The sequence below is a fragment of the Triticum urartu genome, chromosome 1 (assembly GCF_003073215.2).
Source record: "Triticum urartu cultivar G1812 chromosome 1, Tu2.1, whole genome shotgun sequence".
In the NCBI taxonomy this organism is placed as follows: Eukaryota; Viridiplantae; Streptophyta; class Magnoliopsida; order Poales; family Poaceae; genus Triticum; species Triticum urartu.
The window spans coordinates 437,596,762-437,668,850 of NC_053022.1; positions in this window are offsets into that span (position 1 = coordinate 437,596,762).

Genomic DNA, 72,089 nt, shown 5'->3' on the forward strand with positions numbered 1-72,089 from the left:
AACAAAGAGTCAGTCCAAAGTCACTAACAGCGGAGAACAAACGAAGAGATTATGGTAGGGTACGAAACCACCTCAAAGTTATTCTTTCCAATCAATCTGTTGGGCTATTCCTATAAGTGTCACAAACAGCCCTAGAGTTCATACTAGAATAACACCTTAAGACACAAATCAACCAAAACCCTAATGTCACCTAGATACTCCAATGTCACCTCAAGTATCCGTGGGTATGATTACACGATATGCGTCACACAATCTCAGATTCATCTATTCAACCAACACATAGAACCTCAAAGAGTGCCCCAAAGTTTCTACCGGAGAATCACGACGAAAACGTGTGCCAACCCCTATGCATAGGTTCGGGCGGAACCCGCAAGTTGATCACCAAAATATACATCAAGTGAATCACGTGGCATCCCATTATCACCACAGATACGCACGGCAAGGCATACATCAAGTGTTCTCAAATCTTTAAAGACTCAATCCGATAAGATAACTCCAAAGGGAAAACTTAATTCATTACAAGAGAGTAGAGGGGGAGAAGAAACATAAGATCCAACTATAATAGCAAAGCTCACGATACATCAAGATCGTGCCAAATCAAGAACACGAGAGAGATAGAGATCAAACACATAGCTACTGGTACATACCCTCAGCCTCGAGGGAGAACTACTCCCTCCTCGTCATGGAGAGCGCCGGGATGATGAAGATGGCCACCGGAGAAGGATTGCCCCTCTGGAAGGGTGCCGGTACGGGTCTAGATTGGTTTTTGGTGGCTACGGAGGCTTCTGGAGGTGGAACTCCCGATCTATTGTGCTCCCGGATGTTTTTAGGGTATATGGAGATATATAGGCAAAAGAAGTACGTCGGGGGGGCACGAGGGGCTCACGAGGGTGGTGGGCGCGCCCCCAGCCTCATGGCCTCCATGTAGATCCCCCGACGTGCACTTCAAGTCTTCTGGGCTTCTTTCCTTCCAAAAATGAGTTCCGTGAAGTTTCAGGTCAATTGGACTCTGTTTGATTTTCCTTTTCTTCGAAACCCTAAAAAAGGGTTAAAAACGGAAACTGGCACTGGGCTCTGGGTTAATAGGTCAGTCCCAACAATGATATAAAAGTGTATAATAAAGCCCATAACATTCAAAGCGGTAGATAATATAGCATGGAGCAATCAAAAATTATAGATACGTTGGAGACGTATCAGCAATCCCAAGCTTAATTCATGCTCGTCCTCGAGTAGGTAAATGATAAAAGAAAGAATTTTTGATGTGGAATGCTAGTCGTCATAATTTCAATGTAATTCTTCTTAATTGTGGTATGAATATTTAGATCTGAAAGATTCAAGACAAAAGTTCATATTGACATAAAAATGATAATACTTCAAGCATACTAACTAAGCAATTATGTCTTCTCGAAATAACATGGCCAAAGAAAGTTCATCCCTACAAAATCATATAGTTTAGTCATGTTTCATTTTCATCACACAAGAATGCTCTCATCATGCACAACCCCGATGACAAGCCAAGAAATTGTTTCATACTTTAGTAATCTCAAACCTATAAACTTTCATGCAATACATGAGCGCGAGCCATGGATATAGCACTATGGGTGGAATAGAATAATGAGGGGGTTATGTGGAGAAGACAAAAATGAGAAAGTCTCACACCAACGAGGCTAATCAATGGGCAATGGAGATGCCCATCGATTGATGTTAATGCAAGGAGTAGGGATTGCCATGCAACGGATGCACTAGAGCTATAAATGTATGAAATCTCAACAAAAGAAACTAGTGGGTGTGCATCCAACTTGCTTGCTCATGAAGACCTAGGGCACTTGAGGAGGCCCGTTGTTGGAATATACAAGCCAAGCTCTATAATGAAAAATTCCCACTAGTATATGAAAGTGATAACATGAGAGACTCTCTACTATGAAGATCATGGTGCTACTTTGAAGCATAAGTGTGGCAAAAGGATAGTAACATTGTCCCTTATCTCTTTTTCTCTCATTTTTTGGGCCTTTTCTTTTTTTATGGCCTTTCTCTTTTTTTGGGCCTTCTCTTTTTTTGGGCCTTCTCTTTTTTATGGCCTTTCTCTTTTTTATGGCCTTTCTCTTTTTTTTATTTTTTTATTTATTCCTCACTTGGGACAATGCTCTAATAATGATGATCATCACACTTCTATTTATTTACAACTCAATGATTACAACTCGATACTAGAACAAAGATGACTCTATATGAATGCCTCGGGCAATGTACCAGGATATGCAATGATTCATGAGTGACATGTATGAAAGAATTAAGAACGGTGGCTTTGCCACAAATACGATGTCAACTACATGATCATGCAAAGCAATATGACAATGATGATGCGTGTCATAATAAACGGAATGATGGAAAGTTGCATGGCAATATATCTCGGAATGGCTATGGAAATGCCATAATAGGTAGGTATGGTGGCTGTTTTGAGGAAGATATAAGGAGGTTTATGTGTGAAAGAGCGTATCATATCACGGGGTTTGGATGCACCGGTGAAGTTTGCGCCAACTCTCAATGTGAGAAAGGGCAATGCACGATACCGAAGAGGCTAGCAAGGATGGAAGGGTGAGAGTGCGTATAATCCATGGACTCAACATTAGTCATAAAGAACTCACACACTTATTGCAAAAATCTACAAGTCATCAAAAACCACGGCACTACGCACATGCTCCTAGGGGGTAGATTGGTAGGAAAAGACCATCGCTCGTCCCCGACCGCCACTCATAAGGAGGACAATCAAATAACACCTCATGTTTCAAATTTGTTACACAACGTTTACCATACGTGCATGCTACGGGACTTGCAAACTTCAACACAAGCATTTCTCAAATTCACAACTACTCAACTAGCATGACTTTGATATTATTACCTCCATATCTCAAAACAATCATCAAGCATCAAACTTCTCTTAGTATTCAAAACACTCATAAGAAAATTTTATTATTAATCTTGTATACCTAGAATATTTGGATTTTAAGCAAATTACCATGCTATTTAAGACTCTCAAAATAATATAAGTGAAGCATGAGAGTTCATCTATTTCTTCAAAATAAAACTACCACCATACTCTAAAAGATATAAGTGAAGCACTAGAGCAACCGACAAACTACTCCGAAAGATACAAGTGAAGATCAATGAGTAGTCGAATAATTATGCAACTATGTGAAGACTCTCTAACATTTAATAATTTCAGATGTTGGTATTTTATTTAAACATCAAGCAAAGCAAAATAAAATGACATCTAAGAATAGCAAACATCATGTGAAGAAGCAAAAACTTAGGATCGACCGAAACTAACCGATGGTTGTTGAAGAAGAAAGGTGGGATGCCAACCGGGGCATCCCCAAGCTTAGACGCTTGAGAATTATTTAAATATTATCTTGGAGTGCCTTGGGCATCCCCAAGCTTGAGCTTTTGTGTCTCCTTAATTCCTCTCATATCATGGTCTCCCTAAATCTCAAAAGCTACATCCACACAAAACTCAACAAGGACTCATGAGATAAGTTAGTATAAACCATTGCCAAAACCTTATCATACTCTACTGTAGCAAATCACTAAAATTATTATTCAACATTTCATACTAAATTCCTCTGCATATTTAATAGTCCTATCCTCAAATAGAATCATTAAAGAAGCAAACATATGCAAACAATGCAAACATAACAGCAATCTGCCTAAACAAGATAGTCTGTAAAGAATGCAGCAACATCCATACTTCCCTAGATCCAAAAATTATTAAATAAAATTCCCACTGTAGTAAATTTATCAGAGCTTAATATGCAAAAGGTTTCAACATTTTATCACATTCTGAATTTTCTAGGGAATTATTGCAACAGCGGTAAACTTTCTGTTTTCAAACAGCAACATGTGGACTTCTAACATAGACATAGTAAAGGCTATCAATGCCACTTTTATTGAAATAAAATATGCAAAACATTGTTCTAAATAACATAAAGCAAATACTAACAAAATAAATTGACGCTCCAAGCAAAACACATATGATGTGGTGAATAAAAATATAGCTCCAAGTAAAGTTACCGATGAACGAAGACGAAAGAGGGGATGCCTTCCGGAGCATCCCCAAGCTTAGGCTCTTGGTTGTCCTTGAATATTACCTTGGGGTTCCTTGGGCATCCCCAAGCTTAGGCTTTTTCCACTCCTTATTCCATAATCCATCGAATCCTTACCCAAAACTTGAAAACTTCACAACACAAAACTTAACAGAAAACTCGTAAGCTCCGTTAGTATAAGAAAATAAATCACCACTTCAAGTTACTGTAATGAACTCATTATTTCTTTATATTTGTGTTAAACCTACTGTATTACAACTTCTCTATGGTTTATAAACTCTTTTACTAGCCATAGATTCGTCAAAATAAGTAAACAACACATGAAAAACAGAATCTGTCAAAAGCAGAACAGTCTGTAGTAATCTGGATCAAACGTATACTTCTGGAACTTATAAAATTATCAAATAAATTGCTGGACCTGAGGAATTTATCTACTAATCATCTTCAAAAAGAATTAACTCAATATCACTTTCAAAATAAAAATGGCATCAATTCTCGTGAGCGCTAAAGTTTCTGTTTTTTTACAGCATGATCAACAAGACTTTCCCCAAGTCTTCCCAAAGGTTCTACTTGGAAAAAACACTAATTAAAAGCATAAAACCACATATAAACAGAGGATAGATGAATTATTTATTACTAAACAGGAACAAAAAGCAAGGAATAAAAATAAAATTGGGTTGCCTCCCAACAAGCGCTATCGTTTAACGCCCCTAGCTAGGCATGATGATTTCAATGATGCTCACATAAAAGATAAGAATTGAAACATAAAGAGAGCATCATGAAGAATATGACTAGCACATTTAAGTCTAAAATAATTCCTATGTATAGGGATTTTGTGAGCAAACAACTTGTGGGAACAATAATCAACTAGCATAGGAGGGCAAAACAAGCATAACTTCAAAACTTTAAGCACATAGAAAGGAAACTTGATATTATTGCAATTCCTACAAGCATATATTCCTCCCTCATAATAATTTTTAGTAGCATCATGAATGAATTCAAAAATATAACCAGCACCTAAAGCATTCTTTTCATGATCTACAAGCATAGAAAATTTACTACTCTCCACATAAGCAAAATTCTTCTCATTCAGGATAGTGGGAGTATCATAAGAGACTTGGTTACTATAAATTATTTCCACATTAAAAGAGTAATGTTCAGAAAAGGGGTAACCATAATCATGACAAGTTTTATAAATATAATCCTCACTACTTTTTATAGCATATGTATCATCACAATAATTATCATAAGTAGGAGGCATGTTATTATCATTATAAATTTGCATATCAAAACTTGGGAGACTAAAAATATCATCTTCATTAAACATAGCTTCCCCAAGCTTAGGACAAACATTAATTGCAGCAAATATATTCTCAAAAACATCATATTCATCAAACATAGCATCCCCAAGCTTGGACCTTTTCATATTATAACCATAATCACTCTCATCATTAATGGTATGGATATAACCAATAGTATAGCAATTATCATATTCTTCCAAACAAGTGCCAAAAAGATTCTCAAGATCATAAGAAGTATCATTATCTTCCACAATTATATTTTCATGAGGCACAATAGTAATAGGAGCAGCATTATTTGGAGGAGATATCTTTTTACCTCTCTTTCTTTTTCTTTTCTTCTTCTTCACCACAACATGTGTGGGTTCAATCCTCTTTTTGGAGCTCCTTATTAATGAGATTGGTTGAATAGGAGGCTCCTCCTCGTTACCTGATTCATCATAAGAAATAATAGAAGAATATTGGGAATTCTCTTCCCTTTCATTAGTATTCTCTTCATCTTCTATTTTCTTTCTTTTCTTTATGTAGTTGGCAATATAAGGATTTTCAATACAATTCACCACACAATACATATAAATTTCCTCTAGATCAAAATGAAGAACTCTATCAAGGGCAAATTTTGGAATATCCTTAGTTATATGTTTCATTTCTTCGTAGCCCATAAGCAAACTAAGTTCATTATAATGTGCAAGGGAAATCAAGTCATCACAATTTTTGGACACGATTATATCATGAAACAATTTGCATCGGATAGTTAAATGACCACGTTCATTACAAAGCTCACAAGTATGGCCAAGAAAATTTAAATTTTTAGCACATTCAACTAGCTCTTCTTGCAACAATTTAGTTTCTAAGTAATTATGCTTCTTGCAATATCTATCTTCTCTATTTGGTATGTACTTACAAACCCAATGTACTCCACAAAAATTGACATGTTTATAGGAGACTTTTTCATCATAACTAGTGCAATCATCATTAGTGTCATGGATATTCAAAGAATTCGTACTAACAACATTGCAATCATGCTCATCATTCAAATATTTAGTGCCAAACATTTTAATGCATTCTTCTTCTAGCACTTGAGCGCAATTATCCTTTCCATCATACTCACGAAAGATATTAAAAAGGTGAAGCGTATGAGACAAACTCAATTCCATTTTTTTGTAGTTTTCTTTTATAAACTAAACTAGTGATAAAACAAGAAACTAAAAGACTCGATTGCAAGATCTAAAGATATACCTTCAAGCACTCACCTCCCCGGCAACGGCGCCAGAAAAGAGCTTGATGTCTACTACACAACCTTCTTCTTGTACACGTTGTTGGGCCTGCAAATGCACAGGTTTGTAGGACAGTAGAAAATTTCCCTCAAGTGGATGACCTAAGGTTTATCAATCCGTAGGAGGCATAGGATGAAGATGGTCTCTCTTAAGCAACCCTGCAACCAAATAACAAAGAGTCTCTTGTGTCCCCAACACACCCAATACAATGGTAAATTATATAGGTGCACTAGTTCGGCGAAGAGATGGTGAAACAAGTGGTATATGGATAGTAGATAAAGGTATTTGTAATCTGAAATAATAAAAACAGCAAGGTAGCAAGTGATAAAAGTGAGCATAAATGGTATTGCAATGCTAGGAAATAAGGCCTAGGGTTCATACTTTCGCTAGTGTAAGTCCTCTCAACAATACTAACATAATTGGATCACATAACTATCCCTCAACATGCAACAAAGAGTCACTCCAAAGTCACTAATAGCGGAGAACAAACGAAGAGATTATGGTAGGGTACGAAACCACCTCAAAGTTATTCTTTCCAATCAATCCGTTGGGCTATTCCTATAAGTGTCACAAATAGCCCTAGAGTTCGTACTAGAATAACACCTTAAGACACAAATCAACCAAAACCCTAATGTCACCTAGATACTCCAATGTCACCTCAAGTATCCGTGGGTATGATTATACGATATGCATCACACAATCTCAGATTCATCTAGTCAACCAACACATGGAACCTCAAAGAGTGCCCCAAAGTTTCTACCGGAGAATCACGACGAAAACGTGTGCCAACCCCTATGCATAGGTTCATGGGCGGAACCCGCAAGTTGATCACCAAAACATACATCAAGTGAATCACGTGGCATCCCATTGTCACCACAGATACGCATGGCAAGACATACATCAAGTGTTCTCAAATCTTTAAAGACTCAATCCGATAAGATAACTCCAAAGGGAAAACTTAATTCATTACAAGAGAGTAGAGGGGGAGAAGAAACATAAGATCCAACTATAATAGCAAAGCTCACGATACATCAAGATCGTGCCAAATCAAGAACACGAGAGAGAGAGAGATCAAACACATAGCTACTGGTACATACCCTCAGCCTCGAGGGAGAACTACTCCCTCCTCATCATGGAGAGCGCCGGGATGATGAAGATGGCCACCGGAGAAGGATTGCCCCCTCTGGCAGGGTGCCGGTACGGGTCTAGATTGGTTTTCGCTGGCTACGGAGGCTTCTGGAGGCGGAACTCCCGATCTATTGTGCTCCCGGATGTTTTTAGGGTATATGGAGATATATAGGCGGAAGAAGTACGTCAGGGGGGGCACGAGGGGCTCACGAGGGTGGAGGGCGCGCCGAGGGGGTAGGCGCCCCCCTGCCTTGTGGCCTCCTCGTAGAGCCCCCGACGTGCACTTCAAGTCTTCTAGGCTTCTTTCCTTCCAAAAATGAGTTCCGTGAAGCTTCAGGTCAATTGGACTCCGTTTGATTTTCCTTTTCTTCGAAACCCTAAAACAGGGTTAAAAACAGAAACTGGCACTAGGCTCTGGGTTAACATGTTAGTCCCAAAAATGATATAAAAGTGTATAATAAAGCCCATAAACATTCAAAACAGTAGATAATATAGCATGGAGCAATCAAAAATTATAGATACGTTGGAGACGTATCAGGCCACCTTGCTGCACCTTATTTACTTTTGTTACTTGTTGCTCGTTACAAATTATCCTATCACAAAACTATCTGTTACCACTTATTTTAGTACTTGCAGAGAATACCTTGCTGGAAACCGCTTATCATTTCCTTCTACTCCTCGTTGGGTTCGACACTCTTACTTATCGAAAGGACTATGATAGATCCCCTGTACTTGTGGGTCATCAGGCACCCATGGATACGGTTAGCCATGGAAAGTGAAAGTTATGGTGGAAAAAGGAATAAACTTTATTTTCTGTTTAGGAACCACCTATGATACATCTATGCATGGAAAGTATTTGAAAACTTTAAGTCGTTTTCGTTGTTGGGATAGATACACCTCCCAAAATGTTTTTATCTCTAAGTTTTTCGGTTTGAGCTCTGGCACCTCTACAAATCCCTACTTCCCTCTGCGAAGGGCCCTTCTTTTACTTTATGCAATTTTTATTTTGAGTCTCCATCTTCTCTTATAAAAGCACCAACTAGGAGGCAATATGATCGTACTTAAGCATTGGGTGTAGCTAATATTCGAGTGTGTTTCATGAATGGATCAATGTTTGAGCATGATGGGCTAGGGATAACTTATTTTAGCATTGATATTTTGAAAGACATGGTTGCTTGTTGATATGCTTGAGTATCTAAATTATCATGTCAAATCTAGACTATTGCTTTGAATCACATAAAAAGTCCAATTGTCCATGCTATAAAGAAAAGAAGATGATATGACATGTTAAACATCACTCCACATCAAAAATTATGTTTTTATCACTTACCTACTCGAGGACGAGTAGGAGTTAAGCTTGGGGATGCTGATACATCTCCAACGTATCTGTGGGGACCCCGACTCATAAGTCATGATCACCGAATGCACGTGTACAGTGATCCCAGAGATCAATGCTCACTGAACACACATAAGCTGAATAACAAGAGTCTTACATCCATACATACCGTCTTACACCAATTATGACCATTATGGTCAAGTCTTACATAGATAAAGCCACAAGGGCTGAATATCAAATAAACTTAAGCAGCGGAAATCTTCGTCGATAAGTAGAACCCATGCCATCTGCCTTAACCCTACAGGCATTCTGACTGGGAAACGTCCTAGTTCGCATGTTCGTCTCCAAAGAACTCTTCTTCGAACTCCGGTTCTTCCATGCCTGGCCAATTAAATAACCAGTGGCAAGCCAATGAGTACTTTGAATGTACTCGCAAGCAACCCATGTTTTGGCTCAAGATACAACAATGCATGATATAGGTAAATTTTGCAGAAAGCTAGTTTTGAGTGCAATGACATGTTCAACAACTTGTAAGGCATGCATCAGGAGAATTCAATTGACCATGAGGACAGGTTACAGATATCAACATAAATAGAGTGGGCATCAACCCAACTCAATCATGTCAAGTCCTTTGACTTGACCCAAGTAGTTCTTCCCACTTATCCAAACACACACACTGGTTTGTAACATGTGGATGTAGCCCAAGAGCGGTTACCCAACTGTCCTTGACCGTGGACACGGCTATTCAAATAGTTTTACACTCTGCAGAGGTTGCACACTTTACCCACAAGATCCGGGGAACTTCCGTGTCATCCATGACCCGTGGTACCTCAAGTACCTAGGGTAAGCACCCGATCACTATCTTTCCCTAGACGACACTAACATGGAGTCCACTCGATTGGTAGTAACCCCCGTGCCCAACCTTTCACAACTTAAAATTGTGGAGCCTTGCTCCCATATTCATCACATACCACTGGCACGGGGTACCAACGGTGTGTCCGGTGCCCCATAAAAATGTTCTTGGCCGCCCTACCTGGCATGACCCCGTCCCAAGAGAGCGCACCAACAACTCTCCCGTCACTAGTAATGTGGGCTCCAAGCTAGTATCGGCCTAGGTAATCAATAATGCCCTTTCCCATACAAGGGTAGAGCGGTTGCACATGTAAGGTTGGAATAACGGTCGCAACTTAAACCAATCCGTTTTGAAAAACAACACACACACTTGCCTCGGTACACCATTTCGTCATCAAGTGGTTACCCAACTCGTCATCTCCCTCGGGCATAAGTGGCACCCGACGGGGTTTTTGAAAAGTCCTTTGAAAATACTTTGTCTCCATCACCATGCATATCCCCGTCCCTTTTTGCGTAGCAACTACTTTAGCATCCTATCTACTCCCACCGGCATAACCCTCATAAGGAGGTAGGGTCATGCACAATGCAAGTGTCAACAAGGAAGTAATGGAGGCAAACCATCAAAGTGGTTCCACCTCATCATGATTCCGTTGCAATAACAATATGGTGCTATATGTCATGTATAAAAAGGGTTTCATAGACATGGTCAAGGGCTGCTTGCCTGGCTCAACAAAGTCTTCTGGGTCTTCAAAGTCTTCTGGTCCAACTCCTTCATCAGTAACGCAATCTATCGTCGCAAAATAATAACAAGAAAAATAAGGCAATAATAAAACAGAAAAACCAAAGTGCTCAGAAAAATGTCAACTCATTTTTGTTAAATACTAGGGTGAAAACTAAGAAGGGGAAAATTCCTAGTTTTGAATTTCCGGTAGCAGAATAGGAGAAATGGATTTTCAGAGGGGAATATAAATGCTCAAATTTGAATTTAAATTTGAACAGTACAGAACAGTGTGATGGATGTGCATGAATATTACATCAATAAATAGGTGGAATTATTCTAAGATTTTAGGAGTTGGAATTATTCCATTTGGATAAAAATTTATCCTGTGGAATTTTTACAAAACAAACCGAAAAAAGAAAAGAAAAGTGGCACTGTGCCACTGGGCTAGAAAGGCCACAGTGCAGCAGGCCCAGAGGGGATTCAGCTCGCGCGAGGCTGCCACGTCGAAGGCGTAAAGGTAAAATACGCCTTCAGCCGTCGCAGCGAAATGGTTCGTGCGCGCGTGCGTTTTAAACCTGACAGGTGGGGCCCACCGGTCAGTATGTGAGGCTGACCGACGGGCCCCACGGCCGTCGTCTTCAACCTCGGGCCAGAGAGGGGGGCGAACTCACCGGCGTCGTTATGGTCAACGGCGAGGCGATCCGAGGGCACCGGCTTGCTCAGGGCGGAGTAGCCATTTGGGTGGAGGTGGAGGCGGTCGCCGGAGTGCAGGGGTTCGCCGGCGACGAGGAAGCCGGCGGAAGGGCCTCGGGAGGAGCCTAGTTAGCTCGTTCCGAGCTACAATAGGAGCGGGAGAAAGAGGGGAATGGATCAGTGAGGCGAGGCGGTTCCAGATCGAGAGAGAGAGAGAGAGAGAGAGAGAGAGGGCAAGGGAGGCATGTACCATGAGATCGACGGCGACCCGAATCGGCGGGGCTCGAGCTCGATCTCGAGCTTGGGCGGATCTGGGGATGAACGGGAGGCCCAGTGGGGCTATTTGGAGTGGAAGAGGACGAGTGGTGGTAGAGGGGGGCTCGGGATGCCTTATATTGGCGAGCGGCGGTCCACCGTGGGCTCGTGCGCCAGGGAGCTTGTGCTTGTCGCTACGGGCCTCGGGAGGGTGCTGCGCCGAGTCTAGGGCGTTCGTAGGGGTTGACTACGCCCAGGGGGAGAAGAGAGGGAGCGGGGAGAGGTCAGAGACGCCGCGCGTGTGAGGCCGCTCATTGGAGCTCTCGGGCGGCCGGCGCACGTGCGAGCAAGGGTAGCAGGAGGGAGAAGGAGGAGGGGGACAGAGGCGTAGCGTGCTGCGGACGTCGAGGAGCATCGGCTGACGTGAGGGGAGAGCCGAGGTGGCCGGAGGTGGTTGGCAGGGGGCGGCTACAGTGCGGGAGCGCACTGTAGCGCGTTCCAGAGCGTGCAAATGGCCAGCATGCCATTTTTTTGGCAAATTGGGCACGGCCAAGCATGTCTGGTAGCTCTAGGGAGGAATAAAGAATGTGAGGAAAGCCTTGGATGCCTTGGGTGGCCATTGCAGTGAGGAGGGAGGTGAGGAAGAGGGGTGCAAGGGCTGTCCAGAGAGGTAAAAGAGGTGGTTTGACCCCTCAATTATTGATCTGAGATGCAGCCATTGCTACTGGAGGTAGAAGAGGTCTAGGAGGGGCTGTGGTAAAAAGTGGAGCGCAAGGAGAATAGTTTTGGTGGTCAAAATGGTGATTTTTGAAAAGTGGCAGAAGGTGTTTGATAATGGTTTTGGTAATCAAAAGATTTCCAATTGCCATGAGGCCCCACAGGGTGAAATGACACATATAATTAGGGCCTTTCACCAATTTGGAGCTTATTTGGGACAAGTTGCCAATGCAACTTTTGTAAACGCCAGAAATTAGCAGAAATGGACTTGTGTAGATCTAGTTGAGAAAATCACTTCCCCTTGATGCACCACTTGGTGTAGTGGCCTCATTTGGTCATGTGAACATGCTCACAAAAGTTGGGGTCAAGGAGAAAAAGTTGGTAGTACAAAGTTGTTCAAATTTGATTCTGGTCAGAGAGGGTTTGGGGGCACTTTGATCAAGATAACATTCTCTCCAACTTGTGCCATTTAGTATAGATGAATAATTAGACCATTTGAGCATGTTCACCAAGTTTTAGAACATTTGGACATGTTTGGCAATGTAAAGTTGCTCAAACTTCAAAATGGACAGAAATGGTTTTGAGGGGATTTCATAGGGTTATACTATTCTACATGACATGAGACTTGGCAAGATCATCCAACATGTCATATGTGACATGCTAGAATTTTCTTAGAATGTTTGGAGAATATTTCCTTTGTAAATATATCAAAAGCTTGAAATATCGAGAAAGGGTATTTGAGGGATTTTACCATTATTTTGAACATGACCATGTGTTGAAACTCTTATATATGGACAATATATGTCCACTGAGTTTCTCTAGGTTTTTGTCAAATATTTTTGAAACAATAAAATAATTTTTCCCTATTAAATACCATTTTTGGCCTTAAGAAAAATCTTTTAAATAAAATAGGAAAATAACTTTTAAAATTATATTTTTGTGGTTTATGGGAGTCCTATATCTAATAGGATTCAAATATACTTTTTGAAAGATTTTTCACACCCCAAATCAAGTACTTGCAGTGCAAACCTCAATTCAGGGGTTTTTGGAAAACTAATTTTTGAAAATACTATTTGGCCAAATTATTTTTGTAAGAAAATACTATATTGCACCATACACATGGCATGATCATTATGCAGAAGTTTGGGGCAATGAGATGAAGTATGGGAGGGGGAGTTGTGTTGACTTTAAAGAGCACTTGAAAAACACAGAGAGAAAACCAACTCCAAATAAAAGCCAAATAATGCAAAAGTTTTTGTCAAACCACACTTTATCATGATTTATTAGCTTAAGTGTTGTGGCATGAAAATCAGGGTGTGACAGACCTACCCCCTTACAAGAATCTCGTCCCTGAGATTCCCAAACTAGTCATGGAAAGGAATACGAAAACTGGATCCGGGGTTAGTCTTCACGTCCTCATACCGCTTGTGCTTCCGAGTGGTGCTCCATTGAACCTTGAAGTACTCGATGGCGTGGCTTCAGGTATGACATCCTGCTTGATCCATATTGCTATTGGGGTCTCTTGCGTAAGTCATATTAGGCTGGAGGTCGATGGCTCGGTGATCGATGTCCTTGTAGGGATCGGGTTGGTTAGGAAGTTGGAAGCACTTTTGAAGCTGTGACTCGTGGAAAGTGTTGTGCACAGTGGGTGGCTCAGGTGGTAATTCTAGCTGGTAGCTGTCTATTCTTTGTCTTGTAGTGATCTTGGAGAAGGTCGATAAATCTTGGTGCGAGTTTCTCTTGACATGAAAATGCTTGGTTCTCTTGAGAGAAGTGGCTTTGCAGATACACCTGGTCTTCGACGAGAAAGTTCACTTCTTGACGATGGTGGTTGGTGTAGTTCTTCCTCCTTGGCATGGCGGTCTTCAAATGCTCCTTAACTAGCTGAATGGCTCTTCTTCCGTCTTCGGGTAGACAAGTATGTTACCAAAATAAAGATGACAACCAACTTGTCCAAGTACTCCATGAAGACTTTGTTCATGAGGTACATAAAGTAGCATGGGGGTATTGGTGGTGGTCACGGTTGAGTATGGTCCAAGGTGTTCTCAATCAAGAGTCAAGACCCACGGTCATGATCCGACCATGTTGTAGCTTGGTAGGGCTTAAGGGTTTCAAGGATTCTAGTGTGCGAGTGAACATTTTATTATCTTATCCTTAAGCACGTGTGACACCCCCGATTTAATCGTACACTAATCATACACGCAAACGTGTACGATCAATATCAGGGACTCACGGGAAGATATCACAACACAACTCTACCAATAAAATAAGTCATACAAGCATCATATTACAAGCCAGGGGCCTCGCCAGGGGCCTCGAGGGCTCGAATACAAGAGCTCGATCATAGACGAGTCAGCGGAAGCAACAATATCTGAGTACAGACATAAGTTAAACAAGTATGCCTTAAGAAGGCTAGCACAAACAGGGATACAGATCGAAAGAGGCGCAGGCCTCCTGCCTGGGATCCTCCTAAACTACTCCTGGTCAACGTCAGCGGGCAGCACGTAGTAGTAGGCACCTCCGGTGTAGTAGGAGTCGTCGTCGAAGGTGGCGTCTGGCTCCTGGGCTCCAACATCTGGTTGCGACAACCAGGTAGAAGGGATAGGTGGAAAAGAGGGAGAAAGCAACCGTGAGTACTCATCCAAAGTACTCGCAAGCAAGGAGCTACACTACATATGTATGCATTGGTATCAACTGGAATAAGGCTATCATATGTGGACTGATCTGCAGAATGCCAGAATAAGAGGGGGATAGCTAGTCCTTTCGAAGACTACCCTTCTGGCAGCCGCCGTCTTGCAGCATGTAGAAGAGAGTAAACTGAAGACCTCCAGGTAGCATCATATAGCATAATCCTAACCGATGATCCTCCCCTCGTCGCCCTGTGAGAGAGCGACCACCGGTTGTATCTGGCACTTGGAAGGGTGTGTTTTATTAAGTATCCAGTTCTAGTTGTCATAAGGTCAAGGTACAACTCCAAGTCGTCCTGTTACCGAAGATCACAGCTATTCGAATAGATTAACTTCCCTGCAGGGGTGCACCACATAACCCAACACGCTCGATCCCATTTGGCCGGACACACTTTTCTGGGTCAGGCCCGGCCTCGGAAGATCAACACGTCGCAGCCCTACCTAGGCACAATAGAGAGGTCAGCACGCCGGTCTAAATCCTATGGCGCAGGGGTCTGGCCATCGCCCTTGCACACCTGCACGTTGCGACGCGGCCGGAAGCAGAACTAGCCCCCTTAATACAAGAGCAGGCTTACGGTCCAATCCGGCGCGCGCCACTCAGTCGCTGACGTCACGAAGGATTCGGCTGATAACCACGACGTCGAGTGCCATACTGTCCCCGGCGTAGATGGTTAGTGCGTATAGGCCAGTAGCCAGACTCGGATCAAATACCAAGATCTCGTTAAACGTGTTAAGCATCTGCGAACGCCGACCAGGGCCAGGCCCACCTCTCTCCTAGGTGGTCTCAACCTGCCCTGTCGTTCCGCCTCAAAGTAACAGTCGGGGGCCGTCGGGAACCCAGGCCCACCACTACCTGGATGGAGCCACCTGCCCCTTCAGCCCCCATCTCCGAACAGTATCATAAGTAATGTAACAGTATAAGTATATAGCATATGCCCGTGATCACCTCCCGAAGTGATCACGGCCCAGTAGTATAGCATGGCAGACGGACAAGAGTGTAGGGCCACTGATGGAACACTAGCATCCTATACTAAGCATTAGGATAACAGGTAAAGGTAACAATAGTAGTAGCAAGGACAGGCTATGCATCATAATAGGATTAACGGAAAGCAGTAACATGCTACACTACTCTAATGCAAGCAGTATAGAGAAGAGTAGGCGATATCTGGTGATCAAAGGGGGGGGCTTGCATGGTTGCTCTGGCAAGAGAGAGTGGTCGTCAGCACCGTAGTCGTACTGGGTAGCAGCGGCGTCGGTCTCGGTGTCTAGCGAGAGAAGATGGGGAAGAAACAATAAATATAATGCAAACAAATGCATGACGATGCATGACATGACAAAGCGTGATGCTAGGTGTGCCCTAACGCGGTACGAGGTGGTACCGGTGAAGGGGGGAAACATCCGGGAAATTATCCCTGGTGTTTCGCGTTTTCAGACAGGTGAACCGGAGGGGGAAAGTTGTGAGTTCCATAGGTTAGGGATGTGTGGCGGATGAACGGGTTGCGTATCCGGATTCGTCTCGTCGTCCTAAGTAACTTTCATGTACAAATTATTTTCATCCGACTTACAATTTTTTTTCTATGAATTATTAAAGTTTTTAAATCATTTCGAAAAAGCAGAATTAATTTAAATAGAAAACAGGGTTATGACATGACATCAGCATGATGTCAGCTGTCAACAGGGCTGTTGATTGGGTCAAACTTACATGTGGGGTCGTTCTGTCATAGACCTAACTAAACTACCAGTTTTAATTAACTAAATTAGGTAGTTAGGCTAATTTAAACAGAGTTAATTAAGTTAATTTACTGATTTGCTAATTAATTAATTGATTAATTTTATTTGTTATTAAAATTCATTCTAAACAGGGGGTGAGCCCCTGTGGTCAGTGGCACAAGGCCACGCCCTGGCTATGGCACACACACAGGGGGCCATCTATGGCCATGGTGTGGCCAGGGGAGGCACTGGCCGCGCCGGAGAGGCCGGCGAGCGAGGGCGGAGTCGAGCGGCGCCTGGCAGCGGCGGCCGTGGCGGATGCGGCGCAGGCGGGCGGCGGCGTGCGCGTGTGGAGGAGGACGCGGTCGCCGTGGTGATGGTTGTGGCGTGCGCGAGCGAGGTGCCAGTGCAGGCCGCAGAGCACGGCGAGGTCGACGGGTGGGGAAGAGGGCGGCATCGCGGTGGGGTAGAGCAGCAGCAGAGGGTCGGCCACGGCGCGGGTGCAGCGCGTGTAGGCTGTAGTGGTGGAGGGCGAGTGCGGCCTGGAGCGGCGGACACGACGTCGGGCGAGGCGGACGGTGTTTGACAGGAGGAGAGGGGAAGAGGAGGCCGAGGGCCTCACCGTAGTTGTAGGGCTCATGGCAATGGGGAGCGGGGAGGAGGTTGGGGAAGACGGCGACGGTGGCGGGGAGGCGGTCCGGTGAGGGAAGAACTCCGAGCGGCAGCGTCAGGGAGTGGCACGGGCGTCGATCCAGATCGAGACGAGAGGAATCCGGCAGAGAGGCTCGGTGCGGCGACCCTGAGGAGCGGGCGGGCGGAGGTGGCGGTCCTCAGGCGTGGCGTGCCGGGTGGAAGCGTCAGGCGATGACGCGGTTGTGGGGGAGGGAAGGGGGTCGCTCCCCCGATCCAGAAACGGGGCGAAGTGGGGGAGCGAGCGAGTGGGGGAGTGGGGGCGATAGGCTAGGGTTTCTGTCGGTGGGGAGGTTATGGAGGGGTTAGGTGGGCCGGCCGGTTGGATGGCCAGTTGGGATGAGGCCCAGCACGGGGGGGGGGGTTCCCTTACTTTTGTTATTTTTTTGTTTTACCTTTTGATCATTTCTCTTTTAGTCTTTAATGTATTTTAGTTTAATTAAAGGATAAAATAAACTTCTAAATTAGTATTATCATTTAACCCACGGCTACAAAAAGTTTGACCCCTAAATAAAATGTTTTAATATTTTATAATTTAGAAAAGGCATTTAATTAAGTTTAGTTACTGTTTTAATTATCATAGTGCATTTAATTATTTTAATAGAAATGGTGTTTCTCTACCAATATTACCTATGATTTAATTATGATTTAATTGCCACAAACCGAACATTTTTTTTATTGTTTGAAAACTTTTGTTGTATGCCATATTTGGAATTTGAATTTTGAATCGGTTTTTTGAACTAACGAGGGATTAGCAACAGTAACGGAGGTGACGTGGCATCCTTAGCAGAGTTTTTCTGTAGCCTAATTATCCGGGCGTCACAATTCTCCTCCACTACAAGAAATCTCGTCCCGAGATTTAAGAGGGGAGTAAGGGGGAAAGTTCTGGTTACGAAATTTTAACGGGTGTCATCGGTCTTGGTTGCTCTTCTCGAAGGGGTCGATCCATTACGTTTATGTCTTCGTTCCACTGCTTCAGGTCATCATTATGAAGTTGTCGTCCTTCCTTCAGGATCTTCACCGTACTTATGAAAAGGTGAGAAGGGAAAACCCTATATGGACGGATTCTAACAAGATCGAGCATCAGACAGTTAACTCAGGGGGAGAAACATAAGTATCTCTCGAATTGAATATTAAGAAGACGTCGAGAGCAAAGTAAGAAGGTACCATCAGAAGTTTCAAACGGATAGGCAAGCGTTCGATGCCTAATCAGAAGGTGAAAGGGGTCCAGAGCAACGAGAATAAGTATTGCGTCTGATACCCGAATAGATCACTTGGCAGGTGGCTCGTGAGTTACATAAGAAGTCAAGTGCGAGGAATAACTTTGGAAACCGGGGGTGTACAGGAGAGTCAGGTTTCGATCCTGTGGAACTGTGGGTTATGGGCCCACCATGTGGTTAAAAGTAGGAAAAGCGTTGATATCTTGCACGGTCATGATAGCAAGACATGTTAGAGGGTAGCCTATCAGTTATGTTGGAAACAATGTCGATACCAAGGGCGAGGGACGAAGAGAACCATTTTCCTGCTCGTTGAACAAGGTGGACCATTAGGCAAAGTTCTCGTCCATCGGTGGCTACCGAAATGTCATCAATTATAGTAATAGGGTCTTACTGGCAGAGTTGTACCACGAGGTGCTTACCTAAGCAGGGAATTACCACGGCTCAGTTAAGTAGATTATAAGAAAGTTTGAACAAAACAATGGAAAGGAAAATGTGTTTAAACACATATATCAGGGGTATACCCTTCCTAAAGTCAAGCAGAGGATGATATCCAAGACAGGATATAAAGTAGAAAATCATTTAGGTAAAGGGAGAGCAATTCCATGACATTACCCAAACAATGGGGTTTGGATAATTGAGCAAGAAGCATTCAGCATTGGGCTAAAAATGTTCTTGCTGAAAATTGGAGTACCATAGACATGCTTCGAGATAGCATTGACATGGTATTCAAGCAAAGGTCAGACTTTGGATACACGAAGGATTCATCAGGAACAACTTGTAGAATAAGTCTTACAATTTCCTCATGGAAGAATGGATAACCCGGCAGAAAAGGAAACTATAACAATAGGTCCTCCGGCCAGGTGTGCTAGGATGACATCACCTTACCGGGTCATATAAGGAACAATGTTATGACTCTTGGAAAAATGTTCCAACCATCATATTTGACCGAGATTCAGATCTGATTGGCGTCAGGATAACTCAGACTCGGGATGCCTAAGAAGAAAGGTGCAACACAATTTGTCGCGATGACATTGTAAGATTCTCGGGAATTAAACTACGGAAGCGAGTTCCGAAACAAGAGTTCATCATTAAACCAAGGAGAGGATGAGAAGCTGGCTGATGGACTCAGCGACAATTCGTCGAGACTTCCAAAAGGTGGTTTCCACAATTATGTGAACAAGGAGATAACATTAGTCAGATCTAATGATATAATGATGTATGCTTGAGGAAAACATACACAGTTAAACATTGCTTAAAAGGTGCACCCGAAATATGGGCTTAGGTAGCATGATCAATATTTAGAATGGTGATTCAATAACCAATGGTCCAAGAATAAAATATCGACCATTAATATCAAAGAATTAGGGTTGCTAGAAGTGCAGAATCACAGCAGTTCCGTTGACTGCATCCCGGTTAGAATCAACACGGGGACCAAGAAACAAAGGGATACGGCGATAAGTATCACCGTATCAAGAATTGTTATGAGGTGGAGCAAGTCTCACAACATCCTTGACATAAAAGATAGTAATACTTCAAGGTAGAATATAATGCAAGCTGGATAGCAAGTTGCATCAATAACAGAACGAGTTTGTGATGAAAGAACGGTAAGGGTGTTGTTGATGGTAACACAAATCATCGAGGGGTAAGGATGGTATTTCTCATCGGGAAGTCGATTGATATCATGGAAGATCTCATTACATTGAGGATGATCATGACATATTTGTTGAAAGTTTTCTTGAAGATGTAATCAATCAGCGACGACAACAAGTCAAAGGAATGATGAAACGGAAGGTTATTGGAACACGGGTACAACACAAACTCGAAATAAAGCTTTTTGTTCAAGGTGAAATGATAGGACAAGGAAATCGACGTAAGCTTAGCTTATTGTCGAAAGATGTGCTCCGGTAATAAGGAACAGGTGGCACAGTTAAATTTTAGCACGATAAAGATATAGCCAATCAGGCTAGGAATGACTTGAAGGATTATTAAACTCATAAGCCACGAAAATTACTTAGAGTTATTGAATCGGAGTGCTGAATCGATTCACTTATCGGTGTTCTAGAGTGACTAGTAACTCATATCTCGAGGGGGCACTGGAATCGGCAAGAATAATAGTTGATGAAGAACTCATAAGAAGTTATGTAGTCCCGTGATAATCTCGAGATACCAGAGGGGTAATAATCGATGACGGTCAAAGTAGAGGTTGGACTGGGGTATTTCCCTACAGAAGACAAGCGCTTAAACTTGCACGTGAAATGGTATTTAAAGGAGAACATGGTCGGAACCACGATTGCAAAAGGCCAGATCCCAGATATAAGGTGAACTTATACCAAAGGAATAATTAATTTAAGAGAAGCTTTAATGATAAGATCTACACCGTGTCCATGGGCATGAACACAAAGCTCAAGGTCGACTCCCACTTCTCCAATGCATAACCTTTCATTCACTTCTCACTTTCGAAGAAGTTGTAGTGTTGAAATTTTACCTGGCATAATACCAGAAGTGTAAGGCTCATGAAAACTTTCAAGTTGACACGGTTTATAGAAGGCATATGTTCAACCCATAGGGGCTTCTTAGAAACATATACCACAAGTTTCAAGAGTAAATATCACAAGCTCGAAAGTAGAGCAAGGTTGAGCAAGTAGATGATACAATTTACCAAAGGCATTATGTATCTGAGGGAAGGCTCACATGGTTATTGAATATGAAGGATGTTGTCGGATAAAATCCATTAAAGGATCTGCCGGTCCATAACAGAGCTGATGTGAGCATCGGCACACAACCAGAGGAAGTAACAATGCAAAGGCATTGGACTATGGAAACAACTGACTAATTCAGAGCTCAAATGCAAAGGAAATATGATTTTAAAATCAAGGGATCGGAAGCAATGTTCTGATTAGGGATTGGCAAGTAGAATAGCCTTAGGGGTACAATCGACGGCAATTGAATTTGTTGAGAACCAGCTCATGTTTAAACTGACGTCTGAGCCGGAAAGATAATTTAAAAGGATCAACTGATGGTTGCGTGTATTCGCACTCATGTTGAATCAAAGGGATCAAAATGACGATGCCTAAGGATACTAACGAATATTGCTAGACATATGGAAAGCATCCATCATGCAAGCAGACAAGTATTGCAGAGCAATAAGCTACTAAGGATTTTTGGAGGATCGAATAGTATTTCGAAGACCATTGTGAAACACATGAACAACTGGGGGATGAGCGGATACTCGATAAGTGCGAGAATTATCCGTAGGGGTATTCAGGTGACAAAGAACAGCAAGGCAGTAAGCTCAAAGGATTATCGAAACAACGACGAGTATTTCGAGGTATCTTGTAATAACAAGACCAACTGGGAATAAAAGTAAGAACGACAGGTGCAAGTATTTATCCATAGGGATTTTTCGGTGGTAGGGAATTGCAAAAGCAACAGGCACAAGGTCTCGAGAGAATATCGGAAAGTATTGTCAGAATCTTCTGTTGAAGCAGTCGATCATCCGTAATGAAAGGGCTCTTCGGCAGGAAGTGGTAACGAGAACCTAGAGTTAGATTTTAGCAAAATCATTTAACCTGAATAGAAGAGAGATCAGAGTCCCAGATTGTAGACAAGGAGTAAAATATCCTAATACCACCCAATGGCGACGTGGGCCCGTAAGGCACACAGCCATGTTAGTAAAAAAATTTGCAATGCCTAGACTCAACTTCGGCCAAGGAGTGTGGAAGGGGGATTCCTACAGGCAGTCGGCTCTGATACCAACTTGTGACGCCCCCGATTTAATCGTACACTAATCATACACGCAAACGTGTACGATCAAGATCAGGGACTCACGGGAAGATATCACAACACAACTCTACCAATAAAATAAGTCATACAAGCATCATATTACAAGCCAGGGGCCTCGAGGGCTCGAATACAAGAGCTCGATCATAGACGAGTCAGCGGAAGCAACAATATCTGAGTACAGACATAAGTTAAAAAAGTATGCCTTAAGAAGGCTAGCACAAACAGGGATACAGATCGAAAGAGGCGGAGGCCTCCTGCCTGGGATCCTCCTAAACTACTCCTGGTCGTCGTCAGCGGCAAGCACGTAGTAGTAGGCACCTCCGGTGTAGTAGGAGTCGTCGTCGAAGGTGGCGTCTGGCTCCTGGGCTCCAACATCTGGTTGCGACAACCAGGTAGAAGGGATAGGTGGAAAAGAGGGAGAAAGCAACCGTGAGTACTCATCCAAAGTACTCGCAAGCAAGGAGCTACACTACATATGTATGCATTGGTATCAACTGGAATAAGGCTATCATATGTGGACTGATCTGCAGAATGCCAGAATAAGAGGGGGATAGCTAGTCCTTTCGAAGACTACCCTTCTGGCAGCCGCCGTCTTGCAGCATGTAGAAGAGAGTAAACTGAAGACCTCCAGGTAGCATCATATAGCATAATCCTAACCGATGATCCTCCCCTCGTCGCCCTGTGAGAGAGCGACCACCGGTTGTATCTGGCACTTGGAAGGGTGTGTTTTATTAAGTATCCAGTTCTAGTTGTCATAAGGTCAAGGTACAACTCCAAGTCGTCCTGTTACCGAAGATCACAGCTATTCGAATAGATTAACTTCCCTGCAGGGGTGCACCACATAACCCAACACGCTCGATCCCATTTGGCCGGACACACTTTTCTGGGTCAGGCCCGGCCTCGGAAGATCAACACGTCGCAGCCCTACCTAGGCACAATAGAGAGGTCAGCACGCCGGTCTAAATCCTATGGCACAGGGGTCTGGGCCCATCGCCCTTTGCACACCTGCACGTTGCGAACGCGGCCGGAAGCAGAACTAGCCCCCTTAATACAAGAGCAGGCTTACGGTCCAATCCGGCGCGCGCCACTCAGTCGCTGACGTCACGAAGGATTCGGCTGATACCACGACGTTGAGTGGCCATAACTGTCCCCGCGTAGATGGTTAGTGCGTATAGGCCAGTAGCCAGACTCGGATCAAATACCAAGATCTCGTTAAACGTGTTAAGCATCTGCGAACGCCGACCAGGGCCAGGCCCACCTCTCTCCTAGGTGGTCTCAACCTGCCCTGTCGCTCCGCCTCAAAGTAACAGTCGGGGGCCGTCGGGAACCCAGGCCCACCACTACCTGGATGGAGCCACCTGCCCCTTCAGCCCCCATCTCCGAACAGTATCATAAGTAATGTAACAGTATAAGTATATAGCATATGCCCGTGATCACCTCCCGAAGTGATCACGGCCCAGTAGTATAGCATGGCAGACGGACAAGAGTGTAGGGCCACTGATGGAACACTAGCATCCTATACTAAGCATTAGGATAACAGGTAAAGGTAACAATAGTAGTAGCAAGGACAGGCTATGCATCATAATAGGATTAACGGAAAGCAGTAACATGCTACACTACTCTAATGCAAGCAGTATAGAGAAGAGTAGGCGATATCTGGTGATCAAAGGGGGGGGCTTGCATGGTTGCTCTGGCAAGAGAGAGTGGTCGTCAGCACCGTAGTCGTACTGGGTAGCAGCGGCGTCGGTCTCGGTGTCTAGCGAGAGAAGATGGGGAAGAAACAATAAATATAATGCAAACAAATGCATGACGATGCATGACATGACAAAGCGTGATGCTAGGTGTGCCCTAACGCGGTACGAGGTGGTACCGGTGAAGGGGGAAACATCCGGGAAATTATCCCTGGTGTTTCGCGTTTTCGGACAGATGAACCGGAGGGGGAAAGTTGTGAGTTCCATAGGTTAGGCATGTGTGGCGGATGAACGGGTTGCGTATCCGGATTCGTCTCGTCGTTCTGAGTAACTTTCATGTACAAATTATTTTCATCCGACTTACAATTTATTTTCCATGAATTATTAAAGTTTTTAAATCATTTCGGAAAAACAGAATTAATTTAAATAGAAAACAGGGTTATGACATCATCATGACATCAGCATGATGTCAGCAGTCAACAGGGCTGTTGACTGGGTCAAACTTACATGTGGGGTCGTTCTGTCATAGACCTAACTAAATTACCAGTTTTAATTAACTAAATTAGGTGGTTAGGCTAATTTAAACAGAGTTAATTAAGTTAATTTATTGATTTGCTAATTAATTAATTGATTAACTTTATTTGTTATTAAAATTCGTTCTAAACAGGGGGTGGGCCCCTGTGGTCAGTGGCACAAGGCAACGCCCTGGCTATGGCACACACACAGGGGGCCATCTATGGCCATGGTGTGGCCAGGGGAGGCACTGGCCGCGCCGGAGAGGCCGGCGAGCGAGGGCGGAGGCGAGCGGCGCCTGGCAGCGGCGGCCGTGGCGGATGCGGCGCAGGCGGGCAGCGGCGTGCGCGTGTGGAGGAGGACGCGGTCGCCGTGGCGATGGTTGTGGCGTGCGCGAGCGAGGTGCCAGTGCAGGCCGCAGAGCACGGCGAGGTCGACGGGTGGGGAAGAGGGCGGCATCGCGGTGGGGTAGAGCAGCAGCAGAGGGTCGGCCACGGCGCGGGTGCAGCGCGTGTAGGCTGTAGTGGTGGAGGGCGAGTGCGGCCTGGAGCGGCGGACACGACGTCGGGCGAGGCGGACGGTGTTTGACAGGAGGAGAGGGGAAGAGGAGGCCGAGGGCCTCACCGTAGTTGTAGGGCTCATGGCAATGGGGAGCGGGGAGGAGGTTGGGGAAGACGGCGACGGTGGCGGGGAGGCGGTCCGGTGAGGGAAGAACTCCGAGCGGCAGCGTCAGGGAGTGGCACGGGCGTCGATCCAGATCGAGACGAGAGGAATCCGGCAGAGAGGCTCGGTGCGGCGACCCTGGAGGAGCGGGCGGGCGGAGGTGGCGGTCCTCAGGCGTGGCGTGCCGGGTGGAAGCGTCAGGCGATGACGCGGTTGTGGGGGAGGGAAGGGGGTCGCTCCCCCGATCCAGAAACGGGGCGAAGTGGGGGAGCGAGCGAGTGGGGGAGTGGGGGCGATAGGCTAGGGTTTCTGTCGGTGGGGAGGTTATGGAGGGGTTAGGTGGGCCGGCCGGTTGGATGGCCAGTTGGGATGAGGCCCAGCACGGGGGGGGGGGGGTCCCTTACTTTTGTTATTTTTTTGTTTTACCTTTTGATCATTTCTCTTTTAGTCTTTAATGTATTTTAGTTTAATTAAAGGATAAAATAAACTTCTAAATTAGTATTATCATCTAACCCACGGCTACAAAAAGTTTGACCCCTAAATAAAATGTTTTAATATTTTATAATTTAGAAAAGGCATTTAATTAATGTTTTAGTTACTATTTTAATTATCATAGTGCATTTAATTATTTTATAGAAATGTTGTTTCTCTACCAATATTACCTATGATTTAATGCCACAAACCGAACATTTTTGTTTTATTGTTTGAAAACTTTTGTTGTATGCCATATTTGGAATTTGAATTTTGAATCGGTTTTTTTGAACTAACGAGGGATTAGCAACAGTAACGGAGGTGACGTGGCATCCTTAGCAGAGTTTTTCTGTAGCCTAATTACCCGGGCGTCACAGCACGGTTTCTGAGATGCCAATAATATATCTAGTCCTTCAAACAAATAACCTTATACCACCGAAAGCATCATCTCGTATAGGCCAAATCCAATCATCATTCATGTGATCTATATATACTCGTGACTCCCTAGAGGAGGTCTAACAAAATCATATATGTCTACAATCCCCAAACTCATTTGTATGGCTACCCCTAAAAATCCATGGGTAGAGCATACAAGCTTCCAAGAGGGAATAAATCATGACAATCCAAGTGCCCATCCTATTCTTCCAAGGTCCATGTTAGTATATCTCTATCCTAAGGAAACACGTCATATGCCACTCCAAAATCTTGTTTCCTTCCTATGAATCAACTCCAACAACCCGTTAACTTCCATTAATCACTACATAATCCTTTAATCCTACAAATCCAGTGTGTATGGTGTTCCACATGATCTCCTAAAGTCCTATAATCCCCAAATACTTGAAAAGGTTATCTCTGCTATAGTCAGTCCACCAATTTCCATTATCATGGTCAAGTAAACTCCAAGGTCAAGCTTATATCATCTCCGACAATTAATCCAATCTCCTAGTTTATTATCCTCCAAGAAACATGATATCATGATCGAGATCATCATTCTAAATCCAATTTACTCCGAACCATGTAGACTTACTCACCACCTATACTCTACTAGGATCACCTATTTAAATCCAAATCTCATGTCCAACGAGAATTCCTACATGTTTCCCCCAAGTCATTTACGTAATATCAACTGTCTCCTATCAATATCCCATGGCTAAGTTAAATCCATATACTTCCAAGAATTCCAGCTTGCGATCATAATTGTCCTACTAAATCCAGTTTACTCAAGGGTAAGGAAAGTTATGCTACTCCATAATCATGATCCCACCAAGTTCATCTGCCAACATGAAAGCCCCATAATCCACCAAATAGTCTCATATAATTCCTCAAAGTCATTGATATAAACTCATCAAGTCATTTGTCCTCTATTCCTATATCCTCAAATTGGTCTTCCCTATGGCATCGTCAGTTCTGGTGCTATATTAGGATGATAATGTTCTTGTTCACTATGTCCGCTAGTTCCATAATGAACCCAGTGCTGTGCAAGGTTTACATAGGCTTAACTGGTCCTCTTGCGATTCTGTGGGTTAAGCACATGGTTAAGGACTCGAGCTGGGGTATCTCGTGAAGTCTCGAAGGGTCTAGGGATGGGGTTTCCAGTCATGAGGGGTAATACTACGGGTTTGCACCTGGTCGAGGAGGCTGTAGCAAAAAGTCTTCAGTGTCAGTTGCTTACCGAGGTGGAATCCTTAGTGCATTTTGTCTTGCTGGTCTTCAGAGATGAGAGAGATGAGAGGGAAAATAGCATAGAGGAGGGGAATGCCAAAAGAGGGTTTTATGGTGCAAGTGTAAACAAACAAGTGCTGTAAAGGCCACACACAATTCCATTAAGACATGATAGGTGATACAGTCGCGTACAAGCTGCCTAGGGCAAATGTACGACTTATATCAAAACACAAACAAATAAAAACAAGCAACACAGAACGTAGTTCCATTTGAACCATCACACGGACTCGACTACGCATATGGGGGTACACGACTCATCCTACCCTAGGGGTTCTCGGACTTGGTAGTCGTGCTTGTTCGGAGAGAAGGGCTCTCAGTCTTTAGTTTCTGGGTTCTCCTTGTGGTGCCAATGGGTATGCGACAGTCGGCCACCTATTGGGACACATCCTTTTAATGTGCCCAAGTTCACCACACCCATGACAAGTGACGGAAGCAAAAAGCTTGTCATTCAGTCTTGGGTTATGTCGTTGGTGGCCTGACGATGATCTTCTACGAGGTGGATATGGAAATTCATTCCTATGTCTCCCGCGTGGGGTTTGGTTGCGGGTTTTCCGAAGTTCCTCGATTTGTTGCTCCTGATTGGCGATGTGGGCTTGTAAGGCAGTGATTTCATGTCCTTGCTCGGCCACCTTCTTCTTCTCGAGGCAGTGGAGGTGCAGAAGTGAAGGGAGGTCTTGGCGAGCCTTAAGGAATGCCTCGGTAAGGTGACGTAGAAGGTAGTCTCCTGCGTTGATGAAGCGGATCTGGTACTTGAGGGTTGGATCCTTGTCTTCTGAGGAAATCATCACTTGAGATGGGGCTCCAAATCCGTTCTTGCCAGGTAGATAGCGGGTTGCATGTTCTTCTTTCATTTCTGGAAGGAGGTCTCAAAGACGGAGGAGCGCTTCATATGCCACTTGCTGAATGGCTAGGTCTCTTGTTGGCATGTGTGGTCCAATGAAGAACCACCCCTAGGGTGAGGTCTTGGCAGGCACAAAAACCTTTGCGTAGAACTCCTTCTCGAGCACGTCATTTTCCAGTTCATGCAGGGTGTACATGGGCAGCAAGGGATAGTGGCATTGTTGGAGGCAGTCTTTTAGGAGTGATGGGAATCCTGTCATAAGGAGTCTCAAGGGGGCGATGGCCATCTACAAAAGTTGAATAGGGGAGGTCAATAAGGAGAAATATCCCTTAGGTTTGGGAAATCTCAGCAAAGAAGAGAAGTATAGAGGGTCTTGTAAACGGGTTTCGTCCTATCTAACGCTCATGCTAACTAAGGCTTCCTACAGTCAGGATGGCTCTGATACCAGCTCTGTGGGGACCCCGACTCATAAGTCATGATCACCGAATGCACGTGTACAGTGATCCCAGAGATCAATGCTCACTGAACACACATAAGCTGAATAACAAGAGTCTTACATCCATACATACCGTCTTACACCAATTATGACCATTATGGTCAAGTCTTACATAGATAAAGCCACAAGGGCTGAATATCAAATAAACTTAAGCAGCGGAAATCTTCGTCGATAAGTAGAACCCATGCCATCTGCCTTAACCCTACAGGCATTCTGACTGGGAAACGTCCTAGTTCGCATGTTCATCTCCAAAGAACTCTTCTTCGAACTCTGGTTCTTCCATGCCTGGCCAATTAAATAACCAGTGGCAAGCCAATGAGTACTTTGAAAGTACTCGCAAGCAACCCATGTTTTGGCTCAAGATACAACAATGCATGATATAGGTGAATTTTGCAGAAAGCTAGTTTTGAGTGCAACGACATGTTCAACAACTTGTAAGACATGCATCAGGAGAATTCAATTAACCATGAGGACAGGTTACATATATCAACATAACTAGAGTGGACATCAACCCAACTCAATCATGTAAAGTCCTTTGACTTGACCCAAGTAGTTCTTCCCACTTATCCAAACACACACACTGGTTTGTAACATGTGGACGTAGCCCAAGAGGGGTTACCCAACTGTCCTTGACTGTGGACACGGCTATTCGAATAGTTTTACACTCTGCAGAGGTTGCACACTTTACCCACAAGATCCGGGGAACTTCCGTGTCATCCACGACCCGCGGTACCTCAAGTACCCGGGGTAAGCACCCGATCACTATCTTTCCCTAGACGAAACTAACATGGAGTCCACTCGATTGGTAGTAACCCCCGTGCCCAACCTTTCACAACTTAAAATTGTGGAGCCTTGCTCCCATATTCATCACATACCACGGCACGGGGTACCAACGGTGTGTCCGGTGCCCCATAAAAATGTTCTTGGCCGCCCTACCTGGCACGACCCCGTCCCGAGAGAGCGCACCAACAACTCCCCCGTCACTAGTAATGCGGGATCCAAGCTAGTATCAGCCTAGGTAATCAATAATGCCCTTTCCCATACAAGGGTAGAGTGGTTGCGCGTGTAAGGTTGGAATAACAGTCGCAACTTAAACCAATCTGTTTTAAAAAACAACACACACACTTGCCTCGGTACACCAGTTCGTCATCAAGTGGTTACCCAACTCATCATCTCCCTCGGGCAAAAGTGGCACCCGACGGGGTTTTCGAAAAGTCCTTTGAAAATACTTTGTCTCCATCACCATGCATATCCCCGTCCCTTTTTGCGTAGCAACTACTTTAGCATCCTATCTACTCCCACCGGCATAACCCTCATAAGGAGGTAGGGTCATGCACAATGCAAGTATCAACAAGGAAGTAACGGAGGCAAACCATCAAAGTGGTTCCACCTCATCATGATTCCGTTGCAACAACAATATGGTGCTATATGTCATGTATAAAAAGGGTTTCATAGACATGGTCAAGGGCTGCTTGCCTGGCTCAACAAAGTCTTCTGGGTCTTCAAAGTCTTCTGGTCCAACTCCTTCGTTAGTAACACAATCTATCGTCGCAAAATAATAACGAGAAAAATAAGGCAATAATAAAATAGAAAAACCAAAGTGCTCAGAAAAATGTCAACTCATTTTTGTTAAATACTAGGGTGAAAACTAAGAAGGGGAAAATTCCTAGTTTTGGTAGCAGAATAGGAGAAATGGATTTTCAGAGGGGAATATAAATGCTCAAATTTGAATTTAAATTTGAATAGTACAGAACAGTGTGATGGATGTGCATGAATATTACATCAATAAATAGGTGGAATTATTCTAAGATTTTAGGAGTTGGAATTATATCCATTTTATAAAACAGACAGAAAAAGGAAAAGAAAAGTGGCACTGTGCCACTGGGCTAGAAAGGCCACAGTGCAGCAAGCCCAGAGGGGATTCAGCCCGCGCGAGGCTGCCACATCGAAGGTGTAAAGGTAAAATACGCCTTCAGCCATCGTAGCGAAACGGTTCACGTGCGCATGCGTTTTAAACCTGATCGGTGGGGCCCACCCGTCAGTATGTGAGGCTGACTGACGGGCCCCACGGCCGTCGTCTTCAACCTCGGGCCAGAGAGGGGGGCGAGCTCACCGGCGTCGCTGTGGTCAACGGCGAGGCGATCCGAGGGCACCGGCTTGCTCAGGGCGGAGTAGCCATTCGGGTGGAGGTGGAGGCGGTCGCCGGAGTGCAGGGGTTCGCCGGCGACGAGGAAGCCAGCGGAAGGGCCTCGGGAGGAGCCTAGTTAGCTCGTTCCGAGCTACAATAGGAGCGGGAGAAAGAGGGGAATGGATCAGTGAGGCGAGGTGGTTCCAAATCGAGAGAAAGAGAGGGGGCAAGGGAGGCATGTACCACGAGATCGACGGCGACCCGAAGCGGCGGGGCTCGAGCTCGATCTCGAGCTTGGGCGGCTCTGGGGATGAACGGGAGGCCCAGTGGGGCTATTTGGAGTGGAAGAGGATGAGTGGTGGCTAGAGGGGGGCTCGGGGATGCCTTATATAGGCGAGCGACGGTCCACCGTGGGCTCGTGCGCCAGGGAGCTCTTGCTCGTCGCTAGAGGCCTCGGGAGGGTGCTGCGCCGAGTCTAGGGCGTTTGTAGGGGTCGACTACGCCCGGGGGGAGAAGAGAGGGAGCGGGGAGGGGTCAGAGACGCCGTGCGTGTGAGGCCGCTCATTGGAGCTCTCGGGCAGCCGGCGCACGTGCGAGCAAGGGTAGCAGGAGGGAGAAGGAGGAGGGGGACAGAGGCGTAGCGTGCTGCGGACGTCGAGGAGCATCGGCTGACGTGAGGGGGAGAGCCGAGGTGGCCGGAGGTGGTTGGCAGGGGGCGGCTACAGTGCGGGAGCGCACTGTAGCGCGCTCCAGAGCGTGCAAATGGCCGGCATGCCATTTTTTGGGAAATTGGGCACGGCCAAGCATGTCTGGTAGCTCTAGGGAGGAATAAAGAATGTGGGGCAAGCCTTGGATGCCTTGGGTGGCCATTGGAGTGAGGAGGGAGGTGAGGAAGAGGGGTGCAAGGGCTGTCCAGAGAGGTAAAAGAGGTGGTTTCACCCCTCAATTATTGATCTGAGATGCAGTCATTGCTACTGGAGGTAGAAGAGGTCTAGGAGGGGCTGTGGTAAAAAGTGGAGCTCAAGGAGAATAGTTTTGGTGGTCAAAATGGTGATTTTTGAAAAGTGGCAGAAGGTGTTTGATAATGGTTTTGGTAAGCAAAAGATTTCCAATTGCCATGAGGCCCCACAGGGTGAAATGACACATATAATTAGGGCCTTTCACCAATTTGGAGCTTATTTGGGCAAAGTTGCCAATGCAACTTTTGTAAACCCTAGAAATTAGCAGAAATGGACTTGTGTAGATCTAGTTGGGAAAATCACTTCCCCTTGATGCACCACTTGGTGTAGTGGCCTCATTTGGTCATGTGAACATGCTCACAAAAGTTGGGGTCAAGGAGAGAAAGTTGGTAGTACAAAGTTGTTCAAATTTGATTCTGGTCAGAGAGGGTTTTGGGGCACTTTGATCAAGATAACATTCTCTCCAACTTGTGCCATTTGGTATAGATGAATAATTAGACCATTTGAGCATGTGCACCAAGTTTTATAACATTTGGACATGTTCGGCAATGTAAAGTTGCTCAAACTTCAAAATGGACAGAAATGGTTTTGAGGGGATTTCATAGGGTTATACTATTCTCCATGACATGAGACTTGGCAAGATCATCCAACATGTCATATGTGACATGCTAGAAGTTTCTTGGAATTTTTGGGGAATATTTCCTTTGTAAATATTTCAAAAGCTTGAAATATCCAGAAAGGGTATTTGAGGGATTTTACCATTATTTTAAACATGACCATGTGTTGGAACTCTTATATTTGGACAATATATGTCCACTGAGTTTCTCTAGGTTTTTGTCAAATATTTTTGAAACAATAAAATAATTTTCCCCTATTAAAGACCATTTTTGGCCTTAAGAAAAAGCTTTTAAATAAAATAGGAAAATAACTTTTAAAATTATATTTTTGTGGTTTATGGGAGTCCTATATCTAATAGGATTCAAATATACTTTTTGAAAGATTTTTCACACCCCAAATCAAGTACTTGCAGTGGAAACCTCAATTCAGGGGTTTTTTTTTTGAATATTTACTGTAGGGTAAAAACCCCACAGCCCTTTATTGCAGTCACCAAAAAAACAAACTGTACAGAAAGGGAAGAAAAGATTACAAACCTAAACTAAAGGGAAGAAGAACTTACAATTACATAAGGGAGTTGACCCAATCTACAAACCTAGACTTATAGCTATCCTTAAACCTATGTGACAGGAGTAGAATATCATGTACAAAACTGCCCCTCCAGGCAGCAAAAGTAGCCTGGAAGCCCCTGAAAGTTCTCCCATTTCTTAGAATCCAGATATTCCAAGCAGCTGTGAGCATAACTTCAAAGAAGAAAGGATGCCCAAATCTCTGCCTTGCTTGGGATATACTTTGCTGAATAGTAGAACCGTGTGACCAATCAACCTGCAGGTAGTTCCAAACCCTGACACTGAAGTTACATCCAAAAAAAAGATGAGCTCTGTCTTCCCAAACATAGGAATTACAGATGACACAGAGATTATCAGCCGTAGAGGACCTCCAGTGCCTGCGTACTAGCATGTCCTTAGTGTTGAGCCTGTCAAAAAAGAGAAGCCAGCCAAAGACCTTGATTTTCATAGTACATCTGCTTTGCCAAAGCCACTTGCAAGGCTGAATAGTTGGTACGTGTGTGTGCATGATGTCATAGAAGCTCTTTGCAGAGTACTGACCAGATTTACTAGGCCAAATCCAAACATCAGGCAATGTTGGATCGCGCTGGAGATGCAACAACCATGCTTCCAAGGTTTCAAGTTCTGTAGCTGCCTGTTGAGAAATTGGCAGATAGAACATGGAAAACAAATCCTGAGTTTGTAAGAACTCCCGGACAGAAACCTTATCATCTAAAACATATGAAAAAAGCCTTGGCAATCTGAGGCGAAGTGGTCTTGAAGAACCCCCTACATGCCAAGCATCCAGCCAAAAGAGAGCAGAATCACCCATATTGACTTGTACCGAAGCAATGGACGTATATGTGTCAGCAAGCTTTAGAATGTCTTTCCACCAAAAAGAGCCAGTTAGGACTGTTGCATGGGGCACTACTCCATCATAATAGCTATCCCAAATCAGTTGCACCCAAGGGACCTGGTGTTTGTTGTAGAACTTATGCATGTGTTTGAGGAGCAGACCTTGATTTTGGACATTGAGGTTTAAAATGCCAAGACCTCCCTTATCCTTCAGCCTACACACTAAATCCCAGGCAGCAAGTGATTGCTTAGGCGCCTCAGAATTTCCTCTCCACAGGCACTGCCTGAAAATCCTATCCAACTGTTTGATAATACCAAGTGGAATATTCAAACTACAGAGGAAATAGATGGGCATGGAAGTAAGTACAGATGTGAGCAATTGCAACCTGGATCCTTGGTTGAGCATGGCAGAACTGACAGATAATCTCCTTTCAACACTATCCACTAGGGGCATGAAATCAATGATTCTAGGTCGTGTAGTGCCAAGTGGCAAACCCAGATATGTGAAAGGTAATTGCTCGAGCTTACATCCCAGAATGGAAGATAATCTCTGTGCCTCAGTTGGATCAACATTAAGTGGCACCATTGATGATTTAGCAAAATTAACCTTTAGGCCCGTGGACTGTTGAAAGATGTGAAGCATATTCTGAAGAGCTATCAACTGTTCCTCAACTGCAGAAAGGATAATTATTGTGTCATCTGCGTACTGAATGATGGGAAAATCTGAGTCCGGAGATGGGATGGGTAGTGTTAGAACTCCCTTAGCCAGCATGTCATTGACCACGGATTGCAGTAAGTCGGCAGCAATAACAAATAAAAGGGGGATAATGGATCCCCCTGTCTGACCCCACATTTACATTGAAACTGCTTTCCAGGTACCCCATTGAGCAAAACAGATGAGGATCCGGAGGAGAGAATCTCTTTAATCCAAGAAATCCATTTGGCATCAAAACCTTTGTGCTGGAGAACTTGTAAGATGAGCTCATGTTCCACTGTGTCAAAAGCTTTAGCAAAATCCAATTTCAGAATTATAATTGGCCTTTTTGATTGGTTGCATTGATGTATATATTCAAAAGCCCAAGCAAGACAATCCTGGATGGCTCTGTTCTTTAGAAATCCATATTGATTCTTATGGATGCATTGCAGAATGACTTTCTGAAGCCTATTGGCTAAGAGCTTAGTGAGAAACTTGAGGCATGTGTTAGTGAGAGAGATGGGTCTAAAATCCTCAGGTCCCTCGGGAGATAGCATCTTTGGAATTAAGGTAATAAGGGATCCATTAATATTTTCCAAAGAAAGCCTTCCATCATAAAAACCCTGAATGAGAGCCAGGAAATCCTTCTCAATGATGGGCCAGCACTTCTTAACAAAAAGACCATTAAAACCATCTGGCCCAGGAGCTCGATCAGTCGGCAACTCCTTAAGGACAGTGTTGATTTCCTCAGTAAAAAACGGTTCGGACAGAATGCTAAGGCCGCCAACAGGTTGCATAAGAGCTGGTAAATTAAAGCCCATAGTAATACCTTGGGCCTGGCCCATTCTGCTTTTAAAAGAAGACCAGAGTATTCCCGCCATTTGAGAATGATCAGAAACTGGGTCCGCTCCTGCAACCGAGAGGCTGGCAATCGTGTTCCTGCGAAGGCGTTCTGAAGCCATTGCATGAAAGAACTTAGAGTTCTCCTCTCCCACCTTAATATAACGGATTGTACACCTCTGCTTCCAATAAATGTAATGAATGCGAAGCAGATTCTCATGGTGCAATTTGACGATCTTCCGAAAGTTAAATTCAGGTGTGGTGAGGGGCCGTAATTCTTCAAGGTTATCAAAGAAAAGAATTACACGAGAGCAGTCCATTGTCAGTTGCTTTAGGGCCGACAGGTTTTTGCTCCAAGCCTTTAGGGAAGAATGCAGGCACTTAAACTTGGTTGTCAGGACGGCAGAGTGGGATAGATCAGCAAACACTGGCTGGTTCCACGAAAGCGTGACACAGTCCATAAACCCTGGCATATCCACCCAATAATTCTCAAACCTGAAGACCCTGGATTTAGGTATATTGGTGTCAATTGAAACCACGCAGGGGACATGATCAGATGACGTTTTTGCCAGGGGTAGAACAACAGTGTTTGGGTAGATAGAAATCCAGTCAGAGGTGGTAAAAAACCAATCAAGCTGTTCGAGTAATGGTTGTTCCTGCATATTGGACCAAGTAAAACTCTGACCCTTTAGAGGCAATTCTAGCAGACCCAAGTGGCCAATAATCTCATTAAAGAGGAAGATGTCATTAACATCACCTCCTGGCCTGTTCCTATTCTCAAAGGAACGAATGAAGTTGAAATCCCCCAGAAGCAACCAGTTCTCGTCAGTGGGGATATTAAGATGATAGAGCCAACTAACAAAATTATCCCTTGGGGGGCCATCACAAGGCCCATAAACGGACACTAGGGTCCATTTCTCAGAATTATGAACTGACTGAAAAGAGACTACAATGCCGAAGTTCTAAATTTGAACAAGCGTCCCTTCGAAGATGGACGAGTTCCAAACCACAAGGATGCCACCAGAAGCACCAATGGCCGGGGCAAACACAAAAGTATCAAAACGCCGAGGGCAGAAAGATCTAATTTTCCGAATATCAAAATTAGCACACTTTGTTTCTTGCAAGCAAACTATGGAGCATTGGCTCTCTTCAATCTTTGCTCTCACATCCCGCTGACGAGCCTCTGAATTCAGGCCACGGACATTCCAACAAAGCACACGCCAATTACGATAAGTTGTACTATCCATAAAGAGCTCGCAATGATAAGATAAGTAATGTTAGGCATAACCTAGCAGTTTCACAGACCATAGGCGCACAAACCAAAAGCGCATACAGTGCAACAAGTTCAGATAAAGTATAACAGAAACAAAGCCCATGCCGGGCAAGACCCCTCTGGTGCCAATATGGAGACCTAGGTTTACTCATCATCAGACACCGGGGCAGAAGAGGAGTTCTTAGGAGGAGCCATAAGCTTCTCCATAGTCAGATGTTCCGCTGAAATAACCAGACGAGCGCCGACTGCCTGCAGATCAGCGATGGGTGTTGGTGGAGGTACCGCCTGAGCTGCGTCTTCATGGACATCTGAGTCCTCCACTGATGGCTTGGTCTTCTTGGCCCTCGGGCGGCGCAATGCAGAGGATTTTGCAGGGATGGCTGAACTTGGTTTGTAACCAGAAGCCTTAGCAGCGCTGCGCGTCATGCGCCTGACAGAAAAGTCCGGAATTGGAGCAACAGTCACGAGCGACTGACGACCTCGTCTGGCCTCACGGCTACGCTTGCCAAGTACTGGAGTAAGAACGGACGTGAACTGGAAGTCATCATCTTTCTGTGGCACATCATCACTGGTATGCTGCACAGGATCAGCCTGCTCATGGGAAGAGACAGGATCAATCTCCTCAATAACCACAGACGAGCGAGGCGCGGGAGGATTGCAATGCGTCATCAAAAGCTCAAAAGGAGAAGCATAATGCTTAGGCAAAACACAGGTGTTGAGTTGAGACTACCATTGTTGATGTGCTGATAATGAAAAAGGCACTTTCCTGATGAAAAATTCAGGCAGCAGTGAACGAAAAGACCTCTCCCAGATAAGTTGCGGAGGAAGTACAGGACCATAAACCACACGAACAAGTCCCAGTTGAATTGGATCAAGAGGAACCACTGGTTGCTGTGGCACAACATGATGGACAGGCTGCTGAACCTCCTCTAAATCCATCTCATTATCAGAGTCCAAGGAGGGGTTGAGGACCATGGAATTCTGCTCCTGAATTATATCCTACTGCTGACCGGGATCACCCCCATGCTGTTGCTGGGGCTGCTGAGCCTGCTCTTCCCAAGGGCCCCATCCAACATCATTGGGGTTGTTAGCTTCATTGACATTACCCCAGCCATCCACATTGTTACCCTGGTTTGGATTATGATGAGGAGGAACGGCATTCCAACCAAGGGCAGGGTATGGTGGCATTGCCCAGAAGGGCTGCGGTGGATTGACGCCTGGCATAGGGTGTGGGTTGCCGTCAAGGGGCATTGGGTCTTCGTCGGCAGGTATCATAGCATCCGCAAATTCTCCAGTCAAGATGAAACAAGCTGCCGTCCAAGATACAACGGCGCCACCCTAGTTTGAAAAGTCCCGAAAAACTACAGAATGAGGCACTAATGCATTATCAGGAAAAGAAGCTCTGACCAGGGATCGAACTAGACGTTGATCCGTCTGGTTCCAGTAGTGAAACTGGCCAAAAGTGCCAACAACCTCGGCCAAGCAATGCGTGTTGCGATAATCAAGAGGCACTCCAATAAACATGAGCCAGCCCGTTCTATGACCATGAATAGCTCTGAAACCCTCCCCTTGGTCGTGTGGGATAAACCTGACAAAAAACTCCTCTCCATCTTCATCCACACCAAGGGGAAAAGGAGGGTGCTGAGTAAACAAACCCCTCACAACAGGGTCCTCCATCTCAAAAAGCCCGACTCCTTGGAACCAAGTCTGAGCAGATAACACCGGAATATGCTGAGTGTGTGTAAGAAAATCAAGAACCTGATGTCGACGGATAGCAACCAGGTGTGCTTCTGGTATTGGTTCGACGATTGCGACCATGTACCTCTCGTGGTTGCGGGGGGGCTTGATGGCAGGCGTGTAGAAGGTCCTCGGGAGCCGATCTTCGCCGCCGTCAACGACATCATATCCAGCCGGAACAAAGCGATGCGGGTCAATCGCATAGACCGCCATTGGCGAGGATGACGATGCAACTGAGGGCACGGCGGATGCAGGGACGTCCGGCGGAGATTGTGAACTCGGCGGCGCTGGGTGGGAGACGGCCGATTGGGGTTTTTCGGGAGGTGAAGGCGTCGGTTTTGGTGAAACCGAAGAGGCGAGAGAGTTTCCCTGCTTGGCGCGGGCTCCAAAGCCTTTGGATGGAACTTTGGGCACCCAGAGAGGAGAATCGGGTGGTTGGCCGGTGCAGTCCCGCTTAATGTGACCAGACCGGAAACAATTCCTACACCGAATCCTATTAGTACAGGTCTCTGTCTGGTGGCCCATACCCAAGCATTTCTGACAGTCCCAAAACGCAGCAGCCATATTTTCAATCATCTCGTCAAAGCTCTGTAAATCCCTGACAACATCCTGCGGCGATGGGGGAGATAGCTCGAAAACTGTGGAGTCACGTTGGGCCAAACTATCCTCTTCATCATCAGAAATTTCAATGGGCTAAGAGGAGGAGTATGTGGGCTGAGATGTAGGCCCAGAGCCTGCCAGAGGTGGAGAATCCGGAATGTCCACAAAGTCCGGTCCAATAAACTTCAAACCAGCAGGAGATCCGGAGCTGCTGCCAACAGCCAGCGGAGAGTCCGGAGAAGGTTGAAACGAGCCAAAAAGGATCGCCGGAGGAGGCGAGCTAACTGCGGCCATGACCGGAGATGAGGGGCCTGATGCTTCTTGGGTTGAAACCTGATAACCAGCCTCACGGACCGTCAATACTTCTGAGGACGTGGGATGATAACTATAACCCTTACGAGCAGGATATTTGAGAAACGTAGCAAAACGTAGCGATTTCTTTGTGTGACCAGAGGTAGATCGGTCACGCATTGAGGATTTGCTAGGAATATGATTCATGTCCTGCATTCCTAAGCCCTACGTTTTGTTGGACTAACTAAGGTCCATTCCTGCTGGCATTCAGTCTGCCACAGACGGAATTCTTTCTCCCAATCTGGACCACCATGGCCCCAGAGATGAAAATAGCACTTGAAAAGGTCGCAAACAAAGCTACGCTGGTGCAGAATGAAAAACCCAACTTGCTTGCAGGAGACCGTGAAAGAAAAAACCCGATCATTAAGGTACGATACCTTGATATAGGAGCAATAACCACCAATTGCAGATTCAAGGGCGAGGCCAACATTATCGTCATCTAGACGAAAAGAGTGCCTGGCAAAAGAGACCACCATCGTGAAGTGCCCCGAGTCCGAGGTCGGATGCACAGATCGGTTGAAAGTGCGCTGAATCTCAGCCGCCAAGGCCATCCCCGGGTTAAAGTCCAAACCCAATGAGATGGAGGCATGCACCGCCATGGAGATGACAACCAACGAGGAGAGCGACGTGCGCCAGAGAGGATGGTGTGATCAGAGGTGAAAACCCACGGTCAGATGGGCTGATCGCCGGTGGGGTGGGTGACTAGGGTTGAGGTGGCGGCGGGGTGGAGGTGGGAGCCATGGCCAGCCGATACCTCTATGTTGCCAATTCAGGGGTTTTTGGAAAACTAATTTTTGAAAATACTATTTGGCCAAATTATTTTTGTAAGAAAATACTATATTGCACTATACACATGGCATGATCATTGTGCAGAAGTTTGGTGCAAGGAGATGAAGTATGGGAGGGGGAGTTGTGTTGACTTTAAAGAGCACTTAAAAAACACAGAGAGAAAACCAACTCCAAATAAAAGCCAAATAATTCAAAAGTTTTTGTCAAACCACACTTTATCATGATTTATTAGCTTAAGTGTTGTGGCATGAAAATCAGGGTGTGACAGTATCTATAATTTTTTATTGTTCCATGCTATTTTATTATCAATCTTAGATGTTTTATAATCATTTTATAGTCATTTTATATCATTTTTTGTTACTAACCTATTGACATAGTGCCAAGTGCCAGTTCCTATTTTTCCGTGTTTTTTACATCGCGGAAAATCAATATCAAACGGAGTCCAAATGTCACAAAACTTTACCGAGATTATTTATGGAATAGAAGGAACATGTTGGGCCCTGGTTGCACCTAGGGGAGTCCCGAGGAGGGGACAACCCACCAGGGCATGCATGGGCAGCGCGCCCTGGTGGGTTGTGCCCACCTCGGGTGCCCCCTGGACCGCCTCTTTGCTCTATAAATACCCCAAAAATACCAGAACCCTAGGTGAGTCGATGAAATATTCATCCAGCCGCCGTAGAGTTTAGAACCACCAGATCCAGTATAGACACCATCTCGGATGGGGTTCACCACCTCCATTGGTGCCTCTCCGATGATGCGTGAGTAGTTCTTTGTAGACCTTCGGGTTCGTAGTTAGTAGCTAGATGGCTTCATCTCTCTCTCTCTCTCTCTCTCTTGATTCTCGATACAATGGTCTCTTGGAGATCCATATGATGTAACTCTTTTTGCGGCGTTTTTGTTGGGATCTGATGAACTTTGAGTTTATGATCAGTCATATCTTTTTATATCCATGAAATTTATTTGAGTTTCTTTGATCTCTTATATGCATGATCTCTTATAGCTCATATTTCTTCTCCGGTATTTGGGTTTTGTTTGGCCAACTTGATCTATTTGTCTTGCAATGGGACAAGGTGCCTGGTAGTGGGTTCGATCTTACGGTGCTTGATCCCAGTGGCATAAAGGGAACCGACATGTATGTATCGTTGCTACTAAGGATAAAAAGATGGGATCTATATCTACACAGTAGATAAACGGATCTTGTCTACATCATGTCATCGTTCTTATTGCATTACTCCATTTTTCCATGAACTTAATACACTAGATGCATGCTGGATAGCGGTCGATGTGTGGAGTAATACTAGTAGATGCAGGCAGGAGTCGGTCTACTAATCTTGGACGTGATGCCTATGTAATGATCATTGCCTAGATATCGTCATAATTATTTGAGGTTCTATCAATTTCCCAACAGTAATTTGTTTATCCACCGTTTGCTATCTTTCTCGAGAGAAGCCACTAGTGAAACCTACGGCCCCCGGGTCTTCTTCCTCATATATTTGCTTGTGATCTACTTTTATTTGCATTTTTATTCAGATCTATTAAACCAAAAGTACAAAAATACTTTGCTGCACTTTATTTTATTTGTGATCTATTATTTCAATCTACTACAAATTTCTGGCATCATTACCAGAAAGGAATTGACAACCCCTTTAACATGTCGGGTTGTGAGGTGTTGTTATTTGTGTGTAGGTGTTGTTTACGTTGTGTTGCTTGGTTCTCCTACTGATTCAATAACCTTGCTTCATCCGTCAAACTTAGACTGTGGGGAGGTGGGGTTTTGTGATACGATGGCTCGTTACTCCCGTGCTATGACCGGGGTGACTCTCCGCATGCATACTGCCTTCTAATTTGGTGGATGGCATTTGGGCCCACGTGCGGCATGGCCCGCATGTCGATGAACAAAAGTAAAACGACATTCAGTAGAGGGAGATGTTTCGATGACCTAGGAGGAGCCAGAAGCGGTAGTGTATCCACTGTACTAGTAGTAATTGTTTTTTTTGGTAGCTGTAGAGTGTCTCCACTGTACTAGTAGTAATTGTTTCTCTGGGCCCAAGACAAAATAGCCCATTCACCCTAGTAAATAATAAAATCAATTCAAAATCCCATATATTTACTTAATGAGAGGCGCTACCCACACCCAGCACACCGCCCCCCAAAAAAACCTGGGTGCTCTTCTTCCTCCTCACTCCCACCCACCTCACGTCAGCTCGCTTCACTCGTACCCCCAAATTCCTCACCTCACTCCTACAGAAAACCCCAGCTCCCCTTCTTACTCACTACTACAGAAAACCCCCAGCTCCCCTTCTTCTTCACTCACACTACAACTAGGCTCCTCATTCATTACTCTGCTCAAATCCGTGTGCGCGACGCGACGCCCTCGAGGAAAATGGAGTCGGCTAACCCCAGCGCCAAGAAGATAAGGCTCCCTCCAGCGGCGATGCCTGTTGTAGATCCAGCACCCGGCAACGCGGGGAGAAGCGGTGACCCCGCCCCCACCGGATCCCAGGAACCCGTAGAATCTCGGGTGGACCGCATCAGCGATCTCCCGGACGCTGTCCTTGGGGAGATCATCTCGCTTCCCCCCACCAAGGATTGCTACCGCACCCAAGTCCTCTCAATTTGGTGGCGCCCTCTAGGGCGCGCCGTGCCCCTTAATCTCGACTATCGTCAGCTATCTCTCTTCAATGATTTTGAAATCCCTAGAGCCATCATCTCCTCCCACCAGGGCTCCATTCAAAGCCTCTGCATCCCGTCATGCTACCTGAGAAAGCATACCATGCCCTGCACGGTGGACGCCTGGCCAAAATCCCCTAAATTCATAGAACTACAACTACTTGAGTTCTACTATTCCCCTGGAAATCACCTACCAGATACCGAACGCCATCTACCTGTGCCCTCAGCACCGATGTCCATCTCGCGGTTTTCCTCCTCTCTCTCCACACTGCCACCTTTGCGTTGTGCTACCTACCAGACAATCTGGTACTAAACCTTCAACTCCCATTTCTCAAGAAACTTTCACTTGTGTGGGTTTGTATATCGGAGACCTCATTGCACAACATCATCCACTCCAGTTGCCCTGCCCTAGAGTGCTTGGTGCTTGTTTTCATAGTTAGAATCGGTTATCTCCAAATAAAGTCGCCTAACCTTGTAAGAATTGGAATTTATTTTGACGGAAGGCAGCTCATCATCCAAGATGCCCCTTCACTTCAAAGGTTGATCCTTGATTCCAGTTATTCACCGTCGCAAATAACCGTCCTCTCTGCGCCTAAACTGGAGACCTTGGGTGTAATACATGATCTCTATGCTCATTTCAAGATGGTGTTGGCTCCACAATCTTTAGGTACTTTATATTATCATCTACACTTGTAACCATAAGTTGCATTTTAAATTTCTGCGCATAAGTTATATATCATCTCGGAGTACACATTTTGTACTAATATTATGTTCTATGCTCAATGGAGATTTTCTCCATGGATAGCCTATCAATGGTGCTGGATTCTATCAACATCTTATATATCCAAATGAATAGTTTTGATCTGAACAAGATTATTGGCTTGCTGCAATGCTTTCCATGTCTGGAGAAGTTGTATACAAAGGTGATAATTTCACGCACATTGTAAGCCCGCATATAGTGTACTAGAATTAACCGTTCAGCTTTTGCTCTTTCCACACTCTTTTTTTAGACCTTAATTGTTTTCAATCTTCATGTCTATTTAGGCAACAGGATGGGGTAAGAAAGTTATAACCAATTGGTGGATTGTAAGTGCTACCTCTTGAGCATGCGTTGGTTTTCCATTGAAGAGGAAAGGGTTATGCAGCAAAGTAGCATAAGTATTTCCCTTAGTTTTTTGAGAACCAAGGTATCAATCTAGTAGGAGACTACACGCAAATCGCCAAGTACCTACACAAACAATCAAGAACCTTGCAACCAGCGCGATAAAGGGGTTGTCAATCCCTTCATGGCCACTTGCAAAAGTGAGATCTGATAAAGATAATAAGATAAATATTTTTGGTATTTTTGTTGTATAGATTGAAAAGTAAAGATTGCAAAATAAATAGTAAACTAGAATTATAGATCAAAAACTTATATGATGTAAAGTAGACCCGGGGGCCATAGGTTTCACTAGTGGGTTCTCTCATGATAGCATATATTACGTTGGGTGAACAAATTACTGCCGAGCAATTGATAGAAAAGCGCATAGTTATGAGAATATCTAGGCATGATCATGAACATAGGCATCACGTCCGTGTCAAGTAGACCAAAACGATTCTGCATCTACTACTATTACTCCACACATCGACCGCTATCCAGCATGCATCTAGAGTATTAAGTTCAAAAGAACAGAGTAACGCATTAGGCAAGATGACATGATGTAGAGGGACAAACTCAAGCAATATGATATGAACCCCATCTTTTTATCCTCGGTGGCAAAAATACAATACGTGTCGGTTCCCTTTCTGTCACTAGGATCGAGCACCACAAGATTGAACCCAAAGCTAAGCACTTCTCCCATTGCAAGAAAGATCAATCTAGTAGGCCAAACCAAACTGATAATTCAAAGAGACTTGCAAAGATATCAAATCATGCATATAAGAATTCAGAGAAGAATCAAATATTGTTCATAGATAATCTTGATCATAAACCCACAATTCATCGGATCTCGGCAAACACACCGCAAAAAGTATTACATCGAATAGATCTCCAAGAACATGGAGGAGAACTTTGTATTGATAACCAAAGAGAGAGAAGAAGCCATCTAGCTAATAACTATGGACTCGAAGGTCTGTGGTAAACTACTCACACATCATCGGGGAGGCTATGGTGTTGATGTAGAAGCCCTCCGTGATCGAATCCCCCTCCGGCACATCGCCAGAAAAGGCCCCAAGATGGGATCTCATGGGTACAGAAGGTTGCGGCGGTGGAAAAGTGGTTTCCTGGCTCCCCTGGATGTTTTCAGGGTATATGAGTATATATAGGCGAAAGAAGTAGGTCGGTGGAGCTCCGTCGGGCCCACGAGGGTGGGGGCGCGCCTACCCTCCTAGGCACGCCTCCCTACCTCGTGGATGCCTCATTGCTTCCTTGACCTCCACTCCAAGTCTCCTGGATTGCGTTTGTTCCAAAAAGATCCTCACGAAGGTTTCGTTCCGTTTGATATTCCTTTTCTGCGAAACACTGAAATAGGCAAAAAAACAGCAACTGGCATTGGGCCTTCGGTTAATAGGTTAGTCCCAAAAATAATATAAAAGTACATAATAAAATTCCATTAAACATCCAAAACAGATAATATAATAGCATGGAACAATCAAAAATTATAGATACGTTGGAGACGTATCAGCATCCCCAAGCTTGATTCCTACTCGTCCTCGAGTAGGTAAATGGTAAAAATAGAATTTTTGATGTGGAATGCTACCTGACATAATTTCCAATGTAATTCTCTTTCTTGTGGCATAAATGTTTAAATCCAAAAGATTCTAGACAGAAGTTTAATATTGATAGAAAAATAATAATACTTCAAGCATGCTAACCAAGCCATTATGTCTGATCAAAATAACATAGCCAAAGAAAGCTTATCCCTACAAAATCATATAGTTTGGCCATGCTTCATTTTCGTCACACAAAATGCTCCCATCAAGCACAACCCCGATGACAAGCCAAGCAATTGTTTCATACTTAGCCTTTTCAAACTGTTTCAACTTTCACGCAATATATAAGCGCGAGCCATGGACATAGCACTATGGGTGGAATAGAATATGATGATGGAGGTTGTGTGAGAAGATAAAAAAGGAGAAAGTCTCACATTGACGCGGCTAATCAATGGGCTATGGAGATGCCCATCAGTTGATGTCAATGCAAGGAGTAGGGATTGCCATGCAACGGATGCACTAGAGCTATAAATATATGAAAGCTCAAAAAAATAAACTAAGTGGGTGTGCATCTAACTTGCTTGCTCACTGTAGGATCGAAAGTATGTCTAGAGGGAGAGGGTGATTAGACTACTTGACCAATTAAAAATCTATCCTTTTCCCAATTTTAGTCTTTGGCAGATTTTAGCTATCTTAGCACAAGTCAAGTAATCTTAACTCAATTCAAGCAAGCATGCAAAGAGTCTATGAGCAGTGGAAAGTAAAGCATGCAACTTGCAAGAATGTAAAGGGAAGGGTTTGGAGAATTCAAACGCAATTGGAGACATGGATGTTTTTGTCGTGGTTCCGATAGGTGGTGCTATCGTACATCCACGTTGATGGAGACTTCAACCCACGAAGGGTAACGGTTGCGCGAGTCCACGGAGGGCTCCACCCACGAAGGGTCCATGAAGAAGCAACCTTGTCTATCCCATCATGGCCATCGCTCACGAAGGACTTGCCTCACTAGCGGTAGATCTTCATGAAGTAGGCGATCTCCTTGCCCTTACAAACTCCTTGGTTCAACTCCACAATCTTGTCGGAGGCTCCCAAGTGACACCTAGCCAATCTAGGAGACACCACTCTCTAAGAAGTAACAAATGGTGTGTTGATGATGAACTCCTTGCTCTTGTGCTTCAAATGATAGTCTCCCCAACACTCAACTCTCTCTCACAGGATATGGATTTGGTGGAAAGAATATTTGAGTGGAAAGCAACTTGGGAAGGCTAGAGATCAAGATTCATATGGTGGGAATGGAATATCTTGGCCTCAACACATGAGTAGGTGGTTCTCTCTCAGAAAATGTGTATTGGAAGTGTAGGTATGTTCTGATGGCTCTCTCCACGAATGAAGAGTGGGTGGAGGGGTATATATAGCCTCCACACAAAAACTAACTGTTACACACAATTTACCAATCTCGGTGAGACCGAATTGAGAAACTTGGTCGGACCGACTTAGCAAACCTAGTGACTGTTAGGATTTTCGGTGGGACTGAGATGCAACTCGGTAGGACCGATATGGTTAGGGTTAGGGCATAACGTAATCTCGGTGTGACCGATTACACAAACTCGGTGGGACCGATTTTGGTAATAAGCTAACCAGAGAGTTGGTCAGGTAAACTCGGTGGAACCGATTTGCTCATTTCGATGGGACCGAAATGTTACAAAAGGGAAACAGAGAGTTTACATTGCAATCTCGGTGGGACCGATCGCTCATCTCGGTAGGACCGAAACATTACAAAGGAAAACAGAGAGATTACAACCCCATCTCGGTGTGACCGAGATCCCTATTGGTGAGACCAATTTGCCTAGGGTTTGTGGAAGTGGCTATGACATCTGAACTCGGTGGCGTCGGATAGAAAGAATCGGTGGGGCCGAGTTTGACTTTTGGTTTAGGTCATATGTGGATGTGGGAAGGTAGTTGAGGGTTTTGGAGCATATCACTAAGCACTATGAAGCAAGAACCTCATCAAGCAACACCTCATCCCTCCTTGATAGTATTGGCTTTTCCTATAGACTCAATGTGATCTTGGATCACTAAAATATAAAATGTAGAGTCTTGAGCTTTGAGCTTGAGCCAATCTTTCTGTCCTTAGTATTTTGAGGGGTCCACTTTCCTCATCCATGCCATGCCATTCATTGAGCTTTTCCTGAAATATTAATCTTGGAATAATGTTAGCTCAATGAGCTATATGTTGTTAGGAATTACCAAAACCACCCAGGGATAGTTGCACTTTCAATCTCCCCCTTTTTGGTAATTGATGACAACGTATAGATCAAAGCTTTGACGAATGATAATAAGAGTGAAAAACATTGTCGCTTTGAGAAGTATGTGAAAAGCAAGAGCTCCCCCTAAATATGTGCATAGTTTATGATTTGCTTTGGACTGCAAATGCACAGAGAGTTAGGCTCATGGGTTACTCTTCCATGTCACATACATCTTGGTGGAGCGCTCAAAATGATAATAATTAAATACATGCACTCATCACCAAGCAAAGTGAATGATCATATAGGGATAAAATGATAATGTCATCCAACAAGCATTAATGTAGCATATGATCAAACACACATGATCATCCAAGTATCACATAGACAGAAAGTATCTCAATCAAGCAAATAAAGTTCAACCACCAAAGCAAGAGAGAATAAAAAAGCAATGCTCTCTCTCTCTCGAAGCCTATGATCTATACATTTTTCTCCCCCTTTGGCAACAAGTTACCAAAAAGTTCATAGAAAATGCATAGAACTAAATCGTCTCTCAGGCTTGGTCTTCAGGTGGTGGTGTCCGGAGAACTCCAAGAACGAAGGCTTCAGTCGATGTAGATGGAGCTGTTGGAGTAGGTGCTGGAGCTTGTGGCACTGAAGCTGTAGCTGGTGCAGATGAAGTGGCTCTGGTGTATGTTACTGGCACTGCAGTTGACCTCTGAGCTCTAGGCACTCTGGCAAATGCATCAGTGGTTGTCTTGCCTTCCTCTCCTGCATATCATCCTGAAGTTGCTCCACAACATACTGGATCTCAGTTATCTTCACATCCATGTCATAGAACTTCTGCTCCATGATCCTTTCCAAGCTCTCCTAGTTTTGAGTCAGGGTGGCCAGCCCTTTCTCAATCCTTAGAGTGGATGCAATCAAGTAGCCAAGCTGATCTTGCTTGCTCTTCAGAAGATACTGAGATGCCTCTTCCATGGTTGGCATCTTTGCAGCTTTCTCAGACTTTGCCTTCTCCCTCTTTGCTTGAGCGTGCACAGAAGATGGTTCATCCTTATTCATAACCACTTGGTTGTCCTCAAAGTCTGCATAGATAGGCATGTGCTCCTTGTCCAACAAGTATGTGTCAGTGCCCATCTTGGAGTTAATCAACTCCTAGATCTGTGGTGCATACCCACAGCTTCTCTTTTGGTCAGCAGCTGTCCTCTTGATAGTTTCAACTATAAGACTCATGACCTTGAACTTTTGTGGCACATCAAATATATGTAGCAGAGTGATGGAGTGACCTCTGATCATTCTGTGATCACCACACTTGGGCAGAAGAGTGTGCCTGAGGATCCAATTGATAGTAGGCAGTCCTAACAGCAGGTGTTTCACTGATCCAAATTGGTGAGTCTCAAGATCTGCATTAGGAATCTCCTTGTACATGCTAGCCATGGAGTTGTGATCCTTCTTCTTCTTGGCATAGACATCCAAGTCATCTTCATTCTCCTCAGGAGCATTGATCAATTGAGCCCATTCTGCTACTGTTGACTGGTATCTAGTGCCTTCAGACATCCAGACTATCTTGCCATCTGGGTAGAAGTGAGCTGTGGAGTAGAACTGCATGATAAGCTCATCATTCCACTTTGTGAGCTTCTGAGCCACAAACTCATCAACTCCACAAGCCTTGAAACTGTCATATACTCCTGGATAGTGTTCGTCATTCTCCTTGATGTACTCCCAGTTGACCCATCTCATGTCACATACTATTGGTTTCTTGTCAAGCAACACTGTCTCATAAAAATACTGTTGTTCTTTGGTATGGAACCTGTAGTCCACAGCAGTTCTCCTTCTGGTGGCATATGAACCTGTAGTCCCCGAAGCTGATCGAGCTTCGAGGCGGACAAAGGGACGAGAATCTTGGTCAGGTTCCTATCCGGAAGAGTCGGCTTAGTGGGTGTATGCCGACTTCAGAGAGCCTCGCGTCTTGCAGGCGGGAAGAGGGGGGGCCTGTGTGCTAACCGCGGGCCCTCCTGCGGCCGCGTGGCAGCGAGATCCTGCGAGCGCACGCGCGCGATGGGACGCCGCAGTAGGCCCGGGCCCGCCACTCGCGAGCCTTGGTCCGGGCGCGGATCTTCCGTGGCCCACAGGGGCCACTCGCCTTCCCGAGGCAGTTTTGTTTCGCCGTTAAGGCTCAATAATCGCGGGACATGGGGAGTGGGCACGATCGATCCCCACGCTTCCCCACGCCGCGCCTCCTCGGCTCCGCCACGCGAGCCTATAAGTAGGGGGAGGAGGGAGAGCGATAAAGGTTCACACGCTCTCTCCCACTCCGCCCCTCCTAATCCTCGTTTCTTCCTCTCGCTGCCGTCGCAGCTTCCCATCACAGCACCCCCACATCGTCCTGCTCCCATGGCGTTTTCAAGCTCGTGGGACGGCTCCAACGTCCACGAAGACCATGTGGAGTTCCTCCGCCAGACTCGGCGCCTGCCTGGTGCCAAACTCGTGCAGGTCTGCCTGGCGCCGGAGACGGAGATCTCGCCGACGCCGGAGGAGGGCGAGCGGGTCGTCTTCCGCTCCCACTGCCTGCGCGGCTTCGGCCTTCCGGCGAGCGGATTTCTGCGCTCCTTCCTCGAGTTCTACAACCTCCAGCCGCATCACCTCACGCCCAATGCGGTGATGCTGCTGTCGGCCTTCGTCTCCCTCTGCGAAGGCTTCTTGGGGCTGCTCCCCACGCTGGAGCTCTGGGGAGAGTTCTTCCAGAGCAAACTCGGCACCGTCGTCGCCGGCGTGCCCGCCCCCTGCGGGGCCTTCATCCCCATGAGGAGGGCGAGCGAGAACAACCCATTCCCGCCCATCCCCCTGATCCAGTCAGTGAAGGTCTGGCAGAAATCATATTTCTACGTGAAGAACGTCGCCGAGCAAGGAGACTACATCAACCTGCCGGCTTACGTAGCCGGCCCGCCGGCTGGGAGGCAGCCCTCGTGGAGTTTCTGGTCCCGGTCACTGTCTCTGGCCGGGAACGCCGCCATCTCCCGGCTTCGGGTGATGATCCAGTCGGAAGGCCTGCGCGGGGCCGACTTGGTGGCCGCCTTCGTGGAGCGCCGGATTCTTCCTCTCCAAAGCCGGCCCCATATGATGTGTCAGATGAGCGGTCGCTTCGACCCAAGCCGGCTGAGCACATGGGAAATGCCCCACGCAAAGGTGGCGCTCATGGTTAATTACATCGCCAACTGCAAGCTCGCCAGGGACTGGCAATACGGCAAGGCGCCGTATTCTCGCGCCAATCCTCCGCCCGTGGTAAGCTTCTCTCTCTATCTTCTTTTTGTCGTCAGCCGGCTTCATGATGGCCGGCCTCTGACCATTCGGTTCTTTTGAGCAGAACCCTCTTCTTTCGCCGCCGGCCGGGGTGGCAGGGATTGAACGCCAGTATGCCCCCGACCGCACGGTGGACGACGTTGACGACCCGGACTTGGGGGCGGCCGCCATGGAAGACGCCGTCGTGGGGGACAACGCCGAGCCCGGAGGCTCAAGGTTCACCGCGAGCTTCGAGGACTGGCCGGACGATGCTGAAGCCGAAGTCGCCCCACGTCGCTAGCCGGCGGCCGACTATCAGGGCGCGGGCTCGTCCATCGCACCGGCTGCCGGCGGAGCGCAGAAGCGCCGGGCTGCTTCAGGCCCCTTCGGCAGTCGGCCGAAGAAGTCCAAGCCCTCCACCGCGGCGACAAAACGAGACGAGGCGGCCGCGAAGGCGGCCCGCTTCCGCAAGGCGGTGAAGCAGCCTCAGGCGGTTTCAGCGTAAGTCGCCGGTTGCCTGGTCGCATGCCCTTCATCATTCTCTTTCTCTTCGAATATTCTTCTTAACTTTTTCTCGCTTGCTGGACAGGGCGCCGCTTTCCCTTGAGCGGGGTCCGGGCGGCTCCGTAGTGGGGCCGGCTGGAGGGTCTTCGAGCTCCCGCCGTGTGGACCCCCGCGCCGACCTCAGGGAGGCCACAGAGCGGAACGCCCACGAAGCGCGAGAGGAGCGCGAGGCGGCAGAGAAGGCGGCCTCCCAGGCGGCGAAGGAGCAGGCCGACGCGGCGGCCAAGGCCCAGATGGAGGCGGCGACCGCGGAGACGGAGGCGGAAAGCTCGCGCAACCAGCCTCCACTGCTCGCCATTCCCCTCTGAGTCGTAGCCCCCGACGCCCCATTGCCCTTGGCGGAGGAGATCGTCCAAGACCCGCCGCTGATGGAGAGGGGGGAGGGCCCCGTGGCCTTCGCGAGGAGAGCACCGCCAGCAGCGCCAACCGGAGCGGGCCAAGGCGGCCAATCGTCAGCGGCGCCAGAGGGGCCGACCGGAGGTGAGCCGGAGAACAGAGCCGACCTCGAGGTGCAGCCGGCGACGAGCCGGCGCGCAGGGGGAGGCGCCGCTCCGCCGAAGTTGCGCCGAGTTACGGGCGCAGGCCAGTCGGCGGACGATCTGGAGGAGGCCAGTACTGCCACGTCCGAGTGGACTCCCAGCGGGGGGACTAGCGAGCTGAATGTGGCGGCTCAAGGGGTCCAGAGCCGGCTGCAAGCTCAGGCCGCCCTGCTGCAACAGCTCACCCAGGAGTTCTTGTCGACGCGAGCCACCATCCGGGTGAGTCCTTCGTTCTTGGCTGCTTTGCTTTCTTAATTTCTTCCGTGGGGGCGCGTCAGCGCACCCACTGGGTGTAGTCCCCGAGATTCGGGCCGACTGCTGCGCAGTCAGGTCGGATCTTTCTCGACGGCTACCTTACTTTGCTTTTTGTCTGAACTTTTAGGAATATCACAACCTTCGTGCTACCGCCTTCAACTCCCAGGCTCGGGACTTGAGCCGGAGGACCGATGACCTGGCCGACAGCCGAAGTAAGTGCTCGATCTTGTCTATCTCCTGTGGGGGCGCGTCAGCGCACCCACTGGGTGTAGTCCCCGAGATTCGGGCCGACTGCTGAGCAGTCGGGTCGGATCTTTCTTGACGACTCTTTCCTTATTGGTTTTTCTTTTTCTTTGTCTTCAGGGGCCAATGCCAACTTGAGGAAGGAGCTCGGTGAAGCGAAAGCCGCCCTTCATACCAAGGACGCTGAGTACGCCGCCTTGGTCCAGGAACGTGATCGCCTGGCCAAGAAGCTGGCCGACCAAGAGAAGAGCCACAGGGCGGCCCTGCAGGCGGCGCAGGATAGCGAAGCCGCCCTGAAGGCGGAGTATGAGACCGAGGCGGCGAGCTGGGCTGAAACCCGGCGAGCCCTAGATGAAGGCTTCGGCCGGATCGAGGACTTGATCGACGGTAAGCCGCCTTCTTCGCCCTTCTCCTGCCCCTTGCCGCCTGGGTTTTTGGCTTATCTTGAGCTGCTGCTTGTTGTTTTTTGCAGACTACTTCTCGGGCTACTCCGCCTTCGTCGCCCAAAGCATTGAGGCCCATCGCGAGGCGCGTCGTCGGGCGGGGGCCAACATCACGCCAGATGCGAACCGGACACTTGAGGAGCAGCTCTTGGCTATCCAGGCGCGGTTGCAGCCGGCTCATCGGATGCTTCGCCGGCTCCAACGTGCCGGGGCGCAAGTGTTGGCCGCCCTCTGGCCCGGCGAGACGATCCCCCGCACCCCAAGCCGGACTGCCGACTGGTTGGAAGTCGCCGTCGGTCGCTTTGAGGCTTGGAAGGCGTCGGCGGCCCGCCTCGGAGCCGGGCGGGCGTTGGAGTTCGTTCGGGCTTGGTACCCCGGGCTGAGCCTGGACCAGCTGCGCACTTGGCGGATGGAGGCCGACGCGGAGCTGGAGGAGGTGAGGCCGGCTATTGCCCAACGGGCTTCGACGATCGCCGAGTGCACCGACATCAGCGTTTTCGCACCCGAAATCGATGATGACGGTGTTTCTCAGCCGGAGGAATGGTTCGGGCTGAACCCAGCGGTGGGCGAGGACTCGGCGGAGGAGATTGCCTCCAGCGACGAGGGCGAGGATGACGAAGAGGAGGACGGCGAAGACGTCGAGCCAGCTGGTGGAACAACCGGCCACCCTCAGGCCGACCGTGCTTCCAGCAACGAGGCGCATGGCAGCGTGCCCTCTGCGGGAGGCGGTGACCAAGCCGAAGTTCGCCAGCCGGCCGCTCCTTCAGCCGGCGCGACCATCTCCGCCAACCAGCCCGGCTCGTCGGTCGTTCCGCCGGCTTGACCTGCCGTCTTTATCTTTCCTGCTTGTTGTCTTTTGAACAATCTTCATTAAGTTTCACAGTTCCACCCACTGGGGGTGTATCCAAACTATGTTGAATGCTGGCCTCTCGGAGGTCTTTTTATGTAAATATTGTTATGTGCATGTTTGGTTTCCATTCGCGTATGCTTTTTTATCCTTGGGCCTTTTCCTTTGCCGCCTTGCCTTTTTAGGGAGGCAAGTACTTGAGCTTTGTTGGATTGAAGTGAAGTGAATGGAAACCGGCCGGCCGGCTACTCTGGTAGCCAGTCGGCGGTGTGAGAAAAAACGGCTTTTGTTATATTAGTCCGTTAGTCCCTAGCCGTTTTTCGTGTGGGCGCCCGTTCCTGCCTTTAACTCTTGCCAGCCGGACAGCCGGTTCTTCGAACTGCGACTTTTGGCAAGAGAAGGCTTGGGAGCCGGCACACTACTTGTCTGACTGCGGGTAGGACTTCTAATATAACTCCAGCCGGCCAGTCCCCGAGCCGACTAGTCGAACCCGGTGCCGGACGGAACAAGTAAATGAAATGACAAGGTCATAAGCATGATACTTTTCATTCATAAATAAGGGACGGCAGTCCCCGAGCCCTCCTCGAGGGGCCTATTGTCTTGTACTTAATACAAAAGTTAGCATGATACATACTGCCTTTCAACTGTAAAACCTTCGAAGGAGGTTGGTGTTCCATGGTCGTTCCGACTCCTTGCCGGAGTCGTCTCTCTTGCGTGCCTTCGGCTTCTGTGCATCGATCAGGTAGTAGGAGTCGTTGCCTAGAGCTCTGCTGATGACGAAGGGGCCTTCCCAAGGGGCTGAGAGCTTGTGCTGGCCAGCTGTTCGCTGGATCAGCCGGAGCACAAGATCACCCTCTTGGAAAGATCTTGGCCTGACCTTCCGGTTGTGGTAGCGGCGCAAACCCTGCTGGTAGATGGCAGACCGGCTGAGGGCTAACAGCCGGCTTTCTTCCAGCAGGTCGACGCCGTCTTCTCATGCTTCCTTGGCCTCCGCTTCCGTGTACATGGTTACTCGAGGCGAGTCGAACTCGATGTCAGTTGGGATGACCGCCTCGGCACCATACACAAGGAAGAAAGGGGTGAAGTCGGTTGACTTGTTTGGTGTAGTGCGCAGACTCCAGAGGACAGCCGGCAGCTCATCGAGCCAACAGCCAGCTAAGCGCTCTAGAGGTACGACCAGTCGGGGCTTGATGCCGGAGAGGATGAGGCCGTTGGCTCGCTCGACCTGGCCGTTTGACTGCGGGTGGGCGACAGATGCAAAGTCTAGCCGGATACCTTGGGTTGCGCAGAAACGTGCCAATGCTCCTTTGGCAAAATTCGTGCCATTGTCAGTGATGATGCTGTGTGGCACGCCGTACCGTGCTATTATGTCTGCAATGAATGTCACAGCAGTCGGCCCATTCAGCTTCTTGATCGGCTTTGCCTCAATCCACTTGGTGAATTTGTCCACGGCGACGAGCAAATGCGTCATGCCGCCGCGCGCCGTCTTGAATGGGCCCACCATGTCCAGTCCCCAAACGGCAAAGGGCCAAGTGAGGGGAATGGTCTTGAGTGCCGAGGCCGGCATGTGTTGCTTGGAGCTGAAGAGTTGGCACCCCTTGCAATGTTTAACTAATTCTTTGGCATCATCCAAAGCAGTCGGCCAGAAGAAACCATGGCGGAAGGCTTTGGCGACAAGTGATCTTGAGGCCGCATGGTGGCCGCATTCTCCTTGGTGAATGTCTCTGAGGATTGCAATGCCTTTCTCTTGCTCGACGCACCGTTGGAGGACTCCAGTGACACTGCGCTTGACGAGCTCTTTGTTGATGATTGTGTATGCTCCGGCTCGACGTTGGACTTGTCTTGCTTCTGTTTCGTTAGCCGGCAGGTCTTGGTTTACTAGGAAGTTGAGGATGGACTGAGCCCATGATGGAGCCACGACTTCTTCTACTGCCAATGTGGCTACTGCCACCAGGGTGGGCGGGCTGGGTGGTGAGGTGCTGGAGTCGGCCGCCGGCTGTTGTGCTGGTGCAGTCCCCGGGCCGGCTACCGCAGTCCCCGAGCCGGGTGTGGCAGTCCCCGAGCCGGCTGCCGAAGTCGCCGGGCCGGCTACGGGAGTCTTGGGGTCGCCTACTTGGTTCTTCGAGCCGGACCCGGCCGCATCGGGGTCAGGCGGCACGAAGATGGAATCGGACTCTGGGGACGGCTTGATAGATGGCTTGAGGAGGCGTTGTAGAGCGACGCCGGTTGGAATTGCTTGCCGAGTGGAGCCTATTCGAGCCAGGGCATCGGCTGGCTCGTTGTCGGCTCGCGATACGTGGAGGAACTCGCATCCTTCAAAGTATCCGCTGAGTTGTTGGACCAGGAAGCGGTAGCTCGCCATATTCGCGTCCTTGGCGTCCCAGTCGCCGGATGATTGCTGGACCACCAGGTCCGAGTCGCCATAACATAGGATCCGGCGAATGCCAAGTTCTTTGGCAAGCCGGAGCCCGTGTATGAGCGCCTCGTACTCGGCCACATTGTTGGAGGCGGCAAAGTGGATCTGTAGCGTGTACCTGAGCTTGTCGCCTTTCAGAAAGGTAAGGACGACGTCAGCTCCCAAGCCGGTGCGCATCTTGGACCCGTCGAAGTGCATGTGCCAATGGGTGGAGTCGGGAGCCGGCGGCAGGTACTGGGTCTCGGCCCAGTCGACGAGGAAGTCGGCCAGTGCTTGGGACTTGATGGCAGTGCGGGGCTGGTAGAAGATCGTGTACGGGGCCAGCTCGATGGCCCATTTCGCCACCCGGCCGGATGCGTCCCGGCTGCCTATGATCTCGGCTAGCGGGGCGGTGCATACGACCGTGACGGGATGCTCTTGAAAGTAGGGCTTCAGCTTCTTGGCGGTGAAGTACACGCCGTAACACATCTTCTGGTAGTGCGGGTAGTTCTGCTTTGAGGCGGACAGCACCTCGCTCAAATAATACACCGGCCTCTGGACCGGCTGGGCTCGGCCTTCTTCTAGGCGCTGGACTACGATGACGGTGCTGACCACCCGGCTAGTTGCGGCGATGTAGAGGAGCATGGGCTCTTTCTCAGTCGGCGCCGCCAGAACGGGCGACGTGGCCAGCATCTTCTCCAGCTCATGAAAAGCTTGGTCGGCCTGGTCGTTCCACTCGAAGTGAGTGCTCTTCTTCATGAGGCGGTAGAGGGGGAGAGCTTTCTCTCCGAGCCGGCTGATGAAGCGGTTCAAGGAGGCCAAGCACCCGGTGAACTTCTGAATGTCTCGAAGCTTGGTGGGGATCGCCATTCTCTCGATGGCCTTGATCTTCACCGGGTTGCATTCGATGCCGCGTTCGGAGACCAGGAAGCCTAGGAGCTGGCCGGCTGGCACTCCGAACACGCATTTCTCGGGGTTAAGCTTGATTTGGAACCGGCGTAGGTTCTCAAACGTTTCCTTGAGGTCTCCCAGCAAGGTGCCGCACTTCTCCGTCTTCACCATGATGTCGTCCACGTAAACGTGAGCGTTCCTACCGAGCTGCTTGAGGAGGCACTTCTGCATGCAGCGCTGAAAAGTGGCACTGGCATTTCTCAAGGCGAATGTCATAGTCAGGTAGCAGAAGGCTCCAAATGGCGTGATGAAGGCGGTCTTCAGGCGGTCGTCCGGATCCAGCTTTATCTGGTGATATCCGGAGTAAGCATCCAAGAAACTCAACAGCTCGCATCCGGCTGTGGAGTCTATCACTTGGTCAATCCTTGGTAGAGCAAAGGGATCTTTGGGGCAGGCCTTGTTGAGGCTCGTGTAGTCTATACACATGCGCCACTTGTTATTCTTCTTCAGTACGAGGACCGGGTTGGCGAGCCACTCTGGAAAGAAAACTTCCATGATGAAGCCGGCCGCCAAGAGCCGGGCTATCTCCTCCCCTACAATTCTGCGTTTCTCCTCTGACAGTCGGCGAAGGGGTTGTTTGACTGGCTTTGCGTCTTCTCAAACGTGTAGTTTGTGCTCGGCGAATTTCCTCGGAACACCCGGCATGTCCTTGGGGGACCATGCGAAGATGTCCCGATTCTCACGGAGGAAATCGGCGAGCTCGCCTTCCTATTTGCTGTTCAGGTTTGCCCCGATGACGGCAAACCTCTCTGGATGCTCGGGGTCAAGAGGTATCTTCTTCGTCTCCTTGGCCGGCTGGAAAGATCCTTGAGCGTCATGCTCCTTGGGGTCGGGGGACACGGCCGACTGCTTGCCGGCTATGGCCACGACTCGGTCCAACATCTTCTTTTCTTCGGCAATCACAAGGGACTCGGCCAACCGGCTGCTGGCTGCTGCGCACTCGGAGGACTTCTTGTAATCACCGGCTACAGTGATGACGCCTTTGGTGCTTGGTATTTTCATCTTGAGGTATGCATAGTGGGGAACTGCCATGAATTTGGCCAAGGCAGGTCGGCCAAGAAACGCATGGTAAGGGCTTTCCAGGTCCACCACTTCAAACCAGATCGCTTCCCGGCGGAAATGCTCCTTGTCCCCAAAAAGTACATCAATCTTGATCTTGCCAATGGGGGCGCAGGACAGGCCGGGTACGATGCCATGAAACACTGTCCGAGTAGGCATGAGCTGCTTCGTCTTGACGTTTAGCTTCTCCAGGGTGTCACGGTACAGGATGTTGATGCTGCTCCCGCCGTCTATCAACACACGGGAGAAGCGGGCGGCGCGTCTGTCCGTTGCAAGGGTGGCTTCCAGGACCAAAGCATAAGAGCTGGGAGACGGCATCACCTCCGGATGGTCGGCCCGGCTCCAGCTGATGGGCTTTTCTGACCAATGCATGTGTCCGGCAGGGTTGGCAGCGACCACGCTGACTTCCTCGTGCTCTCGGCGTTTGCTGCGCCGGTCTTCGGGTTAGCTTGTAAAGACGATGTAGGTTGCTTGCTCGTCAGGGAACTCGTCAGGCACGGCTCCGACTGCGGGCCGGGCTGCCGGAGGCGGCGGAGGCGGAGGCGCCGGGCCGGCAGGCGGAGGCGGCGCGAGCCCTTCGCCTTTAGAGATTCGGGCAAGCCAATGGCACTTCCGGGTTGTGTGGTTGGACGGCTTCGCGCCGCTGTGGAACTTGCACGGGGCGTCGAGAGTCTGCTCGTAGGAGAAGGCAGGCTGCCAAGCCGGCCTGCCGCCCTTGGGCTTCTTGGGCGCGGGCCGCCCTTCAGGCGGCACGTCTTCAACTGTGGCCACCTGCCGACTGGCGGGAGGCGGCGCGGGGCCCTTGCGCTTGTGGTCGTTCGAGTGGGGGCGTCGGCCAGAATCCCCAGCCGGCGTCTTGGGCGCTAGGTTAAGTACTTTCCCGGACGCGTCTACCCGAAGCTCGGTCTTCATCGAGGAGTCGGCGGTAGCGTACTTGTCCGCTATGTCCAGGAGCTCGTCGAGGGTAGTCGGCTCGTCGCAGAGGAGCTTGTGCTTGAGGAGGGTGCCTTCTCGGCATCCGGCCGTGAAGTATTCTATGGCTTGCACCTCGTGCACCCCCTCGCAAGAATTGCGGAGCTCGGCCCAACGCGTGAGGTAATCGCGGGTGGACTCGGCGGGCCTTGTACGCACAAGGAGAGCTGCCTGGGCTTGGGAGCCCGCTTGTAGGTGCTGGTGAAGTTGCGGATGAAGGCTTCTGTGAAATCTAGCCAGCTGTTGATGCTACGCGGCTTGAGGCTGTTGAGCCAGGTCCGCGCCGTGCCCTGCAGCATGAGGGGCACGTACTTCACGGCAACGCGCCGGTTGCCGTTGGCTATGCTAACCGCCGTGGAGTAGTCGATCAACCAATCTTCCGGCTTCACGGAGCCGTTGTACTTGGGCGTGTCTCTTGGGAGCGAGAACCCTTTGGGAAAGGGCTCGTCGCGGATGCGGGGGCCGAAACAAGGCAGTCCGACATCATCTTCTTCTTCCAACGCCAGGGATCGTGCCAGGCGGTCGATCCGATGGCGGGCGTCGTTCTCGCCGACTCCTTCGCGGCGGCCTAGCCGGCCGCTGAGAGTCGGGTGCGCCACTGGCGGCGGGGCGGGATATCTCTCTCCGCGGGGCGGAGGCGGGGGCAGGTAGCCCCGCCATTCCATGGCTCGAGGATGACCGTCCGCGTCTCGCTTGATGGAGATCCGGGTCCAGCTGCGGCTGGCAGCCGGCTCCTTCTCGCGTCGCGTGCGGGTGTTGCTCGTAGTCGGCATCCGGGACATCGCGCCGTGTTCTCGGTGTGGGGGAGGGTTTTCCGCGCGGGCGTCGGCTTCGTGTCGCTGCGCGGCTGCGTCAATCAATTGCTGGACGCGCCGGGTCATGTGGGGGAGGTCTTCGGCCTCCAGGCCGTCCAGCTCATCTACGGTCGCCTGGGCGACACGCAAGTTCTCGAGCGGAGTGGCATAGACCGGGCGGTCGACTCCCAGCGTGTCGGCGATGACGGCTCCGCGTTGCTTGACAAGGCCGGCCCGGCTTGGCCCGCCCGGGGCCGGCGTGCCGAAGGCGGCGCGGTCAGCTTCGCGTTGATAGGCCTCAGTGAGGCGTCTTACGGAAGCCAGCCTCCGGCCCTCTGCGAGGAGGGCGAGGCGGCGTGCCTCTAGTGCTTCGTCGTCGGCATCAGCCGGGAGGGGAGTGGACAAGTCGTGGGCCGCCGCGTGCGAGGCGTCGTGGGCGCTCTCGTCGGCCGGGCCGCCGTGGCCGACAACCATCACTTCGGTGGTGACAGCATCGCAGCCGTCGGCTCGAGGAAGCGGGTCGTTGTAGATCATGATGTTGGTGGGGAAGGTGTCGTAGGAGGCCGTGTCGGAGTCGACAGGCATCGGGTCGGTGGAGCCAACCGACTCCAGGTCCGCAGCGGGCTCGCTGGAGACATGGAGCTGGCCGAGAAGGTTGGCGAGGTGGTCGGTGCCCGCATTGGAGGCGAGCTCGTCGTAGATGAGAGTTTCGTCGAGGAGATCGGCGAGGCTGCTCGCCGCGCAGATGCTGGTGACGCCTTGCAGCGCGTCGTGGCAAGCGCCATCGGGCGTGCCGGGCTGGCTACGCTCGCTGGGGAGGGAGAGGGTTCCCGTCCAGAACAGGTCTCCGGACGACGGTGCACTTGGCCCCACGGTGGGCGCCAAATGTCGGGTGGTAGGTGTGACATATGCCAACGGGTGGCTTATCATTGTGGGAGCCAGTAAGACATTGCCGGTGCCTGGAAACGGGATAAGGCGAAGACATGCACGCCGGCGAATCTTACCCAGCTTCGGGGCTCTCCGTGGAGATAACACCCCTACTGCTGCTCTGCGGGGTCTCCGCATGATCACTAGATGAACAAGTAGCTACACAATGCTCCTCGAGCTGTTTTGGTGGGAGGAGGAAGAAGGGCACGGCTAGCCTGCTTCTTCTCCTTGCGGGGTGTCTAGAACTAGCAGGGGGTCGAACCCTTTGCATGGGTGCCCCGGGGGGTTTATATAGGCCTACCCCCGGGGGTACAATGGTAATCCGACTGGGCGCGGGGCCCAGCCGTCTGTGACTGCACTCGCTGGCTTCTGCGCCGGCTGCTGGGGCCCGCCGACTGGTGGGTCCCGCCGGCTGCCGGCCCCTTGGTCGACAGGCAGGTCCCACTGTCCAGGGCCTGGTCGGCGGCTGGTTACTGTGGCTTCATCTTGGTGACGTAGGCTTCGTCATGGTAGGCGTGGCTACAGTGCCGCCGCTTGTCTGGCGATCGATGTAGCCTCACCGTGTCTTGTCTCCTTAATAGGGCGTCTCCTTCGGGGGAGGCGGCTAGCCGACTGCGGGGAGCCGGCTCCGTCTCGAGCCGACTGGTTGGAGGCGTGGCCGCCTTCGGGCGTCTCTCTGCCCGAAGGGGCCCACCGTCCGTGGGCCACGCTGGCGGCCCGTCGTGGGTGACACCAAGGTCAACATGGCAACAGTGCCGCGCCGGACGGGTCATGCCTACCCCGTACGGCGCACTGTGCCAGGCGTGCTCCGGGATTCGGGGGTGGCAGGCTTCACTGTAGCCACGCCCCGTCGCACCGCCGTTAGGTGGGTGCAAAATTTGTGGGTACGGTCTTGACCGCTTTATGGGAGCCGGCTTCTTGGAGTCGGCCTTCTCATGGCCGGCTTCTCGAAGTCGGCCCTCCCATGGCTTTCTTCATGAGGGCTAAAGTCGGACCGCCTTCCGGAAGCCGGCCTGGGTGGCAGCCAGCAAGGGGAAGGCGGCTCCATGTCTTGGATTCTTGAGAGCCGGACGGGCTCGTAATTTTTTCAGAAGGGCCAGGGGAAGCCGGCTAGGCTATCCATGGCTATTTACTCCGACATTGACCAATTAAAAATCTATCCTTTTCCCAATTTTAGTCTTTGGCAGATTTTAGCTATCTTAGCACAAATCAAGCAATCTTAACTCAATTCAAGCAAGCATGCAAAGAGTCTATGAGCAACGGAAAGTAAAGCATGCAACTTGCAAGAATGTAAAGGGAAGGGTTTGGAGAATTCAAACACAATTGGAGACACGGATGTTTTTGTCATGGTTCCGATAGGTGGTGCTATCGTACATCCACGTTGATGGAGACTTCAACCCACGAAGGGTAACGGTTGCGCGAGTCCACGGAGGGCTCCACCCACGAAGGGTCCACGAAGAAGCAACCTTGTCTATCCCATCATGGCCATCGCCCACGAAGGACTTGCCTGACTAGCAGTAGATCTTCATGAAGTAGGCGATCTCCTTGCCCTTACAAACTCCTTGGTTCAACTCCACAATCTTGTCGGAGGATCCCAAGTGACACCTAGCCAATCTAGGAGACACCACTCTCCAAGAAGTAACAAATGGTGTGTTGATGATGAACTCCTTGCTCTTATGCTTCAAATGATAGTCTCCCCAACACTCAACTCTCTCTCACAGGATGTGGGTTTTGTGGAAAGAATATTTGAGTGGAAAGCAACTTGGGAAGGCTAGAGATCAATCAAGATTCATATGGTGGAATGGAATATCTTGGCCTCAACACATGAGTAGGTGGTTCTCTCTCAGAAAATGTGTATTGGAAGTGTAGGTATGTTCTGATGGCTCTCTCCACGAATGAAGAGTGGGTGGAGGGGTATATATAGCCTCCACACAAAAACTAACCGTTACACACAATTTACCAATCTCGGTGAGACCGAATTGAGAAACTCGGTCGGACCGATTTAGCAAACCTAGTGACCGTTAGGATTTTTTGCGGGACTGTGATGCAACTCGGCAACCGATATGGTTAGGGTTAGGGCATAACGTAATCTTGGTGTGACCGATTACACAAACTCAGTGGGACCGATATTTTGTAATAAGCTAACCAGAGAGTTGGTCAGGTAAACTCGATGGGACCGATTTGCTCATTTCGGTGGGACCGAAATGTTACAAAAGGGACAGAGAGTTTACATTGCAATCTTCGGTGGGACGATCGCTCATCTCGGTAGGACCGAAACGTTACGAAGGGAAACAGAGAGATTACAACCCCATCTCGGTGTGACCGAGATCCCTATCGTCGGTGAGACCGATTTGCCTAGGGTTTGTGGCAGTGGCTATGACATCTGAACTCGGTGGTGCCGGATAGAAAGAATCGGTGGGGCCGAGTTTGACTTTTGGTTTAGGTCATATGTGGATGTGGGAAGGTAGTTGAGGGTTTTGGAGCATATCACTAAGCACTACTCCCTCCGTTCCAAAATAGATGACTCAACTTTGTAGTCAAGTTAGTACAAAGTTGGGTCATCTATTTTGGAACGGAGGGAGTATGAAGCAAGAACCTCATCAAGCAACACCTCATCCCTCCTTGATAGTATTGGATTTTCCTATAGACTCAATGTGATCTTGGATCACTAAAATATAAAATGTAGAGTCTTGAGCTTTGAGCTTGAGCCAATCTTTTTGTCCTTAGTATTTTGAGGGGTCCACTTTCCTCGTCCATGCCATGCCATTCATTGAGCTTTTCCTGAAATGTTAATCTTGGAATAATGTTAGCTCAATGAGCTATATGTTGTTAGGAATTACCAAAACCACCCAGGGATAGTTGCACTTTCACTCACGAAGACCAAGGGCATTTTGAGGAAGCCCATCATTGGAATATACAAGCCAAGTTCTATAATGAAAAATTCCCACTAGTATATGAAAGTGAAAAGATAAGAGACTCTCTATCATGAAGATCATGGTGCTACTTTGAAGCACAAGTGTGGAAAAAGGATAGTAACATTGCCCCTTCTCTCTTTTTCTCTTTTTTTTTATTTGGGCCTTTTTTCTCTTTTTATGGCCTCTTTTTTCGTCTGGAATCTCATCCCGAATTGTGGGGGAATCATAGTCTCCATCATCCTTTCCTCACATGGGACAATGCTCTAATAATGAAAATCATCACACTTTTATTTACTTACAACTCAAGAATTACAACTCGATACTTAGAACAAAATATGACTCTATGTGAATGCCTCCGGCGGTGTACCGGGATGTGCAATGAATCAAGAGTGACATGTATGAAATAATTATGAAGGTGGCTTTGCCACAAATACGATGTCAACTTCATGATCATGCAAAGCAATATGACAATGATGGAGTGTGTCATAATAAACGGAACAGTGGAAAGTTGTGTGGCAATATATCTCAGAATGGCTATGGAAATGCCATAATAGGTAGGTATGGTGGCTGTTTTGAGGAAGATATAAGGAGGCTTATGTGTGATAGAGCGTATCATATCATGGGGTTTGGATGCACCGGCGAAGTTTTCACCAACTCTCGAGGTGAGAAAGGACAATGCACAATACCGGAGAGGCTAGCAATGATGGAAGGGTGAGAGTGCGTATAATCCATGGACTCAACATTAGTCATAAAGAACTCACATACTTATTGCAAAAATCAACAAGTCATCAAAACCAAGCACTACGTGCATGCTCCTAGGGGGATAGATTGGTAGGAAAAGACCATCGCTCGTCCCGGACCACCACATGATTCAAATTTGTCACACAACGTTTACCATACGTGCATGCTACGAGACTTGCAAACTTCAACACAAGTATTTATCAATTCCACAATTACACAACTAGCATGACTCTAATATTACCATCTTTATATCTCAAAACAACTATCAAGTATCAAACTTCTCATAGTATTTAATGCACTCTATATGAAAGTTTTTATTATACCCATCCTGGATGCCTATCATATTAGGACTAATTTTATAGCCAAAGAAAATTACCATGCTATTCTAAAAGACTCTCAAAATAATATAAGTGAAGCATGAGAGATCAATAATTTCTATAAAATAAAACAACCACTGTGCTCTAAAAAGGTATAAGTGAAGCACTAGAGCAAAATTATCTAGCTCAAAAGATATAAGTGAAGCACATAGAGTATTCTAATAAATTCTGATTCATGTGTGTCTCTCAAAAAGGTGTGTACAGCAAGGATGATTGTGGTAAACTAAAAAGCAAAGACTCAAATAATACAAGACGCTCCAAGCGAAACACATATCATGTGGTGAATAAAAATATAGCCTCAAGTAAAGGTACCGATAGACGAAGACGAAAGAGGGGATGCCTTCCGGGGCATCCCCAAGCTTAGGCTTTTGGTTTGTCCTTGAATTTTACCTTGGGGTGCCTTGGGCATCCCCAAGCTTAGGCTCTTGCCACTCCTTATTCCAAAATCCATCAAATCTTTACCCCAAAACTTGAAAACTTCACAACACAAAACTCAACAAAAAATCTCATGAGCTCCGTTAGTATAAGAAAACAAACCTCCGCTTTAAGGTACTGTAATGAACTCATTCTTTATTTATATTGGTGTTAAACCTACTGTATTTCAACTTATCTACGGTTCATACCCCCCGATACTAGCCATAGATTCATCAAAATAAGCAAACAACACACAAAAAACAGAATCTGTCAAAAACAGAACAGTCTGTAGTAATCTGTAGGTTTCGAATACTTGTGTAACTCCAAAAATCCTGAAAACTTAGGACGCCCTAAATAATTTGTATGTTGATCTACTGCAGTTGGAATTGGTATTTTATCGCTTTCTGGTAAAAATGAAAATTATTCTCATGAGCGCATACTTTCTGTTTTTTTCAGCAAGATCAAATAACAATCATTCAAGAAGATCCTAAAGGCTTTACTTGGCACAAACACTAATTAAAACATAAAAAACACAATCATAATAGAGGATAGATGATTTATCTATTACTAAACAGGAACAAAAAGCAAGGAACAAAAATAAAATTGGGTTGCCTCCCAACAAGCGCTATCGTTTAACGCCCCTAGTTAGGCATAAAAACAAGAATAGATCTAGGTATTGTCATCTTTGGTATGCAATCCATATGTGGCTCTCATAATAGATTCATAAGGTAATTTAATTTTTAATTCTAGTAAAGTGTTCCATGTCTTTCTTAACGGAAATTGGAATCTAATATTTCCTTCTTTCATGTCAATAATTGCACCAATCGTTCTAAGGAAAGGTCTACCAAGAATAATAGGACATGCAGGATTGCAATCTATATCAACAACGATGAAATCTACGGGCACATAATTCCTATTTGCAAAAATAAGGACATCATTAATTCTTCACATAGGTTTCTTAATGGTGGAATCCGCAAGGTGCAAATTTAAAGAACAGTCATCAAATTCACGGAAACCTAACACATCGCACAAAGTTTTTGGTATCGTGGAAACACTAGCACCCAAATCACATAAAGCATAGTATTCATGATCTTTAATCTTAATTTTAATAGTAGGTTCCCACTCATCATAAAGTTTTCTAGGGATAGAAACTTCTAATTCAAGTTTTTCTTCATAAGATTGCATTAAAGCATCAACGATATGTTTAGTAAAAGCTTTGTTTTGATCATAAGCATGAGGAGAATTTGACACGGATTGCAACAAGGAAATACAATCTATCAAAGAGCAATTATCATAATTAAATTCCTTGAAATCCAAAATAGTGGGTTCATTGCCATGTAAAGTTTTGACCTCTTCAATCCCACTTTTACCAATTTTTGCATCAAGATCTAAAAACTCCGAATCATTGGGACGCCTTTTAACTAAAGTTGACTCATCTCCAGTCCCATCTTTATCAAGATTCATATTAGAAAACAAAGATTTAATAGGAGACACATAATCACTTTTAGATCTTCATCATTATTATTATGAAAACTAGAAGAACACGCTTTCACAAAGATATCTTTTTAGCACGCATCGTAGCGGCTATTTCTTTGCACTCATCAATGGAAATTCTCATGGCTTTGAGAGACTCATTGATATCATGCTTAGGTGGAATAGATCTAAGTTTCAAAGAATCAACATCAAGAGAAATTCTATCCACGTTCCTAGCCAACTCATCAATCTTAAGCAATTTTTATTCAAGCAAAGCATTGAAATTCTTTAACACTAGTCTCAAAATCAGAGGGCATCTTATTAAAATTTCCATAAGAGTTGTTGTAGGAATTACCATAATTATTAGAGGAATTACTAGGGAACGACCTAGAATTAAAGGTTCCTCTATACGCGTTATTACCAAAGTTGTTCCTACCAACAAAATTCACATCCAAGGATTTATTATTATTCTCAATCAAAGTGGACAAAGGCATATCATTAGGATCAGAAGAAACACTCTTATTAGCAAACAATTTCATAAGTTCATCCATCTTTCCACTCAAAACATTAATCTCTTCAATAGCATGAACTTTTTTACTAGTGGATCTTTCGGTGTGCCATTGAGAATAATTAACCATAATATTATCTAGGAGTTTAGTAGCTTCTCCTAAAGTTATTTCCATAAAAATGCCTCCCGCGGCCGAATCTAAAAGATTTCTAGAAGAAAAATTCAACCCAGCATATTTTTCTGTATAATCATCCATAAATTCAAACCATGTGTAGGGCAATTATGTATCATTAATTTCATCCTCTCCCAAGCTTGTGCAACATGCTCATGATCAAGTTTCTTAAAATTCATAATATCGTTTCTAAGAGAGATGATCTTAGCGGGAGGAAAATACTGAGAGATAAAAGCATCTTTGCACTTATTCCATGAATCAATACTATTTTTAGGCAAAGAAGAGAACCAAGTTTTAGCACGATCTCTAAGCGAAAACGGAAATAGCTTCAATTTAACAATATCATTATCCACATCTTTCTTATTTTGCATATCACACAAATCAACGAAGTTGTTTAGATGTGTAGTGGCATCTTCACTAGGAAGGCCAGAAAATTGATCTTTCATAACAAGATTCAACAAAGCGGTATTGATTTCACAAGATTCAGCATCGGTAGTAGGAGCAACCGGAGTGCTAATAAAATCATTATTGTTGGTATTGGAAAAGTCACATAATTTAGTATTGTCTTGAGCCATTGTGACAAACAATCAATCCAACACACAAGCACAGAAGAAGCAAGCAAAAAAAGAATGAAAAAAGGGCGAATAAAACGACAAAGGTGAAGTGGGGGAGGAAAACGAGAGGCAAATGGAAAATAATGTAATGTGAGGGATAAGAGTTTTTGATGGGTACTTGGTATGTCTCGACTTGAGTGTAGATCTCCCCGGCAACAGCGCCAGAAATCCTTCTTGCTACCTCTTGAGCATGCGTTGGTTTTCCCTTGAAGAGGAAAGGGTGATGCAGCAAAGTAGCGTAAGTATTTCCCTCAGTTTTTGAGAACCAAGGTATCAATCTAGTAGGAGACTACACGCAAATCGCCTAGTACCTGCACAAACAATCAAGAACCTTGCAACCAATGCGATAAAGGGGTTGTCAATCCCTTCACGGCCACTTGCAAAAGTGAGATCTGATAAAGATAATAAGATAAATATTTTTGGTATTTTTGTTGTATAGATTGAAAAGTAAAGATTGCAAAATAAATAGTAAACTAGAATTACAGATCGAAAACTTATATGATGTAAAGTAAACCCGGGGGCCATAGGTTTCACTAGTGTCTTCTCTCAAGATAGCATATATTAAGGTGGGTGAACAAATTACTGCCGAGCAATTGATAGAAAAGTGCATAGTTATGAGAATATCTAGGCATGATCATGAACATAGGCATCACGTCCGTGTCAAGTAGACCGAAACGATTCTGCATCTACTACTATTACTCCACACAATGACCGCTATCCAGCATGCATCAAGAGTATTAAGTTCATAAGAACAGAGTAACGCATTAGGCAAGATGACATGATGTAGAGGGATAAAATCAAGCAATATGATATAAACCCCATCTTTTTATCTCGATGGCAACAATACAATACGTGTCGGTTCCCTTTTTGTCACTGGGATCGAGCACCGCAAGATTGAACCCAAAGCTAAGCATTTCTCCCATTGCAAGAAAGATCAATCTAGTAGGCCAAACCAAACTGATAATTCGAAGAGACTTGCAAAGATATCAAATCATGCATATAAGAATTCAGAGAAGAATCAAATATTGTTCATAGATAATCTTGATCGTAAACCGACAATTCATCGGATCTCGGCAAACACACCGCAAAAAGTATTACATCAAATAGATCTCCAAGAACATCAAGGAGAACTTTGTATTGAGAACCAAAGAGAGAGAAGAAGCCATCTAGCTAATAACTATGGACCCGAAGGTCTGTGCTAAACTACTCACACATCATCGGAGAGGCTATGGAGTTGATGTAGAAGCCCTCCATGATCGAATCCCCCTTCGGCAGATCGTCGGAAAAGGCCCCAAGATGGGATCTCATGGGTACAGAAGGTTGCGGCGGTGGAAAGTGGTTTCGTGGCTCCCCTAGATGTTTTCAGGGTATAAGAGTATATATAGGCGAAAGAAGTAGGTCGGTGGAGATCTGTGGGGCCCACGAGGGTAGGGGGCACGCCTACCCCCTGGGTACGCCTCCCTACCTCGTGGCCGCCTCGTTTCTTCCTTGACCTCCACTCCAAGTCTCCTGGATTGCGTTTGTTCCAAAAAAGATCCTTGCAAAGGTTTCGTTCCATTTGGGTTCCGTTTGATATTCCTTTTCTGCGAAACACTGAAATAGGCAAAAAAACAACAATTCGCACTGGGCCTTCGGTTAATAGGTTAGACCCAAAAATAATATAGAAGTGCATAATAAAGCCCATTAAACATCCAAAACAGATAATATAATAGCATGGAACAAACAAAAATTATAGATACGTTGGAGACATATCAGTAAGCACTAGGATTTTATCACTTCTCATGACATTCGATTGAAGACAATAACGCTAGAACGATATGTAGCCAACCATGCAAACACTAGATTTGTTGCATTCTTCCTGCTGAATGCGAGGTTACTATTGTCCATCAGGCTTAAGTTTATCAGCGGCATGGTTTTGACGGATGGGTATGTCGAAGAGCAAAAAAAGGAGTTTCAAGTGGGCAAAAGAGCTCCAGAACGTGTCGGGCTTCTATTTACAACATATTGTGGTCATACTCTAGTAAATTTTACGACCCAGGATGTTCATTCTATGGACCTAACCGGTCCATTTGACTGTGACTGCCGAAAACAGTGCTGGAGTTAGATGTTGTTTCCCTTTTCAACCTGGGTTTTGTCTAAACCTGATGAACAATTAACCCTCGTGCTTTTGTACAATTTTTAAGCTGGAGTTAGATGTTCTTGCCCTTTTCAACTCGGTTGTGTCTGTCATATTTTCTTTGAAACAAGGCAAATGGCTTGCCATTCGTTTAATTTAGAGTGAAATATTGTAACAAATCCCAACCAAGGGAAATAACATCACTCTCGCCGGTTGCTTGGGCTCACTGTGCATTATAGAAGCCAAGTGATTAGCCCCCACCAGCACCCACAAACTTATTCCGAACTAGCACACCAAATGAGCTGTAAATTTTCATAGGAAAGGCTGCATGACCGTGACATATTTGGATTCTGACATTTGGGACCCACGAGGAAATAGCCTATCCAAGGTGGTGTCGACTTACTAGCTAGTCAACAAACAATTCTGCCTACCGGCCATTAGATTGACATCCAACACCAGTCGTGTATCTTCTATCTCTTGTCTTCTTCCTCCAGCCGCCCAAACCAAACCACCCCGTCGGCTCCGCCTGCTCCCGCCTCCGCCGCCCTACCATCCCCTCCAACGTTGGCCAGTCCCTTCTTCTATTCCCACACACGTCATTTTATTCTCCGGTGACGTCAGCCCCAACATGCACCCGCACCCGAACCAGTCAACCCTAGTACTCCCCTCCGCCTGCGACTGGACTAGCGCATCTTCCACGGCTCTTGTTCGTTCCGTCTGAGGCCTCGCTGTCGTCCTCGGCCTTGGTTCGCTCGCCGTGTGCGGTGCGCCGCCTTCTTGCGTTGTCAATGTCGTCAACAACCGAGAGGAACAAGGATATGACTGTACATGGAGAGGATGACAATAGGGACCCACCAGCGTCATGGCAGTACGCAAGCAAGTGCCTCGTTATTATAAGCCCCAAAAATGGTTCCTCCTAATGGTTGGACATCTGGGGCTCATGCCATTGTCAACGTAGTCAATAAACGAGAGAATTGCACAACAAGCGGCTGACACCAGGGACCCAACAGGTCGCGCAGTTGTTATTTACTTTTTTGAGGAACGAGCAGTTGTTATTTATACTAGTTTTAGTGACGGATCAGGGTAACAACGGGGCTGTGCGGGGGCTGTGGCCCGTCTAGCCAGGGTTTTATTTATGTTTACCACATCATGAGCCCAGTTGTGTTTTTTCTTGCTGAAAATGGCTAGCCCAGTTCTATTTTTAAAAATAAATACCCAAATGAGGCCTACTTGTTTTATCAGCCCTGCTAGGCTGCAAATCTTTCAAGACGAGGAGAGTTTCATTCGGTTTGCCCAGAAATGGGTTGTACATTTTTAAAACACATCAAACCGGGAATTAGTTTCAATTTTTTTTCATTACAAGATTTTAAATTCCATTGATTTTATGCGTGGACAATTATTTGGATTTTATATTAATGTAAATTATTTTTCAAAATAGTTTGAATGTGACTCGATATTTTGAGAAACAGTTAACCGCACTGAAATATGCAGATTTCGTATAATTTTTAACCGTGGCCACAATATGGGGTGTAATGCTAACAAAAAGAAGATGAGCTCCCAAAAAATTCTTAAGAATTGGCAAATGGGCTGTAAATCATTAGAAATAATGACAGATGGGTTGTATGTTGTTTTCC